The 71866-nt window shown below is 30.8% G+C and overlaps 8 protein-coding genes and 1 long non-coding RNA gene across 12 annotated transcripts in view; 4 read left to right on the forward strand and 5 right to left on the reverse strand.

Annotated features, from left to right (window-relative positions):
- Positions 1-7038: 7038 nt before the first annotated feature.
- LOC114371272 (serine/threonine-protein kinase WNK1-like) lies at positions 7039-10740 on the reverse strand. Of its 2 annotated transcripts, XM_028328747.1 has the most exons (8): positions 10351-10740; positions 10222-10259; positions 9772-9999; positions 9428-9648; positions 9080-9237; positions 8563-8995; positions 8256-8459; positions 7924-8149 (listed from the first exon to the last, which is right to left on the reverse strand). In XM_028328747.1, exons 1-8 carry the CDS (start codon positions 10423-10425, stop codon positions 8064-8066), a joined length of 1443 nt encoding a protein of 480 aa, XP_028184548.1. In that variant the 5' UTR covers positions 10426-10740; the 3' UTR covers positions 7924-8063. The 2 variants fall into 2 exon arrangements, with proteins under 2 accessions (XP_028184547.1, XP_028184548.1); XM_028328746.1 differs by having other exon boundaries at positions 7039-8459.
- Positions 10741-11681: 941 nt separating this feature from the next.
- Positions 11682-12321, reverse strand: LOC114371764 (N66 matrix protein-like). Its single transcript, XM_028329107.1, has 2 exons — positions 12060-12321; positions 11682-11881 (listed from the first exon to the last, which is right to left on the reverse strand). The coding sequence occupies exons 1-2, from the start codon at positions 12319-12321 to the stop codon at positions 11682-11684; spliced, it is 462 nt and encodes a 153-aa protein (XP_028184908.1).
- Positions 12322-30140: 17819 nt separating this feature from the next.
- On the forward strand, positions 30141-35290 carry LOC114371240 (zeta-carotene desaturase, chloroplastic/chromoplastic-like). The gene is made up of 14 exons (XM_028328696.1): positions 30141-30613; positions 30782-30906; positions 31110-31244; positions 31395-31467; positions 31550-31623; positions 31807-31911; positions 32199-32443; positions 32526-32613; positions 32720-32762; positions 32848-33004; positions 33137-33265; positions 33725-33797; positions 34242-34406; positions 34956-35290. Exons 1-14 carry the CDS (start codon positions 30478-30480, stop codon positions 35118-35120), a joined length of 1713 nt encoding a protein of 570 aa, XP_028184497.1. The 5' UTR covers positions 30141-30477; the 3' UTR covers positions 35121-35290.
- A 332-nt stretch (positions 35291-35622) lies between these two features.
- On the forward strand, positions 35623-42667 carry LOC114369386. Of its 3 annotated transcripts, none has more exons than XR_003657620.1 (9): positions 35625-35815; positions 35928-36103; positions 36204-36304; positions 36584-36649; positions 36843-36925; positions 38125-38171; positions 38842-38920; positions 39022-39177; positions 42437-42667. XR_003657620.1 is itself a non-coding variant. In XM_028326614.1 (8 exons), the coding sequence occupies exons 1-8, from the start codon at positions 35759-35761 to the stop codon at positions 39109-39111; spliced, it is 699 nt and encodes a 232-aa protein (XP_028182415.1). In that variant the 5' UTR covers positions 35623-35758; the 3' UTR covers positions 39112-39377. The 3 variants fall into 3 exon arrangements, 1 of the variants encoding a protein (XP_028182415.1); XR_003657621.1 differs by lacking the exon at positions 42437-42667 and adding an exon at positions 40861-40995; XM_028326614.1 differs by lacking the exon at positions 42437-42667 and having other exon boundaries at positions 35623-35815; positions 39022-39377.
- On the reverse strand, positions 40621-42129 carry LOC114369385. The gene has a single exon (XM_028326612.1). It carries the CDS (start codon positions 41857-41859, stop codon positions 40864-40866), a length of 996 nt encoding a protein of 331 aa, XP_028182413.1. The 5' UTR covers positions 41860-42129; the 3' UTR covers positions 40621-40863.
- A 1069-nt stretch (positions 42668-43736) lies between the features above and the next one.
- LOC114370925 lies at positions 43737-44347 on the reverse strand. Its single transcript, XM_028328326.1, has one exon. The coding sequence runs from the start codon at positions 44265-44267 to the stop codon at positions 43875-43877; it is 393 nt and encodes a 130-aa protein (XP_028184127.1). The 5' UTR covers positions 44268-44347; the 3' UTR covers positions 43737-43874.
- Positions 44348-49940: 5593 nt separating this feature from the next.
- Positions 49941-54129, reverse strand: LOC114371087. Its single transcript, XR_003658007.1, has 4 exons — positions 53435-54129; positions 51226-51310; positions 50737-51141; positions 49941-50651 (listed from the first exon to the last, which is right to left on the reverse strand). It is a non-coding gene; the product is annotated as an uncharacterized LOC114371087 (long non-coding RNA).
- A 5495-nt stretch (positions 54130-59624) lies between these two features.
- Positions 59625-61538, forward strand: LOC114369224. Its single transcript, XM_028326418.1, has one exon. The coding sequence runs from the start codon at positions 60300-60302 to the stop codon at positions 61203-61205; it is 906 nt and encodes a 301-aa protein (XP_028182219.1). The 5' UTR covers positions 59625-60299; the 3' UTR covers positions 61206-61538.
- A 6096-nt stretch (positions 61539-67634) lies between these two features.
- The window catches only part of LOC114369934 (protein NDL2-like), a 4258-nt gene continuing 26 nt past the window's right edge, over positions 67635-71866 (forward strand). Inside the window, exons 1-11 of the mRNA XM_028327217.1 lie at positions 67635-67817; positions 67949-68048; positions 68244-68341; positions 68602-68690; positions 68956-69016; positions 69101-69187; positions 69768-69845; positions 69932-69988; positions 70100-70155; positions 71098-71233; positions 71348-71866. The exon at positions 71348-71866 is cut by the window's right edge and continues 26 nt beyond it. Of these exons, the coding sequence (XP_028183018.1) occupies positions 67758-67817; positions 67949-68048; positions 68244-68341; positions 68602-68690; positions 68956-69016; positions 69101-69187; positions 69768-69845; positions 69932-69988; positions 70100-70155; positions 71098-71233; positions 71348-71590 (1065 nt within the window). The 5' untranslated portion in view covers positions 67635-67757 and the 3' untranslated portion in view covers positions 71591-71866. The remainder of the gene's footprint in view (positions 67818-67948; positions 68049-68243; positions 68342-68601; positions 68691-68955; positions 69017-69100; positions 69188-69767; positions 69846-69931; positions 69989-70099; positions 70156-71097; positions 71234-71347) is intronic.

The following is a 71866-nucleotide window of genomic DNA, read 5'->3' on the forward strand; positions in this document are numbered from 1 at the left end:
TACTTGAGGATTTAATTTATTTCCTATTAAATTATTTTCAAAATTTAATTTCAAATATAATGTGCATGAATATCTTTCTTTTTAACTTGAATTATTTCAAAAAAAATATTAAATCGTTTATCTATATAAATTTCGTTTTGAGTACTGTGCGATACACAAGTTTACTGAGGATGGAGTGAATTTGTAAATAAAAAATTATATTGAAAAAGTTATTAATTTGTTATATTACTTTTTTAAACTGCAAATTGTTATATTACTTAAAAATATGAAACTAAATCAAATTTTTAAGAAACTTTTTTTGGAGAAATTTGCAATAAGAAACATATTCGTTAATAGTATTATTAGTATTAGTTGATTTGTTAAAATATTTTTCAGTATGAAAAAAAAAACTTACTTTCAATTGAATCCTTAAACGAATATAAGAAATTTTTTGTTTTATGATAAAATATGTGAAAAATATATTTATACAAAAAAAAATTAAAATTATATAATATACACAATACTCAAATAATCCATCACAAAAAATTCATCATCTATTGAATACTTTTTTTCAACTTATAAAAAACAAAAGTATAAAATAAAACATTTTACAAACATTTTATGGGGCGGGAAGAAATTAGTTGCATTACTACTTTCAATTTCAATTTCACAATTTATAGAGAATAAAGAAATAGTAAAAAGGGATTTTTAAAAAATCATAATTAAAATAAAAACAATCAAATTATTTATGTAATTCAATTACAGTTTATCAAAAGTTATTTATGAAAATAACTTCTTATCAAATTTATTTTGATCTATAAATTTTAAATTAAAATATTATCTAAATAAAATCTATTTTTAACATGACTTATTGTCCTAAATAAATTATTTCTAAAAATGAAATAAAATGAAGTTTTCTTTTCAAAGAATTTAAGTAGTCATAACGAGAATTTGGTATAAAAAAATACATAATAAAAATAAGATTATGTTGGATAAAACATTTAAGTTAATTTTTTGCTTTTTTTAATAATTGAAAAAACTTATTTGATTGTTACATAAGCAAATTTATTTTATTTAGCGTTTTTTAAAATATTAGCTTGCACCTTTTTATATATTTTTGTTTCTTTAATGTATTTATCAAATTTTTCTGGTTATCTTTTTAAATAAATTAGAATTTTATTGTTTTTCTTTTTTCTTTTACTTATTCGTATGTTTTTTGTCTCTCTTTTTTTCTCCAACATGTAGACGCCCTTATTTTTTTTCACACAACGTGCACACTCATTTTCTTTCTCCAAAAATAATGGTATTTTTAATTTTTTTTCACTACTCATATAATGTTTTTATAGGTTATTTTTATAATATTTTGATTGTAAAATTTTACCCTAGGGATAAGTAAAAAAAGTAATAAAAAAGAAACACAATGGTTTGATTATGGATGTACTTTAATAGGTTTATTCTAGTTTATTTTTTTATATTATATTTTGGATATTTTTATATTATATTCTTAATTTAATGACTATATTATTTACTTATTAATTTAGCCTTATAAATCAAGACATTGATAATGGTAGATGATAGATTTATTTATTTTTATTATTATATTTTAGATTTTTTATGTTACAATATTTACTTTAATCATTGTACTACTCATAATATTTAATTTATTATTTTAACACTATGTTTTGTCTATTATTCTTTGAATAATTTTATATTAGATTATTTATTTTAACTATTACACTAATTAACATAATAAAAATATAATGTCTACTTAAGTGTATTTTCTTATATTATTTTAAACTTGATTAAAAATATTTTAAGAAATAATATGAGATTAATAGTAGAATATTTAACATAAAAAATGTAACATAAAATAATAAAAAATAAATATGTTTATTTCTATCATTTTATTCTTTTCAGATACTTTAACAATCATTTTTACCTAATACATCTAACTTGATAAGCTAATTTTTCAACTTTTACCTAATTTTTTAGTTCGTTATGTTAAACATAACCTAAATATGAAATTTATTTATCACTATAAATTAATAGCATTTTGATAGACAAAATAAAATTTAAAAAATAATTATCAGTTCAAATTAAAATAATGATGAAAAAATAAAAATAGATTATTAATTGATATTGATACGAAATTTAAATAAATAATATAATGATTACTTTTTATTTACTGATATATGATATGGTATAGATATTTATTTTGATATAAAATTTAAATAAAAAATTAATGATTGTTTTTTATTTATTAACATGTAATCAATTGATTATTTTTTTAATTAATTAGTACTTAAGATAATATCAATTATAAATATTTATCTTTTTATCATAAATTTGAATATTTTTTAAAAAATGGGACATCCTTTTACTAGAGTGTGACACATGTGTTAACGTCCTAGCAATTATCTTTTAGATAATATACATCACATAGATATAATTATAAGTATTTATATGAAATAATAATAATAAATTAAATTGTATAAGCATTTATATCAAATAATAATAATTTATTAAATAAATAAAAATTTTGTGTTTGATTTCTTTATACATTATTATCATACATTCACATTTAAATGATATTATTATTTTTAATTAAATAAATTATATATATTAATATAATTGGCATTGATAAAAAAAATATTTTTCTTCCTTTATTATTGTAATTTTAAAATATGAAAAAAAGTAAAACATTATTTTACCAAAGCGTGACACCTGTGTGCTAACAAGTACAATCAATAATACAATTGTGTTTTATATAATATATACACTAATGTAATGATTATGTCTGGTAATGATCTTAAGTTTATAATTTACAAAATCTTATATTATTATAATTTTTAATATATTTACAATATTTTTTTATTTTAAATATATATTTACATATATGTTTTTATGTTTGTGTGTGTATGTGTGCATATGTTTACAAGTATATTCATAAGTATTAGTTAAAAAATTAAAACAAAAAATAAATTAAATCAAATCAAATAAATTTGAAGTATATTGTTATAATAAAACAAATACTTTTAAAATATATATTTATATTAAAAATAAATAATTTCCAATTTTTATATTTAAATTAAAATTATTTTAGAACAACTTAACTTATATATGATTAAAGCTATTTAAGCAATTTCAAACTACAGGTAAATTTCCTTTATTACCTATGCATGTGTCCTTTAGATTATTTATAATGTACATTTAATGTTTTTTTTAAAAAAAAAAGAAACAATGAAATCTTTAAATCGTGATATTAATTAACTTAATTATCAACTTGAATATATTAATTACCTTAAATACTCTTTTAATATATTAATTGCTTAAATCAATTGGTGTAGATTTAATCAAATAAATTGCATCAACCTTTTTTTAAGTAAATAAGTTTGTCTTTAATACTACTTAAAAAAATATTAAATGAGAAGATATATTGTCACGAGTTAGGTATAATATTTATCGGGATGTGATTCCTAAAAATATAACATGATATCTTGGAATAAACATTTCAAATAAATTATTATTTTTATTTTATTTTCATGTTTTTATTGATTTTTTTATTTGTTTTAACAAAAAATAAATTAATTATGCAGAACCTAGTCTCACCATGGTCTGCAACTTATGAAAACAGAAAACGGTGAAGTCTGATGGTAGCGGAGTTGCGGATGGTGGAGGAGTTTCGGATGTGAGAGAGGCACTTGCGAAGGCAAGAGAAAGGAAAAATTACATGCGGATTCGGATTCCAAATATAGTTAAAAACCAAAAAATAATATATTATAATTTTAGAGGAACTTAAAATGAACAAATTATTTTTATAAGGACTAAAAACAAACTTTGAGTATTGTACCGAGATAAAAAAATATATATATTTTAGTAAAAAAATATAATTATCTAAACCATACTAATTTAAACTACTTTAAATTCATTTTAATGAATTAATTTCATGTTCAAATTTAGTTTTATTATATTTTAAATCTAATAAATTTATTTGGATATGGATTGAATATTGGTGGGATTTTTTAAAATCTAATCCATACTCACTAGAGATGATAAAAATTTGAATTAAACGCTTATCACTTAAGTTAACTATCTATTTGTTTTGATTAAAGTTGAACTAAATATGTTTTCACCCAAATCAAGTTGAAGATGTTTATTTGTTTTGACCAAAGTTGAGTCAAATATGTTTTTACTAAGATTAAGTTAAAGATATTTTAATAGAGATCAGGGCAAAGATAGTCTGAGCTAAAATGAAATTACTTTCATCAAGGTTAAATTAAAAATACTCTTATAAATGATTAGTTGAAATTATTTTAACTAAGACTGAGTTAAAGATATTTTATCAATATTTTGAAATTAGTTTATGATTTTAAAATAATATTAATACTAAGTTGTATATAACTAGGTTTTAAGACCAATTCTATACCAATTTCAAAAATTTAAACCAGTTTTTTTTTTTAACATGGATGTGGAATTTAAAAATGAATTGGGATTTTAAAAACCAATCTTTAAACATTTTAAAGTTGAACGTTGTTGCGTCAGTGTTAACTGTCCAAAGCAAAGCATGAGATCTTGAAGACAAAAATTTTACGTGGAAGAGATTTGTTGGACTGCATATCATTATTGGGGAATCATTTTAGCAAGCTCTGGCTTTTCTCCAAAACATGCACACGTTTGCAGTAATTAATGAAATTAATGTGCACTGAAGCAGAACATCCTAGAGAAGTAGCAGGCGGGTTCCACCCAAGAGGTTGAACATAAAATCCTTTATCGTATCCTAGGCAATAGGCATTGTCCACTGCAGCTTCTACCCTATTATTCGAGTAAAAATTAGTGGCATATCAAGAAACACGTTACGGGTACTCTTTGATTGTCTGAAAAATGGGACACTGTACACTGATAGCAACAAATTAAAATTATTTTTGATATATCTTTATCCAACTATATATGTCTGTGAGTCTGTCTGTCCTCTGCAACCTAGTTAACTCATTAAGAGAAGTAGTCGATGATCAAGACTTTGATTAAAATTACTATATAAGGAATAACGCAATCTGACAAAAATAAAAGGAATAAGAAAAAAAATTGAAACGCAAAGCGCATTTTGCATTATGTATATATTGTAAAATATACTATGTCTTAAACACATAATTTAGAGACTTTTTTTATGTTCATGTGATTTAGAATACAGACTTAGAGGGTGAATTGATAATATTAAATTTAATTTTAATCTTTTAAAAAATTATTGATCGCAATCTTCAAAAAATAAAATAAAAAAATATGATTCTCATCACTATTTAATAATGATGTAACATATATCCATTAGATATGTTATATCAACAATCATTTTAAGGGGATACATGACATGTCTGGATGTATCATGTTTGTCATGTTATCATTAAATTGTGATAAAAAAATTATGAAGATTACAAATGATCAATAAAAAAATAAATGAAAGACTGAACCAATTTTAATTGTATCTGTGGAGATTAAGGGTAAGTTTTAACTTATTAAAGAAAAAGTAATTTGATATAAAATAATTTAGTTATTATTTTATAGATATCCAGTAAATAAGTTTTTTTTTAAAATAATTTTTAATACTTTTTGAAACATTACTCAAAGTATTATTTTCTAAAACTTAAGCTTTTAACTTTTATTTTTTTTATATATCTTATTCCATTTTTATCCTTTAAATATTTATTTTATTTTTTATTACTGTATTTAAATAATAAATCAAGGTTTTATTATTCATTTATACTTCACAAAATTAACAATGACAAATGTTAGATTTTCTTAATAGTTTTATATTAGACAAATAATTTTAACAATAGTAATGAAAATAATTTATCTATAAATAAAAATTATAAGAGTTTAAAATCAATTAAAAAATAAAATTATAAAATCTAAAAAAAATCATAAAATAAAATTGATATTCATAAACAAATTCATATGTTAACAACCATTTTTTAGGTAATTATTATAAAATCAATAAAAATGTTATGTATAACAATTTTAATTGATTCACAATATAAAAATCTCACTTATTTTTTTATATAATTATTACATTGTTGAAAACCAACTGAATAATAATTAATAATATCATTAACTTTGGATAATTATCAATAATAGAAAGCTTTTCAAAATCTCTACCTGTATTTCTTCGTAATATTATTATCCAAGACAAATAGCCATAAGTTACATTTATTACACAATTAAATAGCTTGTCAGGTCGTTGTTCCTTCGATGTAAGATTAATAAATTGAGCAGATTACTTTTCATAATCAGGAAAATTCAGGAGACGAAAAAAAGTAAAAAATTACAAAATTTACACCGAAGAAATTCAGCTGGAATAAGGTCATGGGGTGGACTGATGAGACCATCCTTAATAATTATATTTAATAATATTAGTCAGCAACTATACATCTTAGTTAGCAGAAACATGGAATTTGATACTTTGGTGGGCCTTCTTCCACTTATTCTCGCTGTCTTTTTTTGTCCAATTAATTGATTGCCTTTAGAGAACAACCTCTTCATCTATGATTGAGTAAAAAGCAAAGGGCCTCCGTGAGGAAGAGCAAAAAGTTCAGAAAGCACCCCCATTCACCAACTGCCGGCCAGTCAGAACTCTCATGCCAAATAATTTATGGTCCAAAAGAAATAAAAATAAAAATAATTGATTGCCTTGTCAACGTACCTTCTGCCCCATCCCTTATCAACTCAATTATTCTCATGCATATAATTATAATTAATTTAGTTTCCCCCTTTTGCACTAACTTTAACACGATAATATCCATAATCATGATGCAACAAGTGCATCAAATCAGTGAGGCAACAACCTATTTAGTTGCTTTGTCCATAAACAGCTAAACGAGTGGCAGGGAATTTCAATTTTGACTATGTTATTGGATTTGGTATAATCTCTTAATGGCTTGCCAGATGGATGAACATCCACGCGCTTTACTTGGACCCGTTAGCTTATGTTTAAGTGTAGATTTGACATAGCTGCCACACTCAATTATTGCATATCTTTTCAGGGAGGAAAAAATAAATAAAGCAAGCAACTTAACACGCTGAGGTCTATCAATAGTTGTTTCATAACGTGGGAGATACAATAATATACTTGGACAGATTTACATAGACTCTACTACTTTCATATTTTACATGCCTCAATTATGAAATTCACGATCACTAGCATCCGTAACCAAAATCTGATTTTCTTTTTCCTAGATAAATAAACACTCAAGTGTATGTTGATGCCTTTGTGGGGGGGAAAGGATTATAGCCAGTAGCTACCGATTTCCATGTGGGTAAATTGAAAATCCTATGAAAAAAAGGAGGGATGTAGAAATCAGATAGCCTCTATATGGGGATTTATAGTATATATAATCTACAAAAGAATCCAATGAGTGCCTCACAAAATTATATATCAACAGCATCAACTGGGAGGGAAACTGTCCTGTGCAAAGAGTGTGGAAGCAATGAGCCCGTGTAAAAACTCTTTGCAGTAACCATACCTTCTCCAGGGGATTTAATCGCCACACAATTTTGGGCCCTTTGGGTGTCCGAATTGGGGCTGCTTTCATGGACATGAGGGTGACTACTGGAATCACAATTCCACTTGGTAGTAATGGGTTTCAACTGAGTCCCATTGTTGCCTCCTTTTAATGTTTCTGTCAGTGAAGGTGACAAAAAGCCATTTTCTGTTCTGTGCTCACTGTTACAACTATGCGAACATTGCCCAAACTGTCGATCCTTGTGATCCCTTAACTCCATTTGGTACTTGGCTCTGAGCCATCTGAGTTCCTTTTGGATCTCTTTCTCATAGTCATCCTCAAGGTCACAATAGGTCGATCGGATAGTAGAGAAATCATGACTTCCTGATAAATTTCTTAGAGAATTTGCTGCATTGAGGGAAAACTTGTCTTCCCAAACATCCTGTGCTTTGTCTTTAGCAAGAATCAGTTTATCTAATTGCTCATATTGTTCATCAGAATGACTTTGATCAGACTCTACCGGACTCAATTCACGACTTTCATGCTGATTCCATAACTCCTGATACTGCAAGCTGTCTAATTGGCTTGATATGTTCAGATCCCCTCTAGCATGATTGTCATACTCTTCAGATTGGAAGGTAATCTCCCCAAACCGTCCATGCATTGAAGCACATCCATGCCTACAACAATCGAGAAGTTGCAAGTTCTTGTTATCTGGATTGTTTGAAAGAAAATCCAGAAAAGAACCGCTAGAAGTATGATTAGACACACAATTGTGACATAAACCTTGATTAGCAAAACGGGGAGTCTCATCAATTCCTGGTCCTGGTCTCCATTCAGGTACCAAGGAAGCAATTTCCCCATCTATCATATCTGCTATTCTGGTAACATCCTGATCAGTCATGTCCAGCTCTGCAACCATTTCAGTTGCCACACTTATTGCTGTGTCCATCTCTATGTCAAATGGGAAATAAATATTTCGGATGCGACCTGTGACAATCAAATTCATACCCTTAAGCTTACATTGCATAATACAAAAAATAAACAAATCACAGGTTTAAAAAAACACAACAAGTGGCATCCAATTCCCTACCTTCTTTATCAGCAATTCTTAGTCTCAAAAAGATACCACCATCATCTTTCCTCTTGCCCTTGATGCTTATGTCAACATCTTCAGAGGGTTCATCATCATCACGGTACTCAAAAAGTTCAATTCCACTAGGTTCGATCTCAGCCGGATGAGGACCCCAGTCTCCTTCGTACCCAAAGCCATTCGTGTATTCATTACTGAAGTTACTATAGCTTCGATGAAGATCAAAGAATGGCTGTCTCATGAGAGGACCAAATTCATCCAATTCCCCATTGTCTACAGTTCTCAAATCATATTCATAATCGTCAATTTGAAGAAATGGATCATCTAAAAGCTCCCTTGCAGAAAGCCTTAGAGACACTGTGGCCAAGCATTTCTCAACAAATTGCCGCACTTCTGGATCCTTCACTCTATACAAAGCATCTGGCTTTTTCCCCTGGAGACAGAAAATGCCAATGAAATTTCACCACCACCGAACAATCCCTTATCAACAAGACATAGAGAAAGGGAACAAACTTACAGAAATAACTTTTTTGTAGATTTGAGCCGGATGAGTACATTCACTATAAGGATATTCAAATGTAACCATCTCTAATATGCACATCCCAAAGGAATATATGTCAACTAACTCATTGTATGCCTCTTCATATACTTCAGGGGCCATGAACTCAGGCGTCCCTGGGAAAATAGAAGAGACACAGATGAAGCCCCGACTAGAATAATTGACCTTTGTTATTACTAAATCATTTAAAAAACAGGCATCACCAAAAGTGATTAGGTGAACAAATTGTTAATGGATTCTGAGCTGGCCACACATCTTTTCCTGATACCTTCTTACATGATATTTAGTGAAATTAAATAAACATACCTACACAATGAGCAGCATGAGATTTCCGGAGAATTGCTGCCAAACCAAGATCCCCAATCTTCACTTCCCCTTGGTTTCCATTGACAAAAATATTATCACATTTTAGATCTCTATGGATCACCGGTGGGTCGTGACTATGAAGATAGAGAAGTCCGCTCAAGATCTGTCTACACCAATGCTTCACTGCTCTGATGTTAACTCTCTTGTGCTTTAGCCTATACCTATTTGACAATTAAAACAAGTTAAGATCAGAATGAAGAAGAAACAATTCAACTACACAAGATCTAAAACGCACAAAAGTGAATGATGAACAGAAATAATGTAGTTGCAACTGAAGAACTTACTGTCTAAGTGTACCGGATGTGAACATTTCAGTCACGAAGTTGATGTTCCTATTAGCAGTATCGACCCAAGAAGTGTAGAACTTCATAATGTTTCTGTGCTTCAATGTTTTCAGGAGATGAATTTCACAGTAAAGCCTCTCAAGATCTTCAGGGCTTTGCAGGAAATCATACAACTTGACCTGGTTCCAAGCAACTTCAATCCCTTGATACTCATCGAATGCTCTATATCTGCATCAATTAAGAACCCAAATCACACACACAAAAAAAAAAATCAAATTTATCAGATGCCCTTTTCTACAAAATGAAAGAAAAACATACAGAAACTCAATTTCTAAGCAAATCAGTACTAGGCCAGACATATAACAAACTAGAAGAACCAAAAAGAGTCCAAATTTAAGATAAATGAGAAACGGTTATGACAAATGAAATAGGATGAGTTTCTAAGCATACACTGTCTTTGAAGCTCCTTTGCCAAGGATTTCATTGTACTGCAAGAAACATGGAAAAAAAATCATGAAACTGAGGGAAAAAGGAGAACCAAAAGGATAGAGATGAAGAGAAAAAGAGAGAGTAGCATACTCTGCCATATCTGCCAGTTGGATCAACTTCAACAAACTCAGACTCATCTGGTTCAAGGTGTGTGACCCCATTCATCCTCTGAATCTGCTGCACTTTGATGCTCTCTTTTTTTCCCTATGATATGATTAGATTTCTCTCGTATGTCCTTCCTCTTTTGTTATGACACACGAACACAACCCGAAAGGAAGGAAGAGGGGGGAATAATATTTATTTTTTTAAAATAATACTTTTTCCGCAACCTTTCGAGGAGATTTTTTTAATATAAAAAATATTAGAAAAATACCCATCAAATAATTCACGAGAAAGAGAATAAAAACGGAGAGTTGAACAGAAGGAGAAAGCAAAACTGTATCTCTGCCACAATTTTTTTAGAGGATACAAACTACAAACAGAGCAACCCAACCCATGACGGAACGTGACAAATAGACAAGGAGAGAGACGTGCAGGGTCATCGCCAATGTTTTTTTTATTTTTAATTTTGATCCATCTATTAATTAACCATTTAAATTATAATAACTATGAGATTAACCAATTGAATCTATCGATACTTTTTCTGCTTTACTTGTTCAATCTTGTAATTTTATTCTTAAAGAAACATTAATAATCACAACAACGCGTAAAAAAAAAATCACCACGCGACAACCCAGCACAGACAGAGCTGGCCTGTAAAGTAAAAAATGTTAAGTGAGAAAACAACGCCGCGGTCCGTACGACCTACGAGACTCATGCTCAAAACCGAACTGCAACAAAAAATATACTAATTCGTATGCTTTTTCTTCTTCTTTATGCTAAAAAAATTGATGCACCAACGTTTGCTTTACTCGTGTAGGTGAAACTTTTAGGATACACGTTACAAACGCATGACTGATCTTAAATTTGAGGCACCTAAGAGTGTGCTATCTTCCAAATACTATGTGTGTTTGGTTTAATGTTAAGTTAAATGAAAACACATTTTGGGAGAAGTAAAAATTCTGAATTTCCGATTTAGTCGTCTGAAAGTCTTTTAATTCAACAAAGTTCAATGTATCTTATTCGTTGTATCAAATTGACCAAAATCAAAATTAAATTAATTAAGGGCTCATATGGGGTGATGGTGAGTTTTTAGTTTTTGGGTTTGAAATTCAATTTTTAAAACAAAATTTTTGGAAAAAATTGAGCTGAAATAATTTTTAAATTATTTTTGAAACACTTTTACGTTTATTTTCAAAATCGAGAAACAAAATTTTGTAAATTTGGTTTTTAGTTTTGAAAAAACACATATTTTTCACATTTAACAATGATATTTTTTGTTGTCACCACGATCACCAATACCACATTCATCATTGTCACTACTATAATTGGTTGCTACCACCACGACCACAAACAATGCTACTACCATTATTATTGTCACTAACATCACCATTACTACCAACATTGCTACCATTACCATTAGTGTCACTTTCATTATCATTATCATCGTCACCACAACTATTACCAATGTTGTCACAACCACTGTCACCACTTGGTGTCACCACCAACACCAACGTCAAGTCTTCACAGGGAAATTGTCCCTGCTTATGGACCTGAACCTAAGTGATCTATCCATGATTGGGATGAAGCTTGGGTGAAACTAAGTGGAGGTTCGGATCGACTGATGTTGAAGAATAAGTGAATGAGTTGTGGTTAGGGATGAAATGTCACTCGAACTTAGAGTTAGTTGGTTCTTCGACCATCGTCGTCACCGACACTGCTATCACCATCACCGCCATCAATGTCACTGTTACTACCACCACCACCACTACCAATAATACCACCTCTGACATCGCCACCACAACCACCATCAATGTCATCATAATTACCACTATTGTCACCACAACCACCACCATTGTCAAAGCCACCACCATCACACCAACACATCGACATTGATACAACTACCACCACCACTAATACCACCTCTATCACCACCACCACCACTACCAATGTCGCTACCATTGGTTGCTACCACCATATTGTTACCGCCATTTGTATCACAACCGCAATCAATGTCACTTCCACCACCACTGCGATCATCCCTTGTATCTATTGTCATCGTTATTGCTAAAGTTACGACTATCATCATTGTTGTCACCACCACATAAAAATACTTTCAAACTAATTTTAATACGATATAAAAATTTCAAAACAAATTTATTTGAAACTAATCATATTTTAATAAGTGGTTTTTTAAAACTAAAACTAAAAACTGGTTATTTTTAAAAATTTTAACACTCAAAACTAAAAATCACCCCAAACGAATCCTAAGTTTATTAGGTTGGTTTTGATAATTGGGTCATGTTCAAGGTGGCTACAAGTTTTTTATTATTAAATGCACTTTTTAGAACAAAATATGTTGGAAAAAAATAAAACTAAAATGATTTTTAACTTAATTTCAAAACAATTATACATTTGTTTTCAAAACAGAAAAATAAGTTTTGTATGAATTTGATTTTTAGTTTTATAAAACACACTCTAACTCACCATCACGATCACAACTGTCACCCTACCGTTAATGTTATTGTTATCACTCCATTACTATCATCGTGGTTGTTACATTTAGCACCACAAATATCATTGTTTACCACCATTATTTCATACTCAAACAAGATAAAATAGAACAATTGACACATTTTATTTATTTTAAATTTGCAACAACTTTTTAAAAAATTGAAAATAAACTTACATTATAAACTTAAAACTAAAAAATTGGTTTTGATTTTTAAGAAATTCAAAACTAAAAACATAAAATTAGCCTGAATTGGACTAAGTGTTTCATTACAAATCTAAATAAATTTTTTTATTCATAAGAATTCAACTAATTGAGTTAAACTTTTTTAAAAATCACTTATGTACATGTTTGTTTATCCATTGAAATTGCGACAACATGAATTCAATGTTCCTACACCAAAAAAAGAATAAAAAAAATGCTTTCGGAAATGTAGGTTGAAATTGTTTGCACAACAATATAAACATGCGCTATAATTGATTTGATTCTTGAATATTTCTTTTTTAATCCGAACTAACCCAATAAATCAATGAATTAACTTTTAACTTTGGCTAATACATTTTAAAAATTGGTACTTAATTTTGTCTATTTTTATTTTTTTTCTTCCTCTCCGTTCATTTTGATTTTCTTATGGTTTATCTTGTATTACAAAGTGTATTAATTTATTCGTATTTATTATGTAATTCTTATAATATTCTAAGTAAAAAAAATTATGAGATGTATAAATTAATAACTATAAAATAAATATTTAGTCATTAAAAAAGAAGACATGTTTTTATTTTGTATCAATATAAAATTAAAATTTATATAATATTGAAAATAATTAGATATAAAAACTTAAAAAATTATAATAAGTTATTTTTATGACAACCTGATGCTCTATAAAATAGCCTTGTCATTATTTTCCAAATATAATAAGAACAATAATATAATTGTTTGAATTTAATTTATTACACAAAAAATACTACAATAAAAATATTATCATAATAATTATTAATCTTGAATTTTCATAAAAAGTAAAACAATAAAAAAACAGAGAATTTTATAATATCAATAAGATGTTGGTTTGAATAAAAATCTGAGCTTAGTCTCTTCAAGAAAGATATTAGTTCAAATCTTGTGAGTAAAAAAAAATATTAGAAGAAAAAATTCCAATAAGAGTGTCAGTAAGATTTTAACAAAAGGTAGTTATACATGAATAATTCATTAGTGTACAATTTATAAAATAACTATTGCATATCCTAAAAAAAACTAATTTATCAAATTTGAAATTATTAAAATCCTTTTAAAACTGTGACATAAGATAGAATAAATAAACTTGCTTTGATTTTTATTGAATATAATTATTTAATATGAATAAATTATTAATAACTTTGTCATAAAAAATGCAAGAAGGATAAAATTTAAATAATTATGGAAATATGATTTTCTCAATTCACTGAGGACACCATAAATCATAAAACCGATCTGATACCGTACCATTATCAATGGGAAAAGAAAAACACAATGAACAAAGTTTAGGGGATTTCCTACAGACATATACTTGAAACAGGAAAGAGAGAAAAAATGAGAATGTGAATTTCTTTTTAAAATTTCAATAGAATTCGTTTTTAAATTTGAAAATTTGTGGCATTAGACTGCGTTGACAAATACCGAAGCAAAATCAAACCCTTTGAATTTTCAAGTTGACGAGCAATTTGACTGGTCAACTAGTATTAGCTTTTGAAAAAACCATTGTTAGGTTTAATAAAAAAGAAAGTGTTATTGTGTGGTGTTGTAGTCTTGTAGAAGTGCAAGCAAAGGTGAAATTGTCAAACAAGCAAAAACTAAACAAAACCATTGTTAGCTTCATTTGACCGCCTGCTTTGAATTTGCATTGGGAATTTTATATATATAGTTGCTCACTTGCTTCTCTTCACATTTTCAATCATTGTTAACTTTTTAAAACCTATTCATCTCTTTTAATTTGCCATTTTTATCTTTATTTTCAATCATTTTTAAAACAATTAGTCAATAATTAAAAATAACCTTGTATAACAATAAATTATTTATCATAAATTTAAAATATAATTTATAAGTTCAAAATATTTTAATTATAATATAACTTATTTATTTCAAATATATTTAATAAAAATATATATTTATTATACGGACTTAAATACTAATTTATTCTTATTGGATAAAATAAAATCCTTATTATTAACAATAAAAACATTTGTTGGCATGACAAAGTTTGAATAAACTTCTCAGTAACTATTTAGATAGTAAAGTAAATTAAAATTTTATCATAAGTTAAAATCAATTTTTAAAGGAATTAAATGAAAAAGTTTGTATAAATTAACTTATCCACCATAAACTTTTTCTTTGACATATTGGAAAAGCTTAAATATGAACCTATATATAATCTACAATTTGCGGATTAACCTATATATAATCTACAATTCCACTAAGGTTAATAATAGGAAACACATAAATGTATAATTTTCTGCCGAATCCATTTAAACTGACTGTCAAATATGAGTTCGGCCCGTTGGTTAATATATTAACAAAGGGGCCAGAAAAAGATTAAAATATATTTTGTTATTTATATTTAATTTTTCTTTTTTTCTCATTCTTTCTAAATGTTTTAACATAATTTATTTTTCTCAAGATTCTACTGTAAAATCATTTTTTCTATTTATAGTTTATTTTTTTTTCTTTTTGAGGAAATTTGGTCTACAAATGATATGTTAGGCAAAATAGCTGAAAAATTAGTTAGATGTTAAAAAATTAACTTATTAAATTATATGTATTTGATAAATTAGTTTAAGTAAAAAATGAAAAAAATAATAAAATCATAATTTATTCAAAAAAGATAATAAGAAAAAAAATAAATACGATAAAAGTGAAATAAAACAAAAATTAAAAATTAATATTTTTAAAAAAATTACTTTAAGTAATTTTTCAAAAAATGTTACAAATTATCAAGACTATATATTAGTAAAAAATATTAAAAAATTATTAATCAATAAATTAAATAAACTTTTTAATTAATAAAAAAATTAAAAACTAAATATGTTAATAACCAAAATGTCAAAGCATGCTTAAATAAATAGAAATGAATTGAGCTAGTTCATCCATTGTTTCTATATTTTAATTTTTTATTTCCATATTTAATGTCGTGAATTAAAATAGTTTCATTATTTCACTTAGGAAGTAACATAACTTGTTCTAAGTAGTGTGGCCTGTTCTAAATGCTGAAGAAAGAGAGTAACTTTGGGTCCAATGTTCAAATGTTTTTTTTTTCAATTATTTTAAAGAAGTAAAAGAATATCGAAGCTCAAATACTAATTATATTGTTTCTCTGATTAAGATTTTGAAATTTAAGCTGAATGATTTACGATTGAGTTTTTGAATGATATAAATGTTTTTGAATTCTAATTAAATCATAGATTGTTACTGAATGCTTTTGGGAAATATTTTAGTTTTTGTGATGAAGCAATACTAATATAAATGCTAGGCAAACAGTTATTCTAAAAAAAAAAAAAACTAGGCAAGCAGTAAAAAAAATTACTAGGAAAAAATGTAATTAGAGTCACTGTCTCCTCATTGGAAAAAAAATGGAGACACAATATTTATATTTCAAAGACAAATTTAATATCGTTTTATTTCTCTTTCAAGTTTGAGAAAACAACAATTTATATTTTTCGATGACTACTAACACTAGTCACAAGAACGGTTGTTGTCACTATATATTTGTAAAACATTTTTTTTTATCTTTGATGACGTAATGTTTTCTTCGTAATAAGGATTAATGAGTCTAATTACAATCATGTACCCATGACGCTTTGCAAGTTATTCATATTGTATGTATATTACTTATAAAAAAGATCACTCTTTTATTTTATTTTTTTGGTATTGAGAGCACTCTTTTATTTTTACATTCAACAGTATTTTTTTTATACAATAAAATGCATTTTTTTAATGAAAAGTCTTGCATATTCTTATATGAATAGTATTAACACTATTCTTTTTACTTACAAACATTATTTTACTGGTAAATTGAATCATAAAAAAATGCTAATGTTGTCTGCATTTTTCATTCGTAAAACATCATTAATTTCTTTTATTGTTTTCAAATTGAATGCTATGTAATTCCAACATTCTCTATACATTGCATGAGTTCTTACACTAATTAACAAATAAGTACAACTTGTTTTTCTGACAGAAAAAATACAGCTTTTTTATTATTTATATTTTCATTACTTGAATTATATATATATATATATATATATAGTATTTGTGACTTTTTAACCAAAAAATACAAAAAAATTTACTAAAATAATACAAGTGAAAAAATATTTACATAAATAATACAAATTATTGTTCACCTTAAGAAATCGATTTTTCAAAAATCGTTTTCTCAACGTGAATAGCTAACTTTTTTTAATTTTTTTTTTTATCTTAGTTTAAAGATCAGTTCCTGCGAATGTTGGAATTATATAAACTAAGGTTTTTTTAGGACCTGATTTCATAAAGTGTGTTTTTTTTTAAATAGTTTTTTTAAATTTTTTTAACTGGTTTTTTTAGTTGTGTTATTTTTTTATTTTACTAATTTATATATATTAACTTATAAAAAATATAATTGATCTAGAATAGTATTTAAAAAATAATAATTAATAATGAAATCAAGTTCATTTAAATTGAAGTAGACTAAAAAAAGAGGCTTAAATAAATAAATAAAGTTTATCTAGAATACATGAGTTAGATAAATAAATAATTATTTATGTTTATGATATTTTGTCGATTGAATGTTAGTGTGATTCTTAAATATAAATTGTGGATTAAAGAAAAATTTTATTAACAAAAAAATTTTGTTTTTTATATAGAATTTTTTTTAAAGATAATCATATCTCCTCTTTTTTTTTTTGTGTCATGTAGTTTCAAGCTAACAATGTTAAATTTATATTATATTTTTTTATATTTTAAATATTTTGTTTATTGTTGGTAATTTTATATATTTTATAATTTAAATATTTTAGTTCAATTCAACTTGTTGATTACATATATTTTTTTAAAAATTTCAAATACGTATTTTAATAATCAAATAAAATAAGAACACAAAGGAATAAAAACACTCTCTCTATATTATTTTTTTAATTTTGGCATAAAATATTATATAGTTTTTATGTAAATAATGTGACTTAACTACACTAATCAAGGAGTCATGGTCAATCAATCAATTATTGCATCAAAGAACTTTTAAACTAAGAAATAAATATAGATAATATTTAAGAAAAAACAAAATTGAATATATAGTTAAAATACATGAAATGTATGTTAGGGTAAATTACTATCCAATCTTTTTTATTTTAAAAAAGTAAAAGTAACGGAATACTAAATATTATTATTTTTAACTAAACCATTTTTAAATCAACTTTATTTCATTTTAGTAAAATATTTTAAAATAAATTTATTTAATAATTTGAATATGAATTAGAAAATAAAATATATGAAGGAATATGTTCAATAGAATGTTTATAATTATTCCTAATATTTATAAAAAATTATTATAGTTTATCATTTTATTATGTGATGTTAAATATTTTATTTTATTTTATTCATGTCTTTATTTACTTTCTAAATACATGGTTATAAATATGCCATTATGAAATGTTTCTATTTTCATGTTGTTATCACAAACTTAATAGGTTCTCAAACTACAAAATGTTTTCACTTTTAAAAAGGATTTCAATAATACAAAAATAAAATTATTTTCAGTTTCAACAATTTAAACATAAATATAAATAATTAAAAATAAAAAAATATTAAAAATTAGAAAAAATTTAAAAAAACCAAAAAAATATTAAATGAAATAACAAAAAACATAAAAAAATTAAAAACAAAACCAATTCATAACATTCTTTGAAAAAAATAATACTGTTCACAATGTGAAAAATAAACTATATCATTTGTATAAATATTTTTTACCTGGGTAAATATTTATTTTATTTATATTATTTACGAAAAAAAAGTTTAGTATTTGTTTTTAAAGAAATATAATATTTTATAGTACGGGAAATACATCTCCCATCATTATGTTGATGTAAATCATCTTAAGATTCCAAGCTTGATTTCTTTCCGTAGATGCCGTACACTTAAGATAAAAGATAAAGAATAGACTATAAAGCATAACCCCATTTTGAGGCCAAAAGCTAGCCAACAATGAATAAAACAAACGGGAAAAAAAATGAAAAATTAAAGTAAGACCATCTTAATTATCTATTTCACACAACCATTTCCCCCCCTTAACTATCAAATGACATGCCATCCATTAACATCCACTTTCAATCAAAATATAACATGGAAACAAAAGGAAAAATCCATTATACAAACATGAAATAAATTCGTAGATCATTTTTCTCAAAACCATTTCATAAGATCAATTAACATTCTTCATAAATTACGCTTCTAATAAATACAGGTTTAAATTAATTCATTTTCAAAACTAATTTTCTACCATTTAAAAAAATGATTATTTTTTTTTTACAAAAAGTTAAAACAAAACATACGCAAAGACAAAAGAAACCTTGGATCGAAATCATAAATACTTGGCTTTAAACGTGTACGAATGATCTCAAGTGCAAAATGAACATGTGTGCTGTATGGAGGTTAGGGTGCATCTATTATCAACAGCAGCACATGCACACACAAGTGGGATCCTATGCACCTCTTCACCCAATGTTTTGATTTTTATACTAATTTAATTAAACACGCAAATCTCCTTTTATCCTTTGTTTATTTGGTAGAGGATTTTGGGACATTCATAGGTGGCGAGAGGAGGATCTGATTAAGTGATCGATCAATTCAAGATTTATTTTTCTGGGGTGTTTTGATTAGTAGAAAATAATTTTAAAATTTTGGATTAAATTTCATCTTAAAATTAATTTGAAGTTGTCTAATAGGTATATAAACTGCATTCCAAGAATTGAGGCAGTCGATGTGGGACTTGAATATTTCTCAATATTTTAATTTTAATTATAAGTAAATTTGTAATAAGTGGATTTAAGTTTTAATATTTTTTACCCCAAAGAGTAATATTCATAAAACGAATATTGATTGAATTATATTAATTAAATCATTTTTAGATATACACCAATTACTTCAAAGAGCATGGTCATGAGTTTTATAATATGCATGATGTTAATATTGTATATTATAAACACAAATCTGTAATAAAAAGTGAAAATTATACGTATAAATATTTAAAATTTCAAATAATAATAGAGTTGTAAATATCCCCTAGGTAAATAGATTGACTCTATGTATGTATGAAAATGTCTAAACTTTTGTAAAGGCATATCAATCTACACCAAGGATTTTACTCTTTTAAAGTGAGTAAAACTAAAGTCAATAATTTTAGCTGACCATGAAAATCAATTATTAATATTATAACTATTCATAATTTGTTATATACATATATATATATATATATATATATTAATTTACAAATATTTGAGATTGGTTTGATTTCTGGAGAAAAAAATAATTGGACCAAGTTTTGAAATCGATTTATTTGAAAAAAAAACTATAAAAATGTTTTTTTTTTTAAAAAAAATTTGCCCAGGAATAAAAAAGGAAAAACTCATACCAAAAAAACCAATGGGCGGCAAAACATATTGGCTGAAGTTATTTTTGAAAACACATGAAATGATGAAAAGCAAGTAATGTATTGAAATCTCAATCATTGATGGAGCACCATACAAACATTATCCAAACAAACGCATCATAATAATGTTAAGGTATCGATCAACAAAGGGGGAAAAACCACTGAAGGAGGAGGACAGAACGAAACTGAAGCTGCTAGACCTCATAGTCATTTATATATATATCATTTTCGTCGATCTCTGTATTTAGAATATGACAGGTGACTTGGCCACGGTATGCGACACGAATTGAAGCAACGTAGAACAACGACGCAGGGTAGCATAATGAAGGTGCAATCGCTTTGAGACACAGTTTCTATTAATTTGCATGTTGTTGTTCTAAATAGATATAGATAGTGGTGGGTGAATGGTGATGGGTCGTGGACTCACGGTGGTGGTGAAAGGTGGCGGTGGTGAGATAGTACGTAAGAGAACAGTGCGTGAAAAATTAAGAATAGTGAGTTGAGACTAATTACGTACGATAAGATACGAAGGAAAAGGATTTTATATATGAAAGTCCCTAAGATAATTACGTATAATAGTACAATTCTAAAGAATAATGACTTAAATTGTTTTAAACTATCATTTTATGTTTTAATGTCTATGTTACAAATGATAAATGTTTATTTTAAAATTTATAATAAATAATTTTTTAATATATAAAATACAATTTATATTTTTAAGGAATAATTTAAACTATGACATAATGTCAGTTAAATAATTATTGATTTTTTTTAAAATATTTATATTTAATTTAGAAATAGAGATAAGATATTATAGAATGAAAATCACTAGTATTTTTTCCCGAGGAAGCATTGACAAGGTTTTTGTTTTGTTTTTATATACCTATAATGCATAATGAAAAAAATAAATTTCAATTTAAAAATTGATAGTATATTATAATTAGAATTTAAAAAAAATATTTTTAAATATATAAATTGTATATTGAATTTATAATTTACAATAAATAATTAAAATTAAGATTAATATTTTTAAATTAAAAGAGATACGTGGTAAAGAAAGTTAAATATATAGATAAAAATAAGATGAGAGTAATTCAATAAGATCAAGATATATATATATCTTTTTAAAAAAAGATATATTCTAAAAAATACTCTTATTCAACAATAAATTTTAAAAACACTTTCATTAAAGACTAAAATTCAAATTTACAAGAATAAATTGTTGAATGTTTAAATAATAAAACTGCAATCCAATATACTTCCTAGCTAGCTAGCTAGGACAACTTTCAACATCTATATCCCTAAACCAAATAGTTAGGTTGAATGCTCTATCAAATTGAAGGCCCGTAACCAATTAACTCTCCTCATCTGAATATTTACACTGCTTAATTTAGTATCACGAAACAAAAAGACAATAATTTCGGCAGAGATGTCTAGCATTTTGTCATTTTGACATGTGCCTGAGTTGGTTCATACAGAATCTATCAGTATGAGCTCTGACAAGGCTTTGACTTATAACTCCAAACCCATAAATTAATTTTGCGTTAGGTTATTTGCCAAAATATAATTATTATTATTATTACAAGTTGTTAGGCAGTTAAATACATGTAGGCAGCTTATAGTCTAGCAGAAACCAAGACCATTTTCAAGTACGTACCACTCGAGGAAACTAAATTTTATTAAATTCAATCGGTTATGGTGCATAGTGTTGGAACTGGAAGCCAAGCCATCACTTGTGCTGCCACGCACACCCATTGTTTTAGGGTTTTGATAGTGATTTTCAAAGTCTAGAGTAGCGTTATATTTTGTCTGTTTTTTAATCTCAACGGTCCCTTCAACAAACAGCTTAAGATTTCATGCAGTTAGCCTACAAGATTACAACCCTCAAATCGTGATGAAGTTCAAGGCCCCAAAAAAAATGATGAAAAATCAACTACGGTCTACGGGAAACATGCGCACATGAGATGCTTTACAAGTCAGCGAATGCGTCTAGTGCCAAGTACTTTATAGTATGGCACAAAAGAACACCAAAGGATTTGTTTTGCCAAAAGTTTAGCACACACTCTCATGTCCAACTCACTCATAAAATTATTGGTTATATTTATTTATATAATATAATAAATTTGTAAATATTTTTTATAATATTGTTTTTTAAATCTTTTTTAATTATATCACTCCTCCTCTTACATATTTTTTATTTCACTCTATTTTTTTATATAAAATATTGTACAAAATTAAGCCCAATTAACATTTCTTAAATATAAAAAAAACTTGGATTTAATTTGGAACCATGTCTGCCATGCATGATTTCTCCTGCTGTGTTACTTGTGTACGTGGTACACGTACGTTTAGTTTGCTCTAATCCATAAGTAGAGGCTCCTTTGATGTACATGTACTCAAACTGTGCCATTAATTGGGTCCCTAGAAAGCTTGGGTAGGCAACTAGTGGCCAGCAGTGACACTAATGTTAACTCACCCAGCTATGCATGTCTTTAATATTATGGAACATCCAATACGTAAGGCTTCCCATTAAAGTTTATCAAGAAAGCATTGGTTGGCTTAGTGGCTGGCTAGCTACATTATAATTCTTGTTATGATTCGTTATCTTATTTATTGCAGTCGATAAGGATGAGAATTTTCTTTTTTCAATTGGTTATACTTTTCTTTCCATGATGTGGAAAGCTCCCTTTTCATTTTTAGGGTTAGTTACTAGTTAATTATATGTTTTTTCAATATTAATCAAGAATTATTTAAGTTACCAAAAATATATATATGAATTATGCTCCTAGATTAATAATTCTCTCAGATCTTAGAGCATCCGCTACTACTAGTTGCTTCAAAAATTATTATTTTAATTTTATGAGTCTTATAACTACAAAATTCAATCAGTTTAATACTAAGATTGTTAATGGGAGAGTTTAGCTTAAAATTATGAATCATACAATATTTAAAAAATAAATTATTTATAATATGTATTTAATTCAACAATATTATTTATATAAGCAACAAACAACGATACTTGTATACGAACAACTCTATGTCTTTAGTTCCAATTAGAAGAAAAAAACTTAGATATTATTACTTAGAGTTGAGTAAATCATGTAAATATTTGTGTTGAAGATGCTGTTAATAAACTTCAAACACTAATAAGATGTGTTAAAAGAAGTATATTAAAAATCGTTACCAAACTTTTTTGCTTGACAATATTCATGAAACTTTATCAAGCCTTAGACTTAGTAATTCCGTGCACGAAAAAAAACCATATCATTACAGTTGATTCTCATGACAACTTCCAAAAGACTAATTACGTGATTATTTTCTTAATGATTAGTTGATTAATCAACTAAGAATATAGTGTATAACCTTTTAAGAAGCTGAGTAAGATCCTGTCAATATAAGTTTATCTCTAAAATTTGTAAATCAGTGTATATTAATTATTGCTTTAATTTAAAATATTTGTTAATAACTGATTTAATTTAAAATATATGATGACAATAATTTGATTTATTTAAATTTAAGAATAAATATATTGTTTTTCCCCTTTTAAATATTCCCTCCTAAATTTAAGAATTATTAACTTTTGTTCTCAAATTCTTTGTCTAAACATATCTCAAAAAGAAATTCCAATTTCGAAAAGATGGTTAAGAACATGATATAGTATAGTATATTAGAAATTTTGTCATGCTAGTTACCATGGTGAGAGAGAGAGAGAATTAGTGAGAGGGGAGAGAGAGTGACAGAAAGACCATGAAAGGGAGGGGGGAAATTGACCAATAAGGATGATTTTGGGAAACTAAATACCAACGTGGGTTGGTCTACAAAGTATTTACATACTAATGTGGGTGATTCAAGTCACGTTGAATTTCGATGGCGCCAGTTAACAATTGATCACCTAGGTGGTACCACATTGACTAGCGCCACCAATTCAAGTGTTTTTACTGGCTTGGTGGTGCCACTGGGTGGCGCTAGTTAGTGTGGTGCCACCTAGGTGATAGGTTGTTGATTGATGCCACTGAAATTCAACGTGATTTGAATCTCCCATATTGATAAATACTTTGTGAACCAACCTACATTGGTATTTAGTTTCCCAAAATCACCCTTATTGGTTAATTTCTTGAAGGGAGGGAGACATCTAAGTGTTAGAGGGTATCTTACATCGTTCTTTTACTCAAATTTCCTTGATGATGTTGATGAAGCACATATGCGTGAGATACTAAGGAAATAGGGGTGTGTTGGAGATTTGTTTATCTAAAAAAGGAGAACGCAAAAAGGGAGGAGATTTGACTTTGTTAGGTTTTACGACATTACAAATCCTAAAGAACTGGAGTATAACCTCGACAATATAGTGATCATATGCAATATGAATTTTGAATTGTCCCCAACATTGGAAGACAGTGAACTCAAGAGGAGAAGGAAATTGGATCACAAGGTGTATGACGCTTCAGAGGGAAGGGGAAAGGACAGAGAGAGTCTGAGTTCAGGTAAAAGGGTGTGTCTTATACTCAAATCACTAGATTGTCGTATCAGAATCTGGTTCATGAGTGGTTGAAAAAACAACATCAAGACTCATGACAAGGACGGGGACCTAATCGACAGATAGAGATTAAAGAAACGAACCTGGATTAGTTGCGAAAATGTATGATTGGCAATGTTCATGATCCGGGTGATTTTTTTAACATTTAGAAAGCTTTTATAATTGAAGGATACTAGACTATAAGGGTCAATTAGACAAAGCCCGTGATCTTTATTAAAATTATTCCCTAGATGGAACCTCAAGCTTGACCTTGGTTTTGAGATAAATTTCCTTCTTGATGATAACCTAAATTGCCTCCTGGATGGTAACTCGCATTGCCTCATTGATTATACCCTTGGCGGTTCTGGTTGGCCATATAATTGACCTTTTTTTAGGCTTCCTCTTGAGTCATGCAAGTGCCTAACTCATGAGCTCCTCCGCACACAACACAACCTTTTGCTTGCATTACAAAAACATTACCATGATTACCTAAATGTAGTTGTTGGGGAAGTTTGCTTAGGGTGTCAGTCAAGGTCTCTAGTTGCTTTGCTAGAAGCTTGTTCTAAGCTAGTAATGCAGAAGTGTAAGCTTTATCCCACGTCTGTCATGTTGGAAGGTATCCATTGACTATTTGGTCTTACTCCTGGCCATAAGTTCCCGTATTTGGACAGTTTTAGGATTCTCATCATCTCACGTCGCGACTCCATGCACCAATGGCGCCAGGGAGGCACGCCACCCTCCGTGGTGGCTTCTCCCATTATGGTGCCGTTTGGGAAGCTAGGTCATCTAGGGTTGTTTCAACCCTGATGCCTAAATGTGGGTTGGGCCGGGTCACCCTAACCCGGTTCCAACCCAACCCTAAAAAACACAAAAACGTAAAAAAAAAACAATTATTGTTTATATCGCCTTTTTAATACATGCACCTTTTTTATGTTTTGGGCCTAGCCCATTTTTTTAAAGTATTTAATAAGATGGAAATGCTACTTAAACCACGTTTTTCATACATGCACCTTTTCTTGGGCCTAGTCTATGTTTGTGAAGTTTGAAATATAATAAAAATGCTATTTACACCGCTTTTCTTAACACATGCACCTTTTTCATTTTGGGCCTAACCCATTTTTTGTGAAGTCCTAAATAAAATAAAATTGACAGTTACACTCTTTTCTTTATATGTTTACCCTGCCACTTAGAATGGTGACTAGACCTGTCATGTCAGCACTCCGTCAGTGTTAACTAAATCCAAGTCAACCCTTTGACTTTTAAAAAAAAGAAGACCAAAAAGAATAATTATAAATATTAGTGGATAGCTCTTTTTTATTTTATTTCTTTATGATCTCTATCGTTTATTTTATTCTTCAATGTATTTTTTTAATCATTGTCTAGCTAGTTAGTTTAATTAATAATGCATTCTAAATATTTCGTTATTCATTTTATTTTCCCCCATGTTTTAATCTCACACTCTTAATTACTAGGTGTACTCCCCTCTTCTAATTCTATCCCTTTTTATTCCCATTCTATTTATCTGATTTCGTAGCACTATGTCAATTTTATATTTACTTTTGCAAATCTGCATTAGCATTCTTTAGTACACGCTTATACTATGTGCACTTCATGCTGGGTCTCCAACTTACTTTGTGATGTTTCAATAACATGTGAGTAAATTTTGTGAATGACATGTTGGATTTCCGACTTGCTTGAGTTCACAAAATTTACCACAAACTTAAAGTCTTTTCCAAAAAGGTAACATTCTCAAATAAATGATCATTCAATTCTCCTTTTCATGTTACACGCACTCCATATTGAGTCTCCGACTTACTTGGCAATGTTTCAATAAAGTGGGAGTAAATTTTGTGAATCGAATGCTAGGTTTCCGACTTGCTTGACTTTTCAATAAGAATCCCTTTTTGTTTCTAAAAAAAATTTTGATTTCCTTTCCTAAATAAAAAATATAACAAAATATAATTCATGTTTTTAAGGGAAGATAAATAATTAAAAAGTCACTTTATTTTTTAGCGCACTCGATTAAAGGGTGTTGTTTTCATGATGGACACGCGAGGTGCTAACACCTTCCCTGTGTATAAATGACTCCCGAATCCTTTTTCTCCAATCCTTGACCATTCCTTATCTTTTTTGTTTTCTTGACATTTTTCTTAAATAAACGTCGGGAGCGACTCCACAAGTTTTCCATTTTTTGAAAATAATTTATTTATCTAATTTTTTATTTCGCCATCCCGTCCTGACCACGTTACTATAGACGTTGTTAGGGGTGACGAGTCTCAACGTATAACGTTGTGATCACCACCACCGCCTACTCTCTCTTCCCCAACCTCATTTTATTTAATCTATTGTTGTTTCATTGTTTGAGGTTTATTTGTTAGGTTTAATAATTTGATCTTGGGTTCTAAGGGCTTTGAATGTGTGGATCAGATTTTTGGGTTTTTTTTTTAACTTTTGATTTTGAACTATCAATTTTTTGTGGACTTTTTGGAGGGTATATATGTGCACCTATTATCATAGTTTATGGGCAATTTCAAATTCTAGACTTGAGTTGTCGTGGTTGTCATTAAGTTCAATGTGTTTTGGGAATGAGAAATGATCTGATTTTGAATTTGCAATAAATGACATGTGGTTGATCATAAAATTTTAAGATTTGTAATAGATTTTTTAATATTTATTCCCTTTTTGTCCTTAAATATTTATTGGATTTTCTTTTTAATCTTTTCTATTTAAGAGAAAAAAATTATTTTTATGCTTTATGTAATTTTATATTTTCAGTTACTATAACATATAATTTTACCAAACATTTATAATACAATAAGATAACTTTTTAGTTTTCAACTATTACCTAACTTTTTAACTTTTGACTAATTTTTCCAAATACAACAACTATATTTGACAAGACATTTCAACTAATTTTTAACTTTTTTTACCTGCTTAAAAGTTCATTTGGTTGTTTGGTAAACAAACTTTTTTTTAGCAATTTTTAGTATTTTTTAAACATTACTTAAAGTAACATTTTCTTAAATGCTTCTAGCTTCTAAGTTTCTATATTTTATTTTACTTTTATCCTTAATATATTTATTCATTTTTTTTATCTTTTTAAAATAAATCATGGTATTATTTTATTTGTCATTTTATACTTTTCACCTACTTCAACAGGTAATTTTACTGAACACTTATAATTTAATAAATTAATTTTTCAGGTTCCAACTACCAGTTAGTATTTTAGCTTGTTTTTTCGAACATAGCCAACCTTAATAAAAAAAATTATATAAAAATTAATTACAAGTAATTACCTTAACTACACATATTTAATAATTAACTTAATTGCACATATTTAATATTTTATATATTTAATAATTACATTAATTACTTCATATACAAAGAAGAAATTTGATATATAAAATATAATAAGTTTCTTTTTTAAATCAATGATGACAAATGTATAAGGGGACATTAAGGACTGAATTGAATGCTTTATGTAATTTTATATTTTTAGCTACTGCAAGCTATCATTTTATCAAATACTTATAATTTAGAAAGATAATGTTTTAACTTTCAACTACTAGCTAGTTTTTATCTAGTTTTGCTAAACATAACGGTTATGTTTGACAAGACATTTCAACTAATTTCTAATTTTTTTTATTGGGTGCATTTGCATGTTCAATAAGCAAACTTTTTTTTTACTAATCTCTAGCGTTTTTTGGGAACACTAGCTTCTAACTTCTATCTTTTTATGTTTTGTTTCACTTTTATTCTTGATATATTTATTCATTTTTCTTGTTATCTTTTTTAAATAAATAACGATGTTATTTTTTTTTTGTCATTTTACACTTTTTAACTACTTCTACAACTATTTTTACCATATATTTCTAATTTAATAAATTAATTTTTCAAGTTTCAGCTATAACTAATTTTTCCGAACATAGCCAACCTTAATAAAAAAAACTTATATATATAAATTAATTACAAGTAATTACATTAACTACATATATTTAATAATTGACTTAATTACACATATTTAATATTTTATATATTTAATAACTACATTAATTACTTCAGATACAAAGAAGAAATTTGATATATAAAATATAATAAGTTTCTTTTTTAAATCGATTATGCCAAATGTATAAGGGGATATTAAGGAGTGAATTGAATGCTTATATTTGACTTGATTATAGAAAAATTAACGGCAAAAATCATTAAGGAATGATATTTAATTAGGAAGATAAAAATTAAAATTATTATTCTAATTTTGATTAGAGAAAATTATTGTGCCATAATTATTCATAAAATTGATTTGTGTGTAAATAAGTTAACAGGTGATAGATGAGAGCTTTAGGTTGCTTCTATAAGAAACAGTTGTTTGTAATTTAAAATAACATTTTTTTTTTGCTATTTAAGGATTATTTTAAGGGATTCATTGTTTTAAATTATTTTATTAGAATAAAATATGTATGAGTTACTTAATTATAGTGTGATATTGTATGAAACGATTAACAGAGAATAAAAATAACTCAGAATAGTTAGCTTAAATAATCAGAGATGCTTTCATATATAACATATGAAGACTTTAGGTGGAGATTATTTTGAATGTTCTAGAGATTTTGAAAGCCATTACTTAAAAAAAAAACAATGATTTTTTTATAGCTTTAATACATTTGAAAATACTTGAATTATTTGAGAATTTTTAACTTGGTCTCTAGATGAAAAAATAATTATGTTTAAGAGATAAGTGATAAAATTAACTGATAAATTAATCGAAGCTAAAATAAAAACTAGCTTTTGTTGTTTGTCTATTTACATATGAACCAAAGATTATTTTCCTTGGATAAAATATATAATGTAAACTTGTTTTGGTAAATGATATTGTTTAGAAAAAACCAAAAATAAAAATAAAATAAAATATGGAGTGTAAACTAGGACGAGGTTTTGACTATTGACATGAACTGTAATTCCTGTCTCGCGCTTTTGCAAGAAAGAAGAAACTAGAAATGGATAAAAAAAACTTAAGGCCACCAATAGCTGACACGTAAGATATGTATTAAGCGAAAATAAGGAGTGAAGTGTTTAAAGTTTAATAAAGATGGAAAGTGAGTCTCTCCACCGTGTACGAAGGAGGTGCATTGGTCCATTATCTATCGTTAATGGAAGTGGAAGTAGCACTTCCATTTTCCATTTTGCATTTCCCAGTAGAGTAGGCAAAGCCAAATCCAAAGGGAACACGTTCATTCAATTGCAATTATTTATATTAATTAATAATAATTCACAAATTGTGTGTGGCCAGCACTCCAATCCCCTCCCTCAACTACCCGACAAATTTTCCATTCCCGGCATCTCCTCCCAGCCTCGTACCCCAGATACCTTAAATTCGCTTCATAACACAATTTCGTTTCTTTCTTTGCCGACCAACTCGGTTCTTTTTTTTTTCTTTCACCTTCACCTATGGCCATGGCTTCTTTGATTCAGTGTTCTGCAACTTCCCTCTCCGCTGTCCCCATCACTACCCGTTTCACCAGGACCCACAAGTCTCGCCTTCGCTGCTCCTTAGATGCTAATGTTTCCGACATGAGCGTTAACGGTTTGTAATTTCAGTTTCTGATCAATTTTCGATCTTACACTTATCTTACCAGTGTATTCTTTTCTTTTTTTTAATCTATTGATTTTCGTTCTGGGAGTGTTGTGTGTTTGCGATGTGTCACAATGTTTAGACAATAATAATTCTCATACTGTAAGTTTGACATGGCAGCGCCAAAAGGGTTGTTTCCTCCGGAACCTGAACATTATCGAGGACCAAAACTGAAAGTGGCAATTATTGGAGCTGGACTTGCAGGCATGTCAACTGCAGTGGAACTCTTGGATCAAGGCCATGAGGTTTGGCTCCTTCTCTCTCTGTTTCTCTTAATATAAGCCACTGATATTTTAATATTTTGAAATTGGATGTTATGGTATAGCATATAGTAAAGTTGTTTTTGAAGCAAAGGGGAGTGATTCCTTGATCGTTGATTAGTTTGTTTTTATAATTCAGGTGTGTTGTTTGCATTAGGGTGTTATGACTAATGTATTCTATCATTCAGGTGGATATCTATGAGTCAAGACCTTTTATTGGTGGCAAAGTTGGCTCTTTTGTTGACAAAGGTGGGAATCACATTGAAATGGGATTGCATGTTTTCTTTGGTTGCTACAACAATCTTTTCCGATTGTTGAAGAAGGTAAGCTGTTTTTACTTCCAGTCATGGTGTGCATTCTTCTTCATCTCTAAACCCTGTACTCTTCCTCTCTCTTTTTTGGCCATGAAACCTGTACCATTGACTTTATTTTCCATGTGCATTTGATAACTTCTTCAATACTTGGATGACTAGGTGGGTGCAGAAAACAATCTACTTGTGAAGGATCACACTCACACTTTTGTTAACAAAGGGGGTCAAATTGGTGGTATGTTTTATGCTGCTATACCTTGCTTCATTTTTGTTCATTTATTTTTGTGCATTGTTCATAACTTAGTTTTCTGGTGCAGAACTGGATTTTCGCTTCCCAATTGGGGCACCAATACACGGGATAAGGGCATTTTTGACCACAAATCAGCTTAATGTAATCACATTGTATATTCTATTATCATGTTTGTTTAGATTACATTATTTGGTCATCATTCATCACTATTATGCAGAACTAGAAACTAATATATTTCAATGCCCAACAAAAGTATATATGTTCATTTGATTTTCCTCAGCCAAACTATCATTGCACCTAACTTTACATATTTTTTATGAACAGACTTATGATAAGGCTAGAAATGCTGTGGCTCTTGCACTCAGTCCAGTTGTCAGAGCTCTTGTTGATCCAGATGGTGCACTGAGGGACATAAGGAATTTGGATAGTGTAAGAGGATTTGTTATTTTTTGGTCTATTTCCAAATGATGCTTCCTGATTATCTGTGCCCTCAGTTTCCATGTGTTCTTACACATGCTCAATTGCTCATGCCCATCCACACAGCATATACATACATGCACACACATACAATAGTAGTAGTTGTGAAGGTTCTTTGTTTACCAAACAAAGTAAAAATACCGATACTTGCTGCCCTAGAATCTAAGTTTACTCTTTCACTTTATATTGATTGTGTTTGCCAATCTTGTTCTTTTAACCATTATGTGCATTTGTAACAGATTAGCTTTTCAGATTGGTTTTTATCCAAAGGTGGCACACGCATGAGTATTACAAAAATGTGGGATCCAGTTGCCTATGCCCTTGGGTTTATCGACTGTGATAATATCAGTGCTCGCTGCATGCTCACCATATTTGCATTGTTTGCCACAAAGACCGAGGCTTCCCTTTTGCGAATGCTGAAGGGTTCACCGGATGTTTATCTGAGTGGCCCCATCCGAAAGTACATCATGGACAGAGGGGGCAGGTATAGTTTTCGATACTAGAATATTGCCACCATGACTATCCAAATTTCTTCCTATTTGGATTCTCATTCATTGCTGGAACAGGTTCCATCTTAGGTGGGGATGCAGAGAACTGCTTTATGACAAATCTGCTGATGGGAGTATTTATGTTACAGGACTTTCCATGTCAAAGGTGATATTTGTTTTTTTTGTTTGAAATCTTTACACACTTGGTTAGAATCCAAGTGACATTGTCAAAAATCTTTATAGTCAATACCTTATAATTTTTATTTTCTCAGGCCACTGCCAAGAAAATTGTGAAAGCTGATGCTTATGTTGCTGGTTAGTAGGTTACTCTTTGCTTTTGTATTTATTCCTTATTGTGTTAACAATCTTCAATACCTTAGTGTCATTTACGCAATGCCAGCTTGTGATGTCCCTGGAATTAAGAGATTACTTCCATCAGAGTGGAGGGAACAGGAGTTTTTCAATAATATCTATGAACTAGTTGGAGTTCCTGTAGTCACAGTGCAACTCAGATACAATGGTTGGGTTACAGAGTTGCAGGATCTAGAAAAGTCAAGGTAATTCTCTGAATTTTAGGGTCCATGTAGAAACTATAAAGTGATGTACTTTTGCTTTGACAGTTAAGATTGATCTATCCTTTGATCATTATTGTTCAACTTCTTCATGCACCCTTACTATCTGGATGACAGGCGACTGGGGAAAGCTGTTGGGTTGGATAACCTTCTCTATACACCCGATGCAGATTTTTCTTGCTTTGCAGACCTTGCACTTTCATCTCCAGAGGATTATTACATTGAGGGACAAGGATCATTGCTCCAGTAAGTGTTTGTAATCTTGCACTTCTAAATTTTCACTTCCATTCATGAGTTGTTTACCTGAAAATATTTTAAGGAAAGATTTAATTAAGTGACTTGCTTGAGTGTTCTGCACTCAGTATAATTATAAATGTATACATGGAAAAACAAAAACAACTTACATTTGCAAGAGTAGTGAAGAGTTGGACTATTTCTTTAAGATCTTAATGTCCCCAATGCTTCCAAAATACTGTTATCATCTCCAACAGTTTATGCTTAAAATCATGCATGACTAAGTATGTTGTGCAATGGATGAAATTGCATTATCAATTCATCATGCAACTTGTATCTGAGATTGGTAAATGCATAAGCTTTACCAAGCCTAACAAGTAACTTTTCATGGTATTAAAATTTGGTAACCATCATGCATATAATGTGTGATTTAGTGTTGACCTTCTAAGAATATAATGTTATATCTGTCAGATGTGTTCTGACGCCAGGAGATCCATACATGCCCTTACCAAATGACGAAATTATTGCAAGGGTAGCAAAACAGGTTGGTTAAAAGAATTCCATTTCTCTTATTCTGTTTTTGATATTTTCACCGTTGATTTAGTAATGACATGAAAGTTTGCATCCAAAGCTGGAAGGGTAGCTAGTGTGTTGAGTTATTTTGATATTTCAGCAGTCAGTGTCGTATGATGTGTTAATGGTGAATGCATGATAAATATTTTTAACAAAATACCAATATGGGATCACTTTATGGATCGAAAAAGACGGTTACCGGTTGGATTGGTACTTTTTCATTTGGTGTATGCTTGTTCATGCTGCTAATTTGATGCCTGACTGGATTCTTCTGATATCATCAGCATAGCACTTTCTATTATTTCCATCACAAATCACATCACAGGTTCCATTTTGTAGTCTATTTTGGGAGGTTTTAATCAATGGTAGATATTCAGTTCTCTTGTCATTACATTGATTTTAATTTATTTTTTAGGTTTTGGCACTGTTCCCATCATCTCAAGGTTTGGAAGTGACTTGGTCTTCTGTTGTTAAAATTGGCCAATCTCTGTACCGTGAGGGGCCTGGTAAAGATCCATATAGACCTGATCAAAAGACACCAGTGAGGAATTTCTTTCTTGCTGGCTCTTACACAAAGCAGGTAGCACCTTCTTGACTATGCTTCTCCTATGCATATAATATATTTCCTTTAAAATTGCATGTTATCTAGATGCTTCATAGCTGTGGTTTATGAGATCCTACAGGAGTCAGTTAACCTTTAAATTCTTATATTGGTTCCTGGGCTTGTAGTGTGACCTATGAAAAAATTTTAGAAAGTGAAGAAGCTTTTATGACATGACAATAAATTCCTGCTTGCTGCTATATTTGATTGAATGGGATTACTTGTCTAGTGTTTTTTCAATAGATATTAGTATGTGCTTTTACTATGCTTGCTCACATCTATGGGATATAACTTGCTCAAACTCAAATTTACCGAACTAATTTAGCCTTTTCAAATTTGTGTTCAACCTTTTTTTTTTTATTTATTAACTGTTTTTTACTTTCTACTCCATGGCAATATTTTAATGAGCTCTTACAATTTTGCTGTGTTTGTTCAGCAATTGCTGTATGTTTTCTTCAGTTTCACTGCAGTAGTGAAATCTAAGTTGCATTGATGTTGCTCACTTTATTATTATTATTTTTTGTTCAGGACTACATAGACAGCATGGAAGGTGCAACCTTGTCTGGCAGACAAGCTTCGGCCTATATCTGCGATGCAGGGGAAGAATTAGTGGCATTGCGGAAGAAGCTCGATGCTGAGTTTAAAGACGACTTAAAAATATCAAATACTAAAGATGAATTGAGCTTAGTATGATAAATTTTCATGAGGTGGTCATGTTGACATGAAGCAATCTGGTTTTTTTGCATGCAACATTTTTCAATGTATATTCAATCGATAAATAATTACAGAATAGATTGTTTCGAAGCAAGTAGTGTTGTTTATAGTTCTTATATCCGGTCTCTATAAATTGTGATTCCCATCCAGCCATTGACATTCCTTACGCCCCAATTTTTTTTTTCTTTTGAACTGAAATTAGCATTAAAATAATTCAAGGTAATGAATGATCCAGGAATTGATCGCTGTGCAAGAAAATTATTTTCTTAATACATACTTGTTGAAATTTATAAGAAATTACAAAATTTAGTGAGTTTCACATTAATCTCTTTTTTTATGTATAATTTTTAATAAAATTTAACTAATAGAAGAAAATGTGTTCTTGATATTCTTAAAAAAAAAATCCTATTAGACATGAATATAAATTAAACTAAATTAAATACACGTAAACATGAATCCAAATCCCTTGGAGAGTGAGCAAGCCTTGGCCACACAATTATCAATTACACAAATAATTGAGCGAATGTATGTGTATCCACGTTGGTGGTACTGCGAAAGAGAAAACGGAGCAACACAAAGAAGCTTAATTAATGTAAATTATGAACATAGGATAGGAAATGGCAAAAATATGCTGCTGGAGTGGAACACCTCCACTACAACCTTTACAAAAGCAGGTACTACATACTTACTAAGAATCTATTATATGATTTATATCTATAGAGGCGAATTCGGACTTTCAAATTCGTTGCTGCTTCTCTGATTTATATTTTGACGTTGCTATTGCAGTTTCGAAGGAATCACGGCGTCCAAAACTGCTCAAACACTAACACACTGAATAGGAGGAAGATATATGCATGCTTGAACAGAGAAAAAGAAAGTGAAACACCTCAGATATTGAAAATAGCGGTGAGCGGGGTAACGGAACTCTTGAGGCTTTTCTCTCCTTCTTCCCATCAAACAAGGTGTCCATGCCCATGCCAACACAATCTCCAACCTTGTTTTTACTTATCTATCTATTAATTGCTCTATTCTAAGGAGTCACTCCCACTTAGTTATATGCAGCCTTGAGAAACAGAGAGATCAAATTGAATTCCCAGCTTCGAGCGTCGATGATGTTCTAAGGATCATCAAGTCTGATTACGACAACGCTTATTTCGTAACAGGTAGCATCTTTTTTTTTTTTAATTTCCATTTATTTTACTAATTCAACAAGACTTAATTATCAATTTGGTCTCCAAATTTTTAAAATTGAAACATTTAATATAATTTGGGGATCAAATTGATATTTAAGCCAATAAGATAATGATATCAGTTTGTTTTTTTCGTGGTGTGCTATCTGTCTCTTAATTTTTGCATGCATGATGAAGCGGGATCGTGCTTGCAGAAATGAATTATACGGCTAAAATTAATGGACGCATTTCTCACTTTTGTTTGACAACTAGGGAACTTCTCTTCTTCAATTTATGCTGAGAACTGTATCTTTGAAGACCCAACTATTAAATTTCGCGGTAAGAATTATCGCCTTTCACCTATAACAACTTGTATGCTACCCTTCCTCTTGTGCTTGGCTTCTCTTCTCCTGCTTACTCTTCATCAGCAACTCGAGTTACTCATTGCTGTCATGGAAAAAAAATATGAAAGAAAAGAAAACATCACTTTGATAATATACAATCAACTAAGCTATCATGCATGGTCATACAGGTAGGGAGTTATATGCGCGCAACTTGAAATTGCTTGTTCCCTTCTTTGACTCTGCATCAATTATACTACAAAAGATTGATAAGGTAGATATTCTCTGTAAATTAACATTTTATACTTGCTAGTTGTAAAACTAGAAACCTACACCAAGAGACCATCTCTCTGTTGGAACTCTTGTCTAAGGAACTATTTTGTGGAAAAGAAAAGTGCAGTATTTTATATCTTCCTCATTAAAACCATTTACACTTGTTTTGATTATACATTAAGAAGATTCACATTAACTAGGAGTGATTCTATTCATATTCATAATCCGAAAACTGTATTTCCCTTTGTTACTAAGGTAGAGATTCTTCAAGTATCACCTGGAAGAATGTACAAATGGGGGGTGGGGGTGGGGGGACATGGGACTTAGCATCATACCATTGCCATAATGTGGTTCTTTTGTGTTTGGACTTTGGATACTCCATGGTTATATTGAGAAAATGGTCAACTTTTAGAGATGTAAATAGAGTTTGTATTAAACCAAGTTTCAAGTTCCATATTGTCGAGAAAATGAATTTAAATTTCTAAAAACGTTAACTAAAGTGGGAGATTCCAATGCATTGTGAAGTGTTATGATTTTGGAATTCAATCTTTGACTCATGGGAAGTCTACATTTATCTTTAGATGAAGGAGATTGCACTTTTTAGTGGCTCTTGGGAAGCTGGGGCAATTAATAATTTAATATCCACCAACTCATTCATGAATGGAGCCACACCACCCCAACCTAAAGAGGGGTTATGCACCCAAGCAGAAGGAACATGATTCTAAGAAATATGACATAGTCTCTTATGAGAGACAAAATGTTTATCACTCCTTATAAATCTTGAGTGAGAGATTTAGGCTTGTAGGATAATACACAACTTGGAGAGGCTTTTTTAAGTTTGTCTATAAAACTTGTAATTCAGTTCCAGATGTGTTAATTTTGAACCTATGGTCTAGATACTTCGAACCATTTCTTACCCATTTGCGTTATGATTTAGACCCTTAAAAAGATTTGTTTCTCTCTTTTGATTATATGTGCTTATCAGTCATCTTTCTCCGTTACGTTCCTGTATTGTTTTTCTCTGCAAATTGAAAGTCCTGATATTACAACTCTCATGACTCTGTTAATTTAAATCATACACACCTTATTGCTGGATGTTTCTTTCAATCAGTCTCTACAATAACTGATAGGAGATTGGCCTCTTGAGCTACACTATTTACTCAAAAAACACATCTTCATGTTCTGCTCATCTTCATGCAGGATGTTGACTCTGACACAAATTTTGTGCTGGCATCTTGGAAACTAAGGTGCTTATCCCACTCCTTATATGCATTAACGTGTAACATCAGCATTTCTATTTTCAAGCACTTTGTATTCCCTCAGTTCAGGAGTTACTGAAAACTCCGCAAATGGAGATAGAGTTCAATAGCTTCATGAGTTGATAAAAAAGATAGAATTAGCCTTATCTTGATTTTGAATCTTGCCATGTATAATGCTAATTTATCTGTACAATTTGATCATATGTTGCACATATATACCTGTGTTGAATCAATGAAGATTATTTTGGTTCTCTCTATATATGCATTGTTCAAAGAATTATAAAGTGCTTCTAAAAGCAAAATGGTAGTGATGTTCTGGATTATAGATAAATTTCTGTATTTGGCATCCTTTTGCCTTTAACACAAAGCGCTAAAAGGATCCCTAAAGAGTTTGCTACTTGCTTCACTTAAGTGTTCTGAAATTAGGTACAACATAGATGTGTGGTCAATTTTATAGTCTTTGTGCATTCCTTAGGTTTGTTAGGTGCCCGGTACGAGTATGATAGTCATCAGTTTTAAAGTGTCAATGCCTCTATTAATCAGGAAACATCACCTACGAGGATATTTGAAGTTACATGCCTGGCCTCCATTCCATGTTTTCATCACTTAAGATTCTCAATTTCTTTGTTAATTTACTTTTTGGGGGTCTGATATGCAGGACCAACTTAAAGCTTCCTTGGAGGCCTCTAATTTCAATCGATGGAAGCACAGTTTATGAATTAAATGAAGATTACAAAGTCAGTCAATACATCCTTTTCTTTCTGCTGTATACCATTTTACCAATTGATGTGATTTGAGATCCATGTTAACTAGTGTTTGCAACTTTTTTGTTTGACAGATTGTTAGACATGTTGAGAGTTGGAACATTTCTGCAGTTGAAGCAGTTTTGCAGATTTTCTCCTTTAAGTCTAAAAACCCAGGTGGTTGAGACATCGAGTGTCATGAAATTATCCATGTGTCACTCTCTGTTGGCACTTTCAAACGGAGTCACTTGGTAAATTTAACTGACAGATATTTCATAATGATTCTTAATTTATGTAGTTGTTAAAGATTCCATTTAGCCTATCAGTTTTTCTGCATGACTGGCTTATTTTTCCTATAGGCACAAGTATAACTAGGAGTATTTGCAGAATACGTATGTTCTAAAAAAAGTGTTTATTACTGGTGCATTAATTGGGAGAATTTTCAAGTGAATGTTAGTATATCCACACAAAGCATGAAAAATCAAAGGCAGAATTGCCCTAAAGCAAGCCACAAGAAAAGAAAACGGACTTCTTGTTGACAATACACTAAATTAAGTTGAGCAGGCAAAAGATTCCCTTTTCCGTTTAAGTCTGTTCCACTGCCTATACTTGCCTGCAGTCTGTAATAAGTATGGAGTAATTCCATTTATCAGTTGAAGGATCAGCTTTATCATTTGCCCCACAAGAAGTGCGTCTGTTGCTATAATGATGGGGTGAGACTAAATTACAGCACCATAGTGCTGTTAGCACAACCAATTTTTCTGTGACACTACATTATTATTTCCCTCCACTATCTCTGACTACTGCAGCACAGCCATCAAGTTCAAGATTACCTTTACCTTTTACTAGTGTCTTTATAGTTCAAAATGAAATTTCTCCTTTCAAACAGGCTAATAGCCCATCTCCAGATTTGGTATGAGTAGCTTCTTAGTAGACCATCTTTTAGTTGCATTTGTGAATTATGAGAAGGCTTTGTAGTTACTTTTTGACCAAAATATATCCCATATATAGCAATATAGATTCCAAGGAGTTCAAGCTAGGATGGAAGTCATGTGAGAATTGGTTCATTTGAATTCATTTAGCACAGAAGATTGTTGGATGAAACACATATTTGGGGTTGCAATCTCTAAGAATGTGGCTTACGATTTCAATGGCCAGCCTTCTCAAGGTTTTCCAACCTAGTTGATTTAATATTAGAAAATGGTAGTAGTAAATAAAGCAGTCATGTTGCAGAGAATCTCCACCGACCACCATACTGATATTTACAAGAAAGGTATAGTTATCTTTCTATCTGTATTATGCTTGCCATATGATAGCTAAATGGGGTCTATGAGTCTATGACAACACTATGGTATTATTTAATCTGAGAATCCAAGGTGGAACGGTAGTTACGGTACTAGTGCCTGGCTGCAATTTTGCTCTGTCTTACATTTGTTAATTTGGTTTCTCACAACTCACGAGTCACCATAAGCTAACCAACTCGTTCAGATTCAAACTCATCCATGTGAAACTAAATTACAGTCACAAATAGCACAATTCTTCTGGGGGGATACACATCATGTTTAGACATGCAGAAACTTTATGCTCTAGTTGTTGCAATGGGCCATACATTTTTTTTATATAACTCATTACTTCATTACAATTTTACGTGTTACCATGAAGTTCCACAGTTTTGTTAGAGGGCAAGAAATGGATAACCATGTAACTACTTTGTTCCTACTACTTGAAGACAAACTTAAGATAAATAACTGTACAAGAGAGACAGGCAAGTATACAAGAAACTGCTCTCCAATTCAGAGCAATTCAAAGTTGAAACCCCATGAAAACAATAGTTTCAATAATTAATTGAAACAGAGAATTTGAAAATCAATAATCACAAGTGAAATCATGAATGTGGAAAAGAACAATGAACTAATCCAGTTCCAAAATTTCAGACTCTAGTCTCTCCACCAAGCATATAGCAACAAAGAGAAGCCACCATTACTACTCCCACATGACCTTGTAGATGAAGAGCACGAACTTCTGCCACCATCACTGCTCTCCTCCGCCCACTGCAACACACTGGAGCTCGATGGCGATGTCCTGAAGATCGATGGTGCCATAGTGGGTCCCACCAACCTCTTCTTCATTAACTTCTTCTCTGGACCCACCATTTCAGGCCACACAGCACCACCATCACCTACTTGAAACACAAAAACACCATGGCCATTGTTGCCATTGCCATCTTCACTATTAACCACCCAATTCAACACGTCCCAGTAGAACTCTACTTCAACGCCATCAATGAATATTTTCTCGTTGCCTCTGAATTTCCACGCCAGCCTTTTCACCACCAAACAAACTTGACCATCCGCTTTCACTCTCAGTTCTTCTCCACTGCACAATTCAATCTCTAATTCGTGTTTTGAACCCATGAACTCGCCCCTGGACACGTAACTCTTGCTTCCAAACACATGTTCTCTTCTCGACACAAGAGTTTGGTCACTGGGTTGGTGAGTTGAAAGCTGCACGGGAAGACCAAGAACAAGATCACCCAGAAAGAATTCAACCCTGCCATTGCAGCAGATAGCAAGGTAGAAGCATGACTCAGGCTCAGCTGAGTTTCGAGTACTAAAAAGTGTTTCAGAGAAGTCCCAGTGAAGTTTGATTTTCTGAGAACGTTTGTGGGGGCGAGTGAGGTAGATGGATTTGGATCCTGGTCGAGTTCGGAAGAAGGAGAAGGTTGAAGGGTTGAGAGGAATGGTGATGGAGAAGGTGTGAGGTGCATAAATGGTTAAGGAGTGAGAGAGAAGGGTTCTGCACCAGGTGAGTGTAAGGTACGTGGAAGAGTTGCAAAGTTGAGTTTGGTATATGCAGGTTACTAGGTTTTGTGGCACTTGAGTGATGCTTGAGCTTGAAGGTGTGTTGGGTTGGCTGAAACAAGCTGGGATCATGTTGTGTTGTTTGTTGTTCCTTCTTGGACGTGTGTGTGTGTGTGTTTTTCTCAAACCATGTAGTTAATGTTTGTCTGTTTGGACTTTGGATGGATGGTTAGGTTGTTTTAGTATCGATTATGGGAGAGGAGTGTGTCAGTGTGTGTTATTGGTTTTATGTGTGTTGGGGGGAAATTTTGTTGGACTTGTGTTCAATGTTTAAGGTTGTGAGTTGTGACTTCTTTTGAGATGTTGGCAAAAGTGTAGAAGTAATAATGAGAAAGCAAGGCTTGCTTGATATTAAAAGAGAAAAAGAGGGAGAATACGAGGCTTTTTTGTGTTAGCCTTTCAAATACAGTTTGTTGGTTTCCTTGAATTGCGCCTTTGACAAGGCTTCAAAAGCCTTTTGTCCCTCGTAGTATGTATGCTCGTGAGCTGGGTTGCACTGGGGGTCTGCAACTTTCCAAGTCATTCGAATTAACAATTATATATGCCATGACCCGTTTTTATTTTGTTATTGATTACTACCTTCTCAGTTCCCTAGCTTGAAATGAAATGTCATAAATCCTATTTATAATGTTTCAACTTTGAATATCAGAAGCATTGGACATAAAATGATCGTGCCATATGTTTTCGCACGGAAGCAAAGGGAGGCGAGAAGACAACTGACTTTTCACATTATCCAGTTTTTTCTATTAAACAGCTGACATATAGATTATAGAGTGTTAAATTTATATAAAAAAAAATCCATATCAATAGTTTTAACTGTTGTTTTATTTGCATAACAAGTAAATTGCTTGATTATAATATCTATTTAAATTCATGGTTGGTTTTAATTTATAAGCAAATTGCTTGCAAACCAAAATATGTAACATTATATTCATTTTCGATCCCTCCTGTAAAATGTTATATTCATACAACATTTAAATGTGAAACTTCCTATTGAGAAATACTGTTTTGTATGAAAACAAATAGAAGAAAGGAAATTTACTGTCATTCTATCCTATACACCCAAAGGGTTTGGTCCAGCGAAAGTGTGCCAAGTGCGCAATTAAAAGTGTGTCGAGGGAGATTCTTCATGAGGAGGGACACCCTGACTCAATTCTTGTGAAAAACATCCCTGGGATAGGGAGTTAATTTACTCATGTCGCTCTAAGTCAGAAATTTTCTCTCCACAAATTACTACGTATGACAACTTTATTAGTTTTAAAAATAATTATCTTTAGAATCATATCAAATTTGTGATTAGATGATATTAGTGATTAAATAGTAGTATAAAATTATGAGGAACAATTATATATAAACTATTCACGGTGGCTTCTGTGAAATATCTAAATTTAACTTCTTTTTTTTATATAATTTTTACATATAACCAATCAAATATATACATGTATTTGTGATGTGTTGGTGTGGGTTTTTCTTTTGTACAAAATAGCAACATTACTTTCTATTATTCACAAAATACTTTTTTTGTAGAACTTTTGTAACACTATTTTCTCTTTTATTTCTATTCATTTGACCAATCTTATCTCAAGTTTCTCTCTTTTTTTATGTTTCTTTCTTTTCTTATTTTTTGACTGTACTGGAAAATATGAAAAAATTATACAAATACAATTTATCTTCTCCTAAAGATATTTATTCGTCCAACAGATTTGCAGCCAAAATTATGCTTCAAATCTTGAAATTATACCGAATTAGCGTCCCAAAGTAGTCCCTGCCTTTCATTAAAGCTAATTTACCCTTTTCCACCGTACTTCAAATTAAGTTCAAACACGATCGACCAAGGCATGGTTTTCTTCCAATAGTTAATTAGGAAAATCTATGTCAGGAGTATTGAACCACAATCACCAGATCCGCAATTGTTAATAATAATTTCAGAGCAAAACCAAAAATTGAACTTTGCAAGACCCAAATCAAATAAACTCCCTCGACAACAATTCAATTGTTTATAGGTGTATAGCCATAGCAAATGCAATAAAACGTACAAAAAATAACAGGAAGAAATCTAAGTAAAAGAACCAGATTAAAAAAAAAGACTAAGAATGAGAAGACGGTGTTGCCAATTCATGTTGAACAGCCTTCATGAGCAAGCTATCTTTTCCAAGAACAACAATGACGGGAGAACCACCAATGCTACGAGCAGCGGCATTCATAATCTCAGTCATTAAGGCCTTGAACTCATTCAGATCAAGTGCACCATTCCCATCTTCATCGAACCTCTTGAATATCTCTTCGTTCTCTTGCTGCGGCGGCGATTCCGAACCGAAAGGCAGAAGCATCCCTAACCTCCCTCGGATTTTGTCACGCGAAAGCTTCCCATCGCCATTCTCATCTATCCTCGCAAACCATTCGTTCACGAAACCATCAAACTTAGCCTTGTCATTTACGAACTCGGTTATGGTGAAGCTGTTCACTACCGCTACGCTCATTGTTCTCTTTTGGAATAATAGGCTAGAATAAGGTCTGAGTCTGAGGAAAACAGTTATGTTATTGTCTTCTGGACATGTGTGCATGTTTTATTTATAAAGTAACGGTTGCCCTAAGTTCACGTTTCCAATGGTTGATTAGCCTTTATTTTAGAATTTAGAGCACCACACCACACCACACCAATGTGCCTGTGGTAGTGGGATTTTTATTTTTTTTACCCTTCAAAGGACATTCACATGTTGCGATGTTGGGGAAAGAATATGCCGTTGGGGTGGGTGAAAATTTAAGTGGCTGGACTTTCTTAAACAGTTAAACATGTGGATCATTATGTAGTTCTGCTATGCAAATATTTAAATGCGGTAAGGCTAACTAATGATATTTATGTGTGTCATAAAAAATGATATTAATGTGCATACTATTTTTTTTTATTATTATAATTTTTGGTTTAAAGTCGTTCTTGTTTAAAATAATAAGTAATATTCCTCTCTGAGATTATGAGCACGCACATAAAGTACATACAAAATAGATAATTTCCTCTTAATATGATATATTTTATACTTAAAGATGAATCGAGATTCTAATTATGGACCAATTGATTAAAAACACAAATCACTATCATTTATGTCAAGTATGTAGTTGGTGTTAACTGTTAAAATTTAAAATGATTATCTAACAAGCTTAGATATACTTTTTTTATATAAATAATACATATATTCACTAATATAATTAATAATTTTTTTCTAAAAGGATATTTGTTATTACTACTTTGGGTGATATATACTTTAGGTGATATACTTTAGATGAGTATCATAATTTGTATTTCTTTGCAATCATTTTTTATTAATAATTTCTTTCTCATTGCTCCTCTAACATTTCCACCATCTTTGGAATTAATGTTTTTTAGAATTACAAAATTATAACTTAGAGAACTTTTATTGAGATAAGGGCGTAGTTAATATATTAATTTAAACTTTTATAATGACAAATGAAAACAATTTGCTAACCAAAACCATAGATACAAGAAAAGGATAGAGTATTGCTTTCATTTTTTTTTATAAAAAACATTTAAAAATAAGAAATCAGGTAATATTTTTTAATTGATTGTAAAAATATAAACTGAAACAATTTTCTCTCAAATTAAACCAGTTCCTATGTAAAAGAAAAATGTAGTTTACAAAATACTACCACTTATCATATTCAAATCCGTGCAGGGTTGGTAATAGTGCATGAAAAGGGGTAACTCTTCTATCGTATGTTTCTCTTTTTATTAACGAACAAACATATGAAAAGTGAATATCTATAAATATTTAAGAATTAAAAAGTTGTAATAAAAAGTTTTTCTTACTGCTATAATAATATAAAAAGTTAATACCATACAATAAAATACAATTATTTATTAATTAATTTTTTGTAAAATTAAAATGATATTCCATGTGTGTGTGTGCGCGTGTAATGTTTCATGTTTCATATAATTGAAAAATTAAGACGGTCACTCACAAGGCTGACACTATTTCCCTCAACAGCCTAAATCAACGAGTAGCCAAGATAAAAGACTGAACCATATTTATCAAACAAATAAGTTAATTTGACACACAAATTATGAGATAGGCCATGAGCAAGCATATTTTGTTTTCTGGTTTTTCAGCTGCAGGGCAAAGCTTTAATCCTTTAAACATTTCTGCATTTCAGGGAGCGGGCAAAGAAATCAATCATCGATTTGTGAATCCAACTTTTAAAATGTATTTCTCAGAACATATCAAGCGAATTGAATCTGATTGTAGTTTAGGAACTGCATGGCATTAGCTATAACTAAACCAATCCTACTATCCCTGACTGAAGCAGCAGGGGTTTAGTCAAGTTTGTGGGATACATCATTTATCAGACAAACTCACTCGCATGGCCTCAATTCAGAAGCAATTTGAAGCATTCTCGAACGAGATGCAAAACCATACGAAGGATCATGGATTTGTTACGTTTGCAGCAAATAACAAAATTGTACCTTGGTCATGTGACAAACAATCAGTGCTGTTGCATTTGTTTGGCAAAATGACCTAAAGGGGTTTTTTTTTACAAACTTATTCCCAAAACGGGTTTCTTTTGAAACATTTTCCTTGGGGGGTTTGTTTTTTAGGGTTTTGCAAAGGGTTTCGCCATTCCTGTTGACGAAACACCTTATGTCGCCATTCCCATTGATGTAACGTCACTGTGCATGTCAGTCACAAATTATTCACGTGTGTCATGTGAGTTTTGCCATCACCATTTGCGAAACACACTGCACTGCATCCTTCCATCATACCGTTACACCATGCCTATACATGCAAGCCATCCAGCATGGGTTTCGTCAATGGTACCAGCGTGTCCAGCATGGGTTTCACTATCACCATTGGCGAAACACACATGCATGTGTTTCCATTTCACGTGCTTCCGTAGGCAGCCGTTGTGGCTATTAAAACATCTAGCCTTTTCAGAATTTGCAGGTGGGTTGCAGGCGTAGATTCTTTAGTTGAAATTAATCCAACTCCCCCACCCTCTCCCCCTCCCCTTTATATAACAGCATGTGGTGCAAAATAAACACACTCCATTCAAGATTTTTCTAGTTTTCTAATTGCGGTTATATACTTCTGGCTGGAAATTTGCTTACTGGAAATTGCCTCCCCAATTCAAGTTTTGTTATTTCTCGATATGTCTCTCATTTTAATATTTGTCGTATCTCTCCTTTTTAAATCTTGACATCATTTACAATTTTTTTTTGTAGAATTAAGATTTAATCTCAAGTTTAACTGAACTAGTATTTTTTAGAATTAGATTATTTTATTTTAAAATTATTGTTGTTATGATTAATTATTTATAATATTTTTTTGTAGTTATATTTTGGTATATGATGAATTATGTTATAGCAATCTTATATTTCAATTGAAAGGTATATGAAGAGAATGATGGTGAAGGCACTAAAAAAGCAATTCAGATTAATTGTGGAATAAATTATAATGCTTTGAATAAAAAAATGGAGATAAGGTAAGGTTAGAAAATAATGAAATTATTTCTTCTATAAGCTACAAATTTATAGTTTCAGGAAAATATGTTGCGTTGCAAATTTGTGATGACGAAGAAGTTGAAACTATGATCGAAAGTTTTCGACAACAAAAACAAATGTCAGTTATAGAATTGTACATAGAAAAGGATGTTGCTGGTGGTTCTGCGTTTCATTCTACAAATTCTGTTAGATCATGTGGAAATAATTTATCTAATAATGAGTAGGAACCGCCAAGAAATGTAAGCAATTTAGATGATGATGAAGATGAAGATGATGATGATTATTTTGTGTCTAATTCATACGTTGAGAGTCTTTAGATGAAGATGATAGTGTTGATGGTATATCTGATACACATGATGAAGTCACCCACATGGTTGAACCAGTTACAATTGTTCAACCAAGAATAGATATATTTAATTAAATTAAAAAATAGTTGAATACATTAATCAATTTATAACATTTGTATTTAATGGTAAATAAATATTTTGGTGATATTGACATGAATTTTATTTTTTTAAGTATTAGGTGTAGAAGGAATTCAAAATCCATTTTGGAATGATGCTTTGCATTATAACAATATCAATTGGAGTCATCCTGATGAGGAGGACATTTGCAGTTTGGAGATGCCATCCAGTTTTAATGTTGGGCAAGAATTATATGTTGGTATGGATTTTGATAGTAAAGATGCGGTAAAAAATGCATTGAAACAATATGTTATAAAGGTGCATTAAAGTTTTAAAGTTCTTGAAACCAAATCACACAAATATATCGTTTGTTGCCCGAATAAAAACACACAGAGTGTCCTTGACCTTTTTATATGAGGACAATTTTATCTAAAAAAACTTATTCATGGAAAGTGACACAATGGGATGGACCACACACATGTCTGAATATGAGTATGACACAAGATCATGACAAACTTGATTCAGATTTAATCGTCACTTGTGTAGTAGGTACGTTTTTTATGTTCATATTATCCTACTTTTGCGTTTTTGGTTATTTAAATTTTTTTATTTTATTAACAGGCATGATTAGAGAAGATACATCAATAAAAGTTTCTTTGATTCAAGAAAGGATAAACAATGAATTTGCCTATAAGGTTTCGTACAAAAAAGCATGGATGTCGAAACAAAAAGTGATTGCAATTGAATATGGCGATTGGGAAGAGTCATATGCCAAACTTTCATCGTGGCTAAAACACATGCAAAATAATTCTCTTGGATCCTATTTTCAAATACTGCATGACGATTTTATTGTTGGGAATAGGGTGAGTCGTGAACACCGTTAGTTTCATAGAGTATTTTGGACTTTCGGTCAATGTAAAGAGGCTTTTAATTATTGTAAGCCAATCATACAAGTTGACGGCACACATTTACACGGGAAATACCGTGGGACCCTGTTAATAACCACATCACAAGATGGAAATGGTGGTGTTCTTCCTCTAGCATTCGCTGTAGTCGAAGGTGAAACGTTAACAGCGTGATCATGGTTTTTGGCACACTTGCGTGAACACGTGACAAATAAAAATGGTATTTGTCTCATATTTGATCGTCATGTGAGTATAAAGTCTATTGTTGCTAACGAAACACTTGGTTGACAAGCTTCCCACGCTTATCATGTTTACTGCGTCTGACATAGCAAGCAATTTCAATCGCAAATTCAACAATGTCAAACAAAAAAGAAATGTTGAAAAAATTGGGTAAGATTTAATTTCTAATATGATGTTAATTTATGTATCATATATACTTAAAATTGTTGTTGCTAACTAATTTTATGCATGCAACCTACACTCCTTGCAAGCATACATTTGATCAAAATTTAGAAAAATTTCGTCAATTGGGTTCAGCCATAGCAACATGGATTGATTGCATTTCAAAGGAAAAATGGAGCATGGCTTATGACGAAGAAGGACATAAATATGGTCACATGACAACCAACCTCTCAGAATGTGTAAATAAGGTATTGAAGGATTGTCGCAACATACCGATAATAGCTTTGGTTAAATCAACATATAGTAGGTGTCGAAAATACTTTGTTGATCGTGGTCGTCAAGCCCAAAGACAATTAAATGAAGGACAAGTATATTGTTCTAAGGTTGTTAAAGAACTTCGAAAAAATCAAGAACAAGCTTGTTCGCACATCGTCCGCATCTACGATATCCACTCGACAAAGTTTGAAGTAAAGGAGACCTTCAATCCTATAACGCAACGTGGTGGACAAAAGCGAACAATTAAATTGAATGACCATTATTGTCAATGCGGAAAGTATTCTGGACTTCAATATCCATGTTCACACATTATTGCTACTTGTGGTTACGTGAGCATGAACTACAATTCGTGTGAAAGGTAGGCCAAAATCAACAAGGATAAGGAATGAGATAGATTGGTTCGAACCATCTGAGCACCGACAAAAATATAGTAGATGTGGAAGAGAAGGACACAACAACGTCGATGTCCAATGCAATCTAAATGTGAAAGTTGTTAAATTAATTGATTTATGTATTTTGTTTGTCTACTTGAATGAAATGGTAGTTATCCATCATCAGTTCGTTTTTTAACTTACTTATTATTATATTTTTGTGCGTGACATAAACTGCATCAATTGGTTAATATTCATAACAAACGATGATAGAAGTCTAAAATTTAAATAAAAAGCACACAATACAATATTTAAATACTAATATGAAAATCAATCGTCATGATGTCCGTGATGACGTGAGGATGTGCCACACGGACGTTCCCATCTTCGTGCTTGTCTCCCTTCTTCAACTTGATCAGCCTCAGCAGAAAATTGGTGACGTAAATCAACACCTAATAACCTAATAATTCATTTATATTAGGTATTACTCCGGGTACATTCCATTGAGTACCTAATGGGGCATTAGGTGTTGGAATTGAAGCATCATGTTGCTGTGAATGGGTCATAGTAGGCCATGAAAAATTGGGATATGTCTCCGCAACACCACCTAATGAATGATCGCTTGAAGAAGTATCACTTGGTGAGCTTCGAATGGACACTGATACATCTGTGTCGGATACTGAGCAAATGTTGGTGGTGCGTAGTACATTTCATGGCCACGCTCTACCATCTGTGGATACAAATATGGTTCCGCTTCAACAGCCTCTCCCTTCGTCTGGCTGTGTCTTGAGTTTGAACACTTGATTGGAGAATATTAAACTCTTGGACTGTAAATTCATGTTCTGTTGCTGGACCATGTGACAGAGGTTCAATTATTCTCTCTTGCTCTTCAGATAAAATGGTTATTTTCTCCACATACGGCACTAGATCATCCACTGTCCATGTATTTCTCCCTTGTGGAGACATCGTACTATAATGTCTCTGCAACTTCAGTCTGCAATTATTAATTATTTTAGTTCATGGACTCAAATTTCATAAATAATTTGAACTTAAATATGAAGGAAAAAAATTAAAAATACCAGTGTAGCTGTGTTTGCATTTTTAGGGTCAACAAACATCTTCGTTTTTCGCCTATACCACACCATATAGTCGGAGTTAAAGCCCAATAAGCCTTCTTGTCAAGCATAACCGTTGACCCTAAAATCAGCTCGATTGTTCCATTGATCGATCATTGAGCCTAACAATTGGCCCCAATTTTCATCATGTTTTCCTTTCAATGTTATGCCATGAATATTAAAGGGCTGTGAAGGACACCGTAGAATTGGTTGCTGCATTCCAAATTGTCTCAACACTCTATCAGGTTGGTACCATTAAATAACTTGGAAACAAATTAGTGGCACCACCGCGCACCACGCTACACTTCCAACTAAAAAAATTGGAGGCAACACTGACATAACATTTGCTGAGTTAGGCTCCCACACAAACTGCATATAATTCCAATTTTGTTTAATTTCAGTGAAATATGATATATTATCTATCATTTAAGTAATACATTTAAATGTTCTTACCTCATGTCGTTTCATACTATCTAATTTGCGACGAAAAAGTATCAAATCATCATTACCAATATGTTGATTTTCCCGTCGCAGCCACCTAAAAACAATTATAAATTAACATAACTTACATTATTAATTATTTTAAAATCAAATCTAATTTTTTAAACGACTAACATGTGTCCAAGTGGTTTATTTTCTATCAGTGGAAGAGTCCTCTTTGGAGTCAAAGTTGTACATCGTTCTCATGCTCACATTTGTATTAACACGCACATACATCCAATTGATTTAATTTTATAATTGATGACGTTGCACATCTCTATATAAATAAACAAGTACGACAACTCCCCATGAATACGTGTTGCACTCTCTAATACCTTACCGAAACTTTGCTACTGCCTTTTGTCAACAAATAAAACACCTCCAATGAATCTTAGGATCCATGCATGGGTAAATCTTTCTACTTGTAAGTTGTCATCATGGTTATTTAATTGTGGAAAATGCTGAGCCAGCCAACTTAATTTAATTATACTACCTTGAAGTTCACCTTCTTCTGGTATAACCATGACAATTCTTCACATAAATCAGCCCAATTAAGGTTTGTTGGACCAATTAATGGTGACTCATCCACACGGAGACCTAATAAAACAAATACATCTTAAAGAGTAACAGTACACACTCCACATCTCATGTGAAAAGTATATGTTTCTAGCCTCCATCTTTCTATCAAGCCGCTAATTAATACCATATTTATTTTTAAATATCTCATTTTCATAATCTAGTAAAAACCAGATTGTCGAAGTAGAGGAATAATTTCGTCTGATATTTATTCTTGACCTTGATAGGTGGGGATAACTTGTCTAATGTGTAATTTTTTATCTTCTTCCTCATTCCAAATATGTTGTGAAACATGTTTATCTTGCATCCACAACACGTCACCATCAGATTTAATTTTTATATTTGATGAACATGATCAAGAAGATGCCATTAATACTGCAAAATAAAATATGTAGACAATATAATAAAATTAAGTACATACATACAAATTAAATATATATATATATATATATATATATATATATTTAAAATATTAATGACACGATAAATATATTATACCAAATAAATTAAAATACATCCAAAGAAGCTAAACAAATAATAACACAATAAATATTATAAAAGCTAAATTCAATATATGCACAAAAATTATATATAGGATGTGTTTAGTTTAAAAAATTAAAATATTTTTTTTAAAAATTAAAATAAAATGTAAAAAGTATGAGTACTCTTACGAAAAATATATAATTTTTTTTCTAATATTATTTTTCTGTTAAAAAAACTAATTTTTCATCATCTTTCGCAAGTATCCACTACTGCTTTGTTAATAGGGTCAAATTAAAAGATTTTAGAGCAAAAATTGAGTTAACCTTTTCCTCTCCGAACTAGTTAAAGAAAAAACTCATCCAACGAATTTTTCATTTCTTGATAATGCTTTTTACTAAATCATATTAATCATGTCTTCTAACTCAACACACGAAGAATTTGAAAATAAACAAACAACCCACACAATTAATACACGAAGGAAACCATTGTATAATGAAAGTGCGCTGCATATCTTTATTGTGCTTACTTGGTAGTTAAGATTGAGATATTGTTCAAATGATTGGTTACAGAGCTAATAATAAAAAATTAACATATTTATATTCAATTATATTTAAATAAACATAATATTAATATCAAATATCCATCCTAAGACTTGTGGGAATGCACTCTTAGAGGATTGCAATTTCAACACCTCAATTAAAATTAGTATTAATATTAAAAAATATAAAAAATTATAACATGAGAAAAAATTTCAGTCTAATTTTAACTGTTTATAATTAATCATTTCTAAACATATTTTTTAAACACACCTAGCTAATATTATCTATAATTTTTTTATAACAAATAAGATTAGTTTATTTTTACACTAGAAATAACTATGAAAAATTAAACACACCTACCTAATATTATTTATGATTTAATTGTTGAATTCAATTATATTTTATTTTAAATATAATTACTAACTAAAATAACTACGAAAAATTAAACACATATTATTCGCGTGAAATGTAACTGCTTTTAACTTAAAAAGAAAGTTTTACATAATATAAAAATTAAATATAAATTTTACTGTTAAATAAATTATTGTTCAATAACAATAATATCAAAATTGAAGTCATATTACCGGATTGAAGCCTTTGTCCACCATCACCAGCGGAATAATTTGTTTGAAGGTCGAAAAAGTAGAAACTCTTGAACCGGAATTGAAGCTTTTCCCACCACCACCAGCAGAATAATTTTTTTAAGTGTGTGTATTCTGCACACACAGAAGGGTCATATAAAGGGGAGGGGAAGAGGGTGGGGGACGAAATTTAAATTATCGTCATCCCTCCCACCTTCAAAAGAATAAAGGCTCAACTGCACCTTCTGAAAAGCTTCTAAAAAGGCTATGCTTCAACCACTGCAGCTTCTGAAAAGGCGAGCTAGAAAATGGGTGGCATGTGTTTCACCAATGGTGCTGGCGAAACCCATGTGAACACGGATTCATGCACGTTTCGCCAATGGAGCTAGCGAAACCGGACACATGGCACGCGTTTCGTCAATGGTGTCGGCGAAGTGTATTTCGCTAATGGTGATAGCAAAACCCACATGACACACGTGAATAATTTGTGACTGACATGCATCGAGACGATGTGTTGATAGAAATGGCGGCACAAGGTGTTTCACCAACAGAAATAACGAAACCTTTTCCAAAACCTTAAAAAATAGACCCCCTAAAAAAAATGTTTCAAAAGAAATCCTTTTAGAAATAAGTTTGTAAAACAAACTCCTTCAAGTCATTTTGCCCATTTGTTCCTAATACTAGTAGTATTGCTCTCAACACAAGTAGAACTGCAAATATTTAATACCATAGGTGAACATATCTATTTGTCAATACTCAATATCAACAGCAGATTAGTAATGATGACAGGCATTGAACTGTCCACAAAAATTATTAGGCAATCCATGACCATAGATGACGTGATACTCCAATATCACCCAATAATTTCTTGTCCACTACAGTAATATTATATGCAAAAGTTCATAGCACTGGCACTTTGCTCTTTGTTCAACCTGAGCTCTCTTCTTTGACTCGTCTTATTTTTCATTGAGATTTTAGACATCTTTTCTTTTCTCTTCAAGAAAGCGACACGGTAAACAGTTGCTCCTTCGACAATGTATGTTAGTGTGTCTGCTCTGCATACATAAAACAACTCGAGTATATATGTTGGGTGGTCCATGATCCTATCAGCAACACCTAGCTAGCCTACACTTGACAACTAAATTTATTTTATTTTTGCTAAAATTCACCCGTTACGGCGGTATGTTTGAATTTGGTTGAATCGGAAAAACAAACATCCTTTTCTTAAAGATAAAAACAATTGCCTAGATTTATTCAAAGTTTCGATAACTAAATTAATAATTGATACACTTTCATATTAAATAAATAATTGCATAAATTGTAATGTATTACATCTATTTTATATTCGAAATAGAAAAATGTTTTATGACAGTGAGAGAGAAAAGTATAGGTATGGTAGGATTTATAATGTTGATTGAGAAAGAGAGATAAAGAAAAATAAGAAGTATTAATAGAGTATTTAAAATTAGGAGATAAAAATAATCTTTGCAAGTTGTGTTGAGAATGTCTACATCAGTACATAAACATAGGAAAACAATTAGTCCATGTGCTTAAGCAGTGTTGGGCCAAACCTAGATTACCAGTAACGTCATGATGGTAGATAGTTTTGGGCCCAATTGAGTGGTCCAGGGTGACATAGAAGTCTTACTGATCCCACTGCCATTGTTCTTGTTTGTGTTTCGTACTGCCATCCAATACCAAAAAACAGTAATGATTTTCATGCCTTTCTTTTTGAATTTCAACAGATTTTGCTAACCTGATGAAACTCTAATATTGAGCTTGACTGACAAATCCGCAACCCTTTGTGCCCGTCAATTTCTCCTTTTCTTTTCATGAGCTTCTTTTTCTTAATTTTTCTTCTTGTCTTTCACTGCCACGCGAATTCAGTAAAAACAAAAACAAAATAGTATATATAGTTTAAATTGATATAAACTGTAACGTTTACCTAAGACAATTGCTCAATGATCATTTTTTAATGAAATCAGTGTCATATATTATAATGGTATCGTCTATTTTATTATGATGAAAGGTATAATTAGCGTAAGTGCTACTTGTCTTCCCCTTTGATTGAAAAGAAACAAGACAGAATGGAAAAGTAAGAAATTAACACGATTGTTCTGGTTGTAGATTATGCTACTGTGGATAATCAATGTCCCTTCGTTATCAAGGATATATAAATCAATATGTATATCGGGACAAATCCAGGTTGTCATGTAATAATTTATTCTCCTTTTTTACTTCTTTTTTTCCTTTCTCATTGAGGCATCAGAGAGTATGCAGATAAGCTTATGTGATCGCAACTTTTGTGGCGATGGCATTATTACAAAAGGAAAGACAACCATAAGAGAAAGATTCGGTTTTTCTTTTTCTCACCCATATTTTTTTTCTTTAACTTTTTTTCATTTCATTTTCATCTTTTATTTTTCTTTTATTGATATGAATTTAGTTTAATTTCTCAATTGTGGCGCTTAATTTGTTACTTTTTTTTTGTCTGCACTTAATTTGTTATTTATAAGTTATAACAGTAAAAAGCTACCACGATTAACAATTTTGGCAATCAAATACAGCCAAATATTACAAATTAAACTACCTTGAAAAAAGTAAAAGCCAAGGGACCAAAATAAAATGAAAAAACAATTAAATCAAAATATGTTACGAGGACAAAAAACTAACTATGTGTATCTTTTTCTTCCTTTCGTTCCTCTCGTATCGGTGAGTATATGAGAAAAACATTTCCCGAAATTTTTGCAGCTATTCATCTAACTAACTATCTTGTTTGGACTTTGAGCAGAATTAACTCACAGTCACAAGCTCGCACCGTAGTAAGTGTACAAATCTCGTAGGGGAGTTACGTAAAACTTTCATTAGAATTAGATGACCGTAAGGATACAAATTTATTCCAAAGTACGTGAATGTCATTATTTGTGGAATTACAGACTACAGAGTCACTTACACGTAACGCATATTAGATATTTTACACCATGACTAGGCCAGTGCTTTATTTCCTTTTGTTTTTATATTAATATTAGGACTTAATTATTGTTTTAGTCTCTTAATTTGAGAATGTGCTTTTTTAATTCATAAAATTTAAAAAAATTTAGCCTCTAACATAATAAATTAATATTTTATGATATTTTTTAGTGTTTTTATCGGTTTTAAAATATAAACTCAAGCAACTAAAAAATAAAATTAAGTTATGAAAATTTAAAACCATCACAAAATATCAATTTATCATCTTAGATACTAAAAAGAATAATTTATCAAAATTTAAGATAAAAAAACATTTTTAACTTTTAAGAACCGAACAAAATACACACCTCAAATTCGGAAACTAAATAGTCATTAAACTTTGTTTAAAACTATTTTTTATGCCGAATGCTAATTTATATATTTATTTTAAAAGTTGTTGAAACCAATTTAGTAAGAAAATAGATTTATTTTCAAAATTAATTATAATACTAGTTCATTTTAAATTTGCATTTAAAAAATGTCCCAAGTATTAAAAAATCACCACAAAATACTAAAAATTGATATAAAATATCAATTTATTATGTCAAACATTAAAAAATAATTTATCAAAATTCATAAATTAAAAAATATTTTAAAATTTCAGAAACTAAAAAAAAGCATACCTTGAGATTCAAGAACTAAAATAATAATGAATTCTTAATGTTAATATTAAATTCGTTTCATAGAGTAACCTCTCATCAATGAGGTTATATAATATAATAACATTCACCTTCTCTTTTACTCCTGCTTCCTCCTTGTCCCCATGATTGCGTTCCGTTGCTTATGATATGTTATTTAAATTCGGTTTAACTTATTTAACACCGTTTCGCCAAGTAATATTTTCTTCAATAATCCTTTTTGTATATCTAGAATGCGACAAGTGACAACATCTCCTTTTAATTTTGGAGAATATTTTTTAATTTCATATATTTAAAAATATATTTCATTAATTTTAATGTATATAAATAAAGTAGTTATAATAATTATAAATTAATTTAAAATTTTGCAAATATAACGCATGTGATAAAACATAAAAACTTTCAACAAAATATATCTTGAAATAACATTATTTAATAAAAATATTATTGAATGATGTAAGAAAAAGTATATAAATAGTAAAAGGTAAAGATAAATTTATTCGTTATAACATAGGATGCTAATTATTTAACTTCCAGAGAATATAACTGATTTTTCTTATTTCCAAGATGTCTTTTTCCGTAGTAAACGTACGCAAGAACACGATAAAGATGAAATGGTGTACCCCACGACGATGTGAAGATGTAAGGAGGAGGAATTGATCTTTTTGGTGATCCCCAAGAAGATATGGAGATGGAAAAGAAAGGAAGAGGAGGAATTGGTGTCTCTAATGAGTGATGATAGGAGTTGAGACTTGAGAGTTACGGGGGAATAGAGCAATTTTTTTTGTTATTAATTGGGCTAATTTATCGTTTGCATGCATGGATAAACTGAATCAAAAAAATGCATGGATAAACTGAAAAAAAAACGAGTTTTTATTTATTTATTATGTAGAACTGTTTTACTAGTTAAAATGTATAATAGGAGCTTTTCTTCATTGTAAATTTAAAAGTCAATGCATGCATATATTATCTAAATTAACTATTTATTGGTATATTATTAGAAGATTGAGGTAAAAAATTATGATTATAATAAATAAATAAAATCATCAACATGCTTAACACATTCAACGAGAGACACGTTGTTTAATTATTTTTTATGAGCTATCACATCACATTTAAGAATCTTAACAGTTTTCCACTCTGATATTTTTATATGTTTGATATTCACAATAACCTCTCCATTGTATAAGCATAATTAACATCACAAGTTACTAAATTGTCAATATTGTTATTAGTTATCCGTTAACATTGGTACTTGACAATTAAAAAACAAAAAAAAATTTAGAAAAAATAACATTAAACTCTTTAGTATTTTATAATTTTTTTCTCAATTATTATATCAATCATCGAAATCAAAATAAGAACTACTAAAAAGGTCAATTGAATAGGATCTAATATCGAAAAATGCAGTTATATAAATTAATATTATAATAAAAGCATATATTAAAATTATTAATTTAATATTTGATTTTAAAAAATTTATTATTATATAAAATATTCTACAAATGCATTTATATATTTTTATAGATTAACATACATATAATATAAACCATTAGTATTGACTTAGTGATGGAGGGTTTGAGTAATTTATGAGATTTTAAGTTGAAATTTTGTTATCATTACCAACAACACATACATATGAAATAACAATTTAAACAAATAATTTAATAAACACTTTGGTAATAAGATGGAAATTAGGGTGTTCTCATATCATTAAATTAACTCTTAAATTTAAATTTTATAGATAAAGATATATATTTGAAATAAGAGACCACAGTGATCAATAAGATTTTTTTGATAAAAAATAATCATTAATATCTTAATGCCCAAAAAAGTTTAGGAATCCAATACCTTGACTCGTTAATGTGGCACTTTATTTTTAATTGTTATTTATATTTTATTTTTTCAATTTTTAAAAAAAATGAAAACAATATTTTAGTTTTTTAGATCCAATAGACTTAACTCAAACTAATCCATTACTTATCACTTAAGTTCATTTTTGAGTTTGACAAGAAAAATATACAAACTAAATTGACCCAAATCGTAATATTTTGATACGTTGGACAGTTGGAGTGATGGATTTAGTGAAATTAGATCTAAATATATACCCTTTATAGAAAAACTAATAAGTAAAATAGCAATATTTTAAAAATTTAAAAAAATTCAAATTTATGGTGCTGATAAAAAGTGACAAAGTTAAAATTTTTCCAGATTGGGAACAAAAATTCTTAATTTTTCCAGGATTATCTTTTTTAAAAAAATTATTATAGGAAAAAAAATACAGGTTGTCGTCGTGTGGTGTGATTATTGTGAGGTATGTAACGCATGGAAGCACATTTGTGAGAACGTGCTTGCGTTTTTACACGAGAGTGTGGGCTCCACTTCCGAGGAACCGCTTCTGAACCTTTCACTCCTTCCCTCCCTTTGAATACCTACATGCCAAATATAGCGAATTTACATTTATTGACTATTTAATTTTAATATAATATTTGTTACTCAGAATGAATGAAGCCACAATGAAGAGGCTCCTCTCTTGTTCGTTCATGTGTGCTTGTCAGGTAAAATCAACTACACACACCAACACCATAGGAGAAGAAAAAAAAAATGCTTTCTTTTTCACCCATAACTTTAATCAGTGTGGAGTAACCCTCACGAACCAGCCTTCCAAAAGTTCAACCCAGTTACCATTTTCTTCCACATTGTCCCATTCTTTTATGTGGCCTGTCACCATCTCATTTTACCTCTCTGCTACTTCTTAAACCATAATAGAGACATAGACGCTATATTATTATTGTTATTGTTTTTTTTTTCTTCAAAATTTTGAATTGTTTGTTTGAGATTTGTGGCATTGACAGTGAAACAAGTCGGCTTTTTGTCTGTTTCTCTGTGACCCCCTTTCACTCTCTACATTCCTCCAAATTTTGTCTTCAACTTGCACGCGCCTCTTCCACTCTTCTTCTTCTTCTTCTCTCAACTCAACAACAGATTGATAGATAGATAGATAGAGTCATGGGTTCCTATCTAAGACCCCATCTCTCCGATGCCTTGTACTGTTTCTCTGATCTATCAAGGTAACACTCTCTCTTAGCTCTCTGCAACTTCTGCCTTATCCTCAGAGAGAAACAAAAACATTCGTTGTCTACTACTTTTGTTCTGTCTCCTAAAAAGGTCGGAAATTTAGTTGAGTTTTGAGGTTGGTGTTTCGGAGAAGAAGAAAAAAAATGAAGGACTTTCCTTCATGCTTTGGTGAAAATGCAGTTCAGGTTGCAGATTCTTCATCTTCAAGTTCGAGCAAAACTGCACAGAATCTGGTTATCTGCGTTTACCAATGCCGGATATGGGGTAAGTGCTGCTTCATAACCATCACATGGACTAAGAGCTTGATGGGGCAAGGGCTTAGCGTAGGGATCGATGATTATTCTTCAAATCAGTGTCTGTGTAAGGTGGATATCAAACCCTGGGTGTTCTCCAAGAGGAGGGGTTGTAAGAGCCTTGAGGCTTATTCTTGTAAGATTGATGTGTATTGGGACCTTTCCAATGCTAGATTTGGTGTTGGTCCTGAACCCTTGGAGGGGTTTTATGTAGGAGTAGTTGTAGATCGCCAAATGGTTCTCCTTCTTGGAGATTTGAGGAAAGAGGCTTTCAAGAAATCCAGTGCTATTCCATTACCATCCAATGCTGTTTTTGTTGCCAAAAAAGAACATGTCTTTGGCAAGAAAATGTTTGGTAACAAGGCTGTGTTTTGTGACAATGGTCAGATTCATGATCTTGTCATAGAATGTGACACCTCTGGGGTGTCTGATCCGTGCCTTATAATTCGAATCGATAGCAAAACCGTGATGCAGGTGAAGCGGCTCAAGTGGAAGTTTAGGGGGAACCACACCATCTTGGTGGATGGTCTTGCAGTGGAAGTTTTCTGGGATGTCTATAATTGGCTCTTTGGTGGAACATCGCTTGGAAATGCTGTCTTTATGTTCAGAACATGTATCTCTGCGGAAAAATTTTGGGCTGGTGAACCCCTTTCTGATGCAAATGTGGTGCAGTGGTCCTTCTCTCAGAGGTTTTCTGAGACCAAGTCGCAAGGTGTTGGCTTCTCACATATTTTATATGCGTGGAAGAACGACTAGAAGTTGTGGAAATCCACCATACTAACAGAACTTTTAGTGAGTTGTGATTTTATCAAGGATGTGATTGTTTTAGTACACTTGATTAAAAGATGAGTTGAGTACTTTTGTTTGTATCGCTTCCACCCTTAAAATTCATACCCTCAATATATCTGTGCATTTGAACAGATCGTGGACATTTTTTTCTCTCCAATTGGCTGTATATTTATCTTCAAGTGTTAATTTTATGATATCCATATTGCAAAAAAAGTAGTCTACAGTTTGTTCTGTGATATTCAAGTACATATTCTCTGAATTCTTTTATCAGTAATGTATACCTGCTATTCCCCTGTTTCAGACTTTCAGGTTGTCATATTTTTTTTTTTATCTTTTTGCATTGAGAATTCATCATAACCAATATGTGAGGCAGGAAGTGCAAACTAGTAATGTCCATTAACTAAGAAGATACAATAACAATTCTTAACCAAAAGTGTGATTGTAGTAGCCAGGGCCCAGGGGGAGTTGACTGCTGAGGCTGAAGAGGAAGGTAGCATGCGAGAGAAAAAGAGATCAATGAATTAGAATGAGTGTTGATTTGCTTTCCTTCTTGTATTGTAATCCACAGAGCTTTTACTAATTATAGTGAGACTATTATCAGGCTATGGAATTAATCTTTCCTTAATCCTTATTAGAATCTCCTACTCTGATGAATGAGTATGAGATTCTGGCCAGTTATCTTTGTATATGTTTATTTATTTTCATGCTGAGAGACCAGGTATCATTCTGGTTACCATATGAAGATGAATCATGGATTGTGACTGATGTCTTTACTCAAATTATTTGTAAATTAACCCAAGGACATATTGCCAGCTAATTTTCTCCCCTATATTATGCTCTGATGTTCTATGATTTTACCTGCAGACCTCTTATTCTCTTTCACAGCCAAATCCAGGAATCTGTGTTTTTAATCCTGCACCATGCCTGCTGTATGTATGATTCTGCCATACAAATAGCACAACAGGAACAATTTTATAGTTACAAGCAGTTATGATTTCTTGTAAGACACAGCTGCTATTTCAGATGCCTATCTCATATGTAAGAAATATTCCACGATCCCAACAATAGAAAACTGTACCACTGTCATTTATTTATACCTTGTCATTTCTTTATTACTATATAATAGCACTATGATAGTAATATGTTATAATATCCTTCTTACAGCTCAGATGCTTCCCTCTAATCCTCTATATTCCATAAAATAACTTTTCAGCAGTATTGATCATCCAACATGATTGTAGCTGCTCATATGGGAAGAACATTTTTCTTGAATGCTTGGTTGAACTTTTCTTTATTGTGTAAAGGTAAGGAGGAAATGTATGTATAGATGATGTGTAAGAGAAGCTGCTCACTTCTTCCCAATTCATAGTTTGCCTATGCTGTTTTTCTTCCTTTGACTGCTTTTGATAGATCATGGTGTTGTCATTTTGAAGATTGTATATGGCCTTTAATGGAAGAAGTAAATCTCTGTCAATGTTATCATATATGACAATGTTTCCTTTCTTATCCTTTTGAATTTTGCTTCATTGTTCTATATTCAGTTATTGATAATTTGTGGCATGAAATAATTTAAAGGAGGGGAAGTGATAGAGGATGTATATGATCACGGATGATTTGAAATCTGCAAAAGGTCATGGACTCCTTGTATGTAGATTTGAAGAATTCTGATTTTGGTGTAAAAGTAGCTTATATTTGATGACACCAAGTATTTTTACTGTTTTTTTTACTGAATTTGCTCTGTTTTTTACTCTTTAATTTTCTAAGTGAACTACCACTGATCTTAGCTGTGGATCCGGCTGCAAGAGTGTAAGGTAATAAAGATGGAGCAATATGGTAACGTCTACCTTACATTAGTCTGAAGAAAAAATCGGTTACTGTGGTATACTGCCTTTGGAAATTTGTCACATGTTCTGAAATGTGAAAATGTAAAATAGTTTTCGGTAATTAATACCATATATATCTTTGCTACCTTGAGCCAGTGCCAATATGCAGTATTTTTTTATCAGCAAAAGGATTCTATTTACTAGAAAATCTGCAATGGTCACCAATGAGTATTAATGACTTTCAAATTTGGTAAGATGTTAACAACGCTGTTTGTTTCCCAACGGACCCCGAAAGTTAAGTGTTTCTTTAGATGTGACAGTAAGAAAAATGTGCTAAATGAAATGAATGATTTGGTGGAACTTGTTTGTCAATTAGTCAAGTTATACAAAAGAGGTCCTTGAGTGATTTTATATTATCAATTTAGTATCTTAGTGGTTGTTGGGTCCCTAAATGCGAAAGAGTTAATTTTGACCTCAAGAAAATAAACAAGTTCCCAAGTCCTCGCTCACCAAATCTTAGTGTTATGAAAGCACTTATGCATATTGCTGATAATACATGACCTAACATAGTATTTTCTATAACTTTATTAATAAAATATGGTTCTTTGCGAAGCTAACGATATTGAGATGAAAATGAGAACATTCTTTGATATTCCATCAATAGATTCGCAGTTGTGAGGTTCAATTAGTTACACAATTGAAAGATACCTATAGAGTCTTGTAAAGTTTTGTTTTTTTAAACGAGATTATTGAACTCAATTAATTAAGATTCAATATAACCTTCGGATATTGAAGGTCTAAGACTAAAGGTATACTTATCCACATAAAGCAAGATCTCGATTAAGTTATTCTCATTTTACATATGGAAATGCAAGTATACAGATTACATCGACAATGATTTATAATGATTTATAGTGTGACAATTATCTTACTTTTCAATGTATTTCAACATGATTGAGTCAAAACCATGGATTGAGGTTCAACTGAGTTATTTATTTTAATTTTATGTGAGCCAACCTATTAACCCGTCTTAACTTTTAGACAAGCTAACACAGTTTGGGACTTTGGGCTAAGACTAGTTCAGATCTTTAGGTAAACGAATTCTACTCTTGTATAATGGTTTGAGAAAATTTTGTCATTCCACTCACATTGCTAATCACTTCTCCATCCAAATAGTTCCCGAAGCTAACAAACAAAACAAAATTAAAGATACATGAACACGTGTACACTACATTTTGTAAAAGTTTCCCATGTAAACGAACATTTTTCCAATAGGAGCCGAATGTTGCTTCTACATTTACTGCATGATAATGAGAATGTTTATTTGAAGCCCTCAAACGACAGTCCATAATCATGTACCCCTATATAAACTTCTACACATTCTTACAAGTTTTCCTGATTAAAATAAAATAATTTTCCTTTCTTCTATTTTATCTCTTTCTTCCTTTTTTTATTATTACAAAAAATATAAATAAAAATATAATTTCTCTCTTTTTTCAACGATCGGATGGTACAAGAAAAAAGAAACTGACATGAGTAACTTTTTTTTATAATTGGCACGTAAAAGGGTGCATTTTTATTTATTTTTTTATATTTTCCACCTAACAGAAACCATCACTTTTTGAAAAAGAAAGAAAAAGTTAAACATAGATGATAAACTATAAAGAGTAAGGAATCAGTGTATGTCCGATAAAAGGTTAAACTAATGAGTACATTAACATTTTGAGAAAAATATCTTACAATTTAAAACTTATACTTGTAGTTAAATTGATTTTATTTTTTTTTTACAAATATCACCTTTGAAAGTAATCTTGTTTAAGACATATTTAAATATCAAATGTGATAATTTCTTTTAAAAAATATATTTAAACCTTATTTGTCACGTTATATTGGACTCAACTCCCGTTGATATTGTTGTTAAAATTTTAAAGAATAAAATTTCAATTCATTCTATTCGTAAATCTTTGTGAATGTCTAATTAGAAAGAAGATTACAATTATAAACTTCAAACATAAAAATACTACAATAAAGAGAGCTGTTAGAACAATTTAACCTACTCAAACAGTTACGTAAATGGTAATTTTAAGTCAAAAAGGAAGACCGTGCACCCAACACAAACAGCGTCTGGCCTCGGTCCATGCCGCCACGAAAGCTGCATCCTGCAACTCGTACGTCAACACACTCGACATACCTAAAATTTTGCAGGCTTTCTCGTTTGAATCTTAATACTAGTACTTTTTCATAAATTGTACGGACATTTCCGACAAAATGTTACTTGTTATTTGGCTTATTACATGGTATATTGCAAATAGAGTTCCTCGAGGAAATGGCGGATGTAAATTCCATGCCAACTACCAAATTCTGAGGTGCTTCAAGTTTACATGATGCCGTTATCCTTCAGTCATAATTGAAAACGAGGCATCGGAATTGAATAAAATTTGTGGCATGGCGTAACGAATATTTTATGACGTGGATAACAGAGTCAACATGCTTACGTGCCACTAAAGGCTATATGTATTTTATTATTATAAGAGAAGTGTCTGAATTTTAGCTTGTTCATCCCATACCCATCTGCTAAATTAATTTGTGTTGGGGATGTTGTCACGGAAGTCCGTGATCGGCGGATAAATTAAGAAAAGCCGCGTTCAATTCCTTTCCATAATTTAACGGATCAATCAATCACCATGCATGTCCTTAGCAGCATTTCCCAGTGAAGTTCATGAGATGATAGGATAAACCTAAGCCATCATTATTCAAAATATTCAATTGCCTTCTTATTAAACTCCTTTAACCAGTCTCGCCTTCCTATCAGGAGTGATTGTTGGAACATTACTATATTTGAGTAGGCTGTTAGTTTCTTACTAAACTTTTCGTGGTAAACTAATTGTGAAATTAAACCTTTATCGCTTCAAATTAACAACCTTAATTAATTTGTTAAAATATGTATATTTGTTCATCTATAACTATTATATTATAAAGGAAATAATCTCATTTCATTTTTCTAATGAACATTTTTACTCCCAAAAATTATAAACTTCCTATTTTAGTTACATCTTTTCAGTTTTATTTTAACTTTCAATTTCAATTACATCTTTTAAAATAAGTCATATCAATTACATGAACATTTAATATTTTCAATCCGAACACTTGCCTGTTTTTGCCCTAGTAAACATAATGAAAGTACAAAATACTATTTAACTTGATAAACAAAAATTATATATGAGCAAAATATATTATATGAGGCTCTTCTATATACAATTATAATTCTATAACTTCCAGTTGCTTTTCATATGAAATAGGGAATATTTTGTTGGCTATACAATATTATTATTCTGTATTTTTAAAAGAAGTTCTTTAACAAGTGTTCCTAAAAATGATTTAAAATCGTATGAAAAATAACAATGATATTAAAGTTTTATACAAATCGTGCGTTTGCTTTCGGTGAAGAAAAACACGAATATTTATATTCTAAACTACCAAAAGGATGATTAGAATCTTAGCGAGAATAGTCTCACAAAATAAATAAATAAAATATACACCAACCTAGAAAAGATATGCTTCCTCCATCTCATTTTATTTGTCACTTTTAGAATATTTTATTTCAAATTATTTATTACTTTTAAATATTAATAAAACATTAATTATTATTATTTTTCTAAAAATCTTCAATAAATAAATACCTTAATAGATAGTATATAGTTACAACTAAACTATGTCATTAATAAGGATATTTTAATTAAATAAAATCATTTTAAATTGATATAATTAATTATTTTCAATCTTTATATTAATTACATTAAACAATTAAAAAGAGGAAGCAGATACAGTTTAATTTTATATTAAAAAAAACAGCATATTTGGTATTGTATCTTTCCATAATCTTAATTAGATTTAAATCCTGTAATATATGTACTAAAAAATACAAATGAGCTGGCGTCCGATCATATGTTAGTGGAGAGCTTTCTCCTAGAACAGAAATCCAGGTGGCCTACAGCTGTATAATGATGCTTGAGCAAAATTACGAGAAAGCCCTCACCTTCCATTTCATTTATGCCTCACATGTGCGCCGCTAATGTAATCCAGCTCAACACCAACCTACATCTCCTCTCCTGCACCCGCACACAGCAACCAAATCCTCTCCCTCCTCAAACATTACTTCTATTATAGTATTCTTTTTAACTAAAAAGCTTTAAAAAGTGCAAATCATTCATCATTATGTGTAAATATAAAATATTACTATTTAATTAAATGATCAGGAATTTAATTATTCTTTAAATAAAATATTGAGTTGAAATCTTTGAAATGAAGAAAGCTGGTACCCAAAGAATTTTAGCCTAATTGAAGTTATACATTGACTTGACCCAAATTACTGGTACCTCAACTAATTCCTGAATGGCAACGCAAAGGTAATAAAAAAGTAAATAAATTTTAAATTGATTGTCTTTTAACCATCTCCAACGGTCACTGACTGAGTGACTCACGACACAGTGCAAGGACCGTAAAATCTCGTACTCTCATACGTTGTCACTATTTACTAAGGTCATTTGTGTGGTTCCCTTCAAATAAAGAGGTTCTGCCCGTAATTTGACACCAACGAATACGAAGAGTAAGAACTAAGAACTAAGAAGAGAAGAGGTTGGTCGTGAATATCAATATTAAGCAGTGTGAGGCATTTGTTGATGTATAGAGCGGAGCCATGGGCGAGTCAAGCGACTCTGTCTCCATTGACATTGATTTGATTCCTTTGGGAGGAAAGGTAATGGCACTTTAACACGTTACAAGTTTTTGAAGAGAACCATTCATCTCCAAGTTTAGCTTGTGTTTATGTGATAGTGTAATGGAACTGGTATCAAAATCATGTACTTATCATAGATTATGTTCTTGCAGGAATGCACGGTTAAAACTAGTAAAGGTTCCGTGTCTGTGCTTGTTTGTGGGGATCAAGAAAAACCCGCTTTAATAACCTACCCAGACCTGGCTCTCAATTGTAACCTTCTTATTTATATTGCTTTTGTTTGCATATATTTTCAATATGAATATGAATGAATTTCCTCACAAAATGTTCCATGTCTTGTCTATGCGATTCAGTGAAGATGTTTTGAATTAGAAGCAAAGCAACCTTTGTGTTTGTAGTTTTGGATTACTATATAATTACAATAACTTGATTTTGGCTTTTTTGCAGATGTGTCTTGTTTCCAGGGTCTTTTATTCTGCCCAGAGGCAGCTTCTTTGTTGCTTCATAACTTCTGCATTTATCACATTGATGCTCCGGGGCATGAGGTCGGTATTAGCATTCTTCGCCTTCCTTCCCAACTCATATAAAGCTCATCTAGGCTTTTCTATGTAACTGTATCCCTTTTCATTTTGAAATCTTCAACATGATTCAATGTTGAGGAATTGTAACTTCCTTGAAATATTTATGATTAAACAGTTATGTTAAATAACTTCTATGAAACATAATATAAGACCTCAACGATGCTGTCCTCTCCTTGACCTTGAGTATAATTTGACTCTTTTATAATTTTTAAGAGTTATTGCAGTTGGGAGCTGATGTCATTTCTTCAGATGAACCATTGCTCTGCGTGGATGACCTTGCTGACCAGATTGCAGAAGTGCTTGATTTCTTTGGGTATGTAGAGCATCAGTTATTCTAAGCATTCCCCTATTGTTTTAAAAGGAAGAATGTGATAACTGTTGGTGTCATGCACATTGTTTGTGCATTGCTGGATAATTTAAACCAAGGAAAGAGAGTACATATATATATATTAGTAGGTCTATGTAAAGGAACTTAAGTATTTGTTATTGAATACAATTTTAGATTCCTAAAACAAGCCTCTTTGATATTCTTACTTGGAATAGGATTTTAACCATTTTCCAAAACCCTCTTAAATTAGGCTAAGGGAGGTTCTGTGCTTGGGTGTAACAGCTGGTGCTTATGTCCTCACTCTATTTGCTGTAAGTTGGCATTTGTGAATTATAACTTAATCCACCATAACAATCTAGTATGGTAAACCATCGAGCTTTTTCCTAATTTGGCAGATGAAATACAAAGAACGAGTGCTTGGATTGATTCTTGTTTCACCTATTTGCAAATCTCCTTCATGGACTGAATGGCTTTACAACAAGGTTTAATCTCTGTCAGCATTGGCTTTTATCATATGCTATCTACTAAGTGTCTGTAACTAGATTAAAATTTTTAGTAGCTCATTAACTGACAAGGATACATAACTTTTTTGTATACAATAAAACAATATGAAAACTTAAGTCTACGATGTGTGTCTGACACAGCAATAAAAGTCCAGGTCAGCATCATTGGCTATCATATAACAATTCCTTAGATACCTTCGAAGTTGTAAAGCAATAAAATAAAAAGAAGAAAATGTTAGATTAAAATTTTTAACCTGTGATGTTACAAACTACAAAACAAAACACAGGTCATTAACTAAATGCAGAAAAATAAAAATAAGTTCAGAAATGGTAAAATCTTAATAAATAGGCATTACCACTCAAGAATACATTTAGTAGTCATTACCACTCATTAATGGCCATTACTACTTATTAGTAGTCATTCAATATTTGACTTCTTAATTCCAAAACTGATGGAGCATTTCATTTTCCGGAACGTACATACCAAGTTATTACAGAAAATTCATTGCCCTTGTAAACATAAGGCCTCCCTAAAGGTTTTTTATATCCATTCATGCAGGTCTTGATGAATTTAATATACTTCTATGGTATGTGCGGTGTACTGAAGGAATGTCTTCTGCAGCGTTACTTCAGTAAGGTATTCTTCACATTCTTCCCTTCATCCCTCATTATGAAGGTAAAATCATTTCTATATATGACATTACTTCTCTACATTTGTTATAGGAACTTAGGTGCAGTGTTCAGGGAGCAGAATCAGATATAATACTAACGTGCCGAAGGGTATTAACACATCAATTTTAGTAAATAACATACATAAGCCTTGTGTACATGCATAATTTGAATGTGTAGGATTCTAACTTGCTTATCCTCTTTTCTGGTCTACAATTACAGCTTCTGGATGAAAGGCAAAGTTTGAATGTCATGCGATTTCTCCAAGCTATTAATGTGTAAGTTATAATGTTTTTTACAACCATGATAGTTTTCTTTTACTTTCTCTTGGCTCCTGTTTTTTTTTTCCTGTACTTAGTTAATCCTGTTATTATTGATGATACTTTAAATATTCTTGAGATGATTCAATAGTATATTTTGGTGGTCTGTTTATGAAGTTCATGCAAGTTGTAAGAAAATTCTTTTCTACAATTAGAATTTGAAATAGAGGGCAAGCCGTAGCACAGTGGTAAAGTTGTGTCTTGGCCACGGTTGGTCATGGGTTTGAATCCGGAAACGATTTTTTTTGTTTATGCTAGGGTTCTTAGCGTACAATAACTCTCCCCGTATCTTTGCATAGAGAGAAAGCCTTCAAGCACCAGGGTACATTAGTTTTTTTTTTATTATTAGAATTTGAAATGGCAATAGTTGTTATTTTACGAGAGAACCAAATTCTATCCGATGGCCACTGACTTGGATTTTGTTTGGGCAGACTAACATGGGCATGTAAATGAATGGATGACAAAAGAATGCCATTTCTTGTAAGGATATTATACTATGACACTATCTTCCACATAAGGACAAAATTCTCCAGATGAAACTTCAAATATTCTTACCTTCAGATGATACTTGTTGGGTTTCTTATAAAGATGATACTTTAAAGTTAAATGTTCTTCAGATGATTCAATAGCATATTTTGGTGATTTGCTTAAGAAGTTCAAGTTGCTAGAATTCGACGTGGAAATAATTGTCATTCCATACATTATTCTACGGGAGAAACCAAATTCTAATCTGTGGCTACTGACTCGTTTGATTTTTGGCAGACCACCATGGGATTTTACTGAAAAACATAAAAAAATGTTATTTCTTATAATTTCAATAAATTTCTGAAAAATTGAAAACCTTGGCAAAATTGTTAATTGTTTCCGTGATGTTTTACCAAAGTGATTAACTGGTTGCAGAAGGCACGATCTCACTGAGGGTCTGAAGGACTTGCAATGTAGAACACTTATATTTGCAGGTGAGAGTAGTCCATTCCATGCTGAATCTGTGTACATGAGCACAAAAATGAACCACAAAATCTGCGCACTTGTTGAGGTAGGTTGTACATTCATTTTATGAGTCAACATATAACTTATACTCAGCAGCCTCCTTAAATCTAGTTGAGAAGACAAACAAAAATAGCATGATCATTTTGTAATACTTGCTCAGGTTCAGGCTTGTGGCTCACTAGTAACAGAAGAGCACCCAAATTCCATGATATCACCACTTGAGGGTTTCTTAATGGGTTTTGGCTACCACAGACAAACACATGCTGCTTCCTCATCAAGCAATTGTTCAAATCCCGCAAGCCCCACTAGCCATTATTCATGCATAGCACCAGAACTGCTCTCCCCAGAGAGTTTAGGAATTAAGCTCAAGCCCATCAGAACCCGTGTTGATGTTCAATTCTAACTTTATCCAGCACAATACAGCCATGGAGCGAGCTAAATCATTGCACATAATATAATATATAGCTAGTGTAGGATATATTCTTTGATTAATGATTATGTTGGTGGACTAGTTATATTTGCAAAAATGGCTGTTTTTCCTACTAATGTAAAACAGTTGGAGGTGTCTTACAGTTTACAATAGGACTATTCTTTTCCTAATGTTGATTTTTGAGATATCTCTCACCAAAGTCAATCTGTTCCGGAACTAAGCTGTACACCTTAACTTTGTCTTTTTTTG

Source organism: Glycine soja, chromosome 10, assembly GCF_004193775.1.
Source record: "Glycine soja cultivar W05 chromosome 10, ASM419377v2, whole genome shotgun sequence".
NCBI lineage: Eukaryota > Viridiplantae > Streptophyta > Magnoliopsida > Fabales > Fabaceae > Glycine > Glycine soja.

Excerpts from the sequence above, each read along its gene's own strand:
- LOC114371272 (XM_028328746.1), bottom strand. The coding sequence starts at position 10,425 with ATGAATGGGGTCACACACCTTGAACCAGATGAGTCTGAGTTTGTTGAA. Across the intron at positions 9,238-9,427 it reads TCATGCTGCTCATTGTGTAG|GGACGCCTGAGTTCATGGCC; the intron begins GTATGTTTATTT and ends CTATTTTCCCAG. Across the intron at positions 8,996-9,079 it reads TCTACAAAAAAGTTATTTCT|GGGAAAAAGCCAGATGCTTT; the intron begins GTAAGTTTGTTC and ends TTCTGTCTCCAG.
- LOC114371764 (XM_028329107.1), bottom strand. The coding sequence starts at position 12,321 with ATGGTAGCGACATTGGTAGTGGTGGTGGTGGTGATAGAGGTGGTATTA. Across the intron at positions 11,882-12,059 it reads CAGTGTCGGTGACGACGATG|ACTTGACGTTGGTGTTGGTG; the intron begins GTCGAAGAACCA and ends TTCCCTGTGAAG.
- LOC114371240 (XM_028328696.1), top strand. The coding sequence starts at position 30,478 with ATGGCCATGGCTTCTTTGATTCAGTGTTCTGCAACTTCCCTCTCCGCT. Across the intron at positions 32,614-32,719 it reads CAGGACTTTCCATGTCAAAG|GCCACTGCCAAGAAAATTGT; the intron begins GTGATATTTGTT and ends TTATTTTCTCAG. Across the intron at positions 33,266-33,724 it reads GGACAAGGATCATTGCTCCA|ATGTGTTCTGACGCCAGGAG; the intron begins GTAAGTGTTTGT and ends TATATCTGTCAG.
- LOC114369386 (XM_028326614.1), top strand. The coding sequence starts at position 35,759 with ATGGCAAAAATATGCTGCTGGAGTGGAACACCTCCACTACAACCTTTA. Across the intron at positions 36,305-36,583 it reads CAACGCTTATTTCGTAACAG|GGAACTTCTCTTCTTCAATT; the intron begins GTAGCATCTTTT and ends TTTGACAACTAG. Across the intron at positions 36,926-38,124 it reads TACTACAAAAGATTGATAAG|GATGTTGACTCTGACACAAA; the intron begins GTAGATATTCTC and ends ATCTTCATGCAG.
- LOC114369385 (XM_028326612.1), bottom strand. The coding sequence starts at position 41,859 with ATGATCCCAGCTTGTTTCAGCCAACCCAACACACCTTCAAGCTCAAGC.
- LOC114370925 (XM_028328326.1), bottom strand. The coding sequence starts at position 44,267 with ATGAGCGTAGCGGTAGTGAACAGCTTCACCATAACCGAGTTCGTAAAT.
- LOC114369224 (XM_028326418.1), top strand. The coding sequence starts at position 60,300 with ATGAAGGACTTTCCTTCATGCTTTGGTGAAAATGCAGTTCAGGTTGCA.